General features: G+C 36.8%; 9 protein-coding genes across 19 annotated transcripts; 3 read left to right on the forward strand and 6 right to left on the reverse strand.

Moving 5' to 3' along the window:
• Nucleotides 1-2664: 2664 nt before the first annotated feature.
• LOC113760667 (nuclear envelope-associated protein 2-like) lies at nucleotides 2665-6586 on the reverse strand. 2 transcript variants are annotated; one of them, XM_027303342.1, is made up of 6 exons: nucleotides 6327-6586; nucleotides 5661-5968; nucleotides 5246-5353; nucleotides 3620-4081; nucleotides 3423-3524; nucleotides 2665-3122 (listed from the first exon to the last, which is right to left on the reverse strand). In XM_027303342.1, the coding sequence occupies exons 2-6, from the start codon at nucleotides 5928-5930 to the stop codon at nucleotides 2955-2957; spliced, it is 1110 nt and encodes a 369-aa protein (XP_027159143.1). In that variant the 5' UTR covers nucleotides 5931-5968; nucleotides 6327-6586; the 3' UTR covers nucleotides 2665-2954. The 2 variants fall into 2 exon arrangements, with proteins under 2 accessions (XP_027159143.1, XP_027159142.1); XM_027303341.1 differs by having other exon boundaries at nucleotides 5661-6059.
• Nucleotides 6587-13058: 6472 nt separating this feature from the next.
• On the forward strand, nucleotides 13059-19117 carry LOC113763365. Of its 2 annotated transcripts, XR_003467336.1 has the most exons (6): nucleotides 13059-13608; nucleotides 14522-16013; nucleotides 16212-17387; nucleotides 18069-18416; nucleotides 18494-18604; nucleotides 18841-19117. XR_003467336.1 is itself a non-coding variant. In XM_027307138.1 (3 exons), the coding sequence occupies exons 1-3, from the start codon at nucleotides 13329-13331 to the stop codon at nucleotides 16396-16398; spliced, it is 1959 nt and encodes a 652-aa protein (XP_027162939.1). In that variant the 5' UTR covers nucleotides 13059-13328; the 3' UTR covers nucleotides 16399-17662. The 2 variants fall into 2 exon arrangements, 1 of the variants encoding a protein (XP_027162939.1); XM_027307138.1 differs by lacking the exons at nucleotides 18069-18416; nucleotides 18494-18604; nucleotides 18841-19117 and having other exon boundaries at nucleotides 16212-17662.
• A 1223-nt stretch (nucleotides 19118-20340) lies between these two features.
• On the forward strand, nucleotides 20341-23456 carry LOC113763423 (pentatricopeptide repeat-containing protein At1g09900-like). 2 transcript variants are annotated; one of them, XM_027307236.1, is made up of 2 exons: nucleotides 20341-22693; nucleotides 23274-23456. In XM_027307236.1, exon 1 carries the CDS (start codon nucleotides 20391-20393, stop codon nucleotides 22575-22577), a length of 2187 nt encoding a protein of 728 aa, XP_027163037.1. In that variant the 5' UTR covers nucleotides 20341-20390; the 3' UTR covers nucleotides 22578-22693; nucleotides 23274-23456. The 2 variants fall into 2 exon arrangements, with proteins under 2 accessions (XP_027163037.1, XP_027163038.1); XM_027307237.1 differs by having other exon boundaries at nucleotides 23325-23456.
• A 662-nt stretch (nucleotides 23457-24118) lies between these two features.
• On the reverse strand, nucleotides 24119-26762 carry LOC113763424. 2 transcript variants are annotated; one of them, XR_003467342.1, is made up of 2 exons: nucleotides 25346-26762; nucleotides 24119-24202 (listed from the first exon to the last, which is right to left on the reverse strand). XR_003467342.1 is itself a non-coding variant. In XM_027307238.1 (1 exon), exon 1 carries the CDS (start codon nucleotides 26474-26476, stop codon nucleotides 25403-25405), a length of 1074 nt encoding a protein of 357 aa, XP_027163039.1. In that variant the 5' UTR covers nucleotides 26477-26762; the 3' UTR covers nucleotides 25032-25402. The 2 variants fall into 2 exon arrangements, 1 of the variants encoding a protein (XP_027163039.1); XM_027307238.1 differs by lacking the exon at nucleotides 24119-24202 and having other exon boundaries at nucleotides 25032-26762.
• Nucleotides 26763-33174: 6412 nt separating this feature from the next.
• Nucleotides 33175-37103, reverse strand: LOC113761121. The gene is made up of 4 exons (XM_027303970.1): nucleotides 37002-37103; nucleotides 36093-36439; nucleotides 33977-36013; nucleotides 33175-33588 (listed from the first exon to the last, which is right to left on the reverse strand). Exons 2-3 carry the CDS (start codon nucleotides 36434-36436, stop codon nucleotides 33982-33984), a joined length of 2376 nt encoding a protein of 791 aa, XP_027159771.1. The 5' UTR covers nucleotides 36437-36439; nucleotides 37002-37103; the 3' UTR covers nucleotides 33175-33588; nucleotides 33977-33981.
• Nucleotides 37104-41642: 4539 nt separating this feature from the next.
• Nucleotides 41643-47132, forward strand: LOC113761122 (ABC transporter I family member 11, chloroplastic). 2 transcript variants are annotated; one of them, XM_027303971.1, is made up of 11 exons: nucleotides 41643-41799; nucleotides 41907-41967; nucleotides 42840-42919; nucleotides 43226-43277; nucleotides 43374-43507; nucleotides 44143-44257; nucleotides 44384-44470; nucleotides 44613-44661; nucleotides 45346-45430; nucleotides 46260-46391; nucleotides 46769-47132. In XM_027303971.1, the coding sequence occupies exons 1-10, from the start codon at nucleotides 41696-41698 to the stop codon at nucleotides 46336-46338; spliced, it is 846 nt and encodes a 281-aa protein (XP_027159772.1). In that variant the 5' UTR covers nucleotides 41643-41695; the 3' UTR covers nucleotides 46339-46391; nucleotides 46769-47132. The 2 variants fall into 2 exon arrangements, with proteins under 2 accessions (XP_027159772.1, XP_027159775.1); XM_027303974.1 differs by lacking the exon at nucleotides 46769-47132 and having other exon boundaries at nucleotides 44384-44466; nucleotides 46260-46345.
• Nucleotides 47133-47257: 125 nt separating this feature from the next.
• LOC113760297 (short-chain dehydrogenase reductase ATA1-like) lies at nucleotides 47258-48285 on the reverse strand (the record flags this gene model as incomplete). The annotated part of the gene is made up of 1 exon (XM_027302852.1): nucleotides 47258-48285. A coding segment is annotated over one exon (867 nt), but the record flags the coding sequence as incomplete, so codon positions are not given.
• A 737-nt stretch (nucleotides 48286-49022) lies between these two features.
• Nucleotides 49023-52346, reverse strand: LOC113763754 (probable L-cysteine desulfhydrase, chloroplastic). Of its 3 annotated transcripts, none has more exons than XR_003467391.1 (2): nucleotides 50397-52346; nucleotides 49023-49727 (listed from the first exon to the last, which is right to left on the reverse strand). XR_003467391.1 is itself a non-coding variant. In XM_027307670.1 (2 exons), exon 1 carries the CDS (start codon nucleotides 52207-52209, stop codon nucleotides 50911-50913), a length of 1299 nt encoding a protein of 432 aa, XP_027163471.1. In that variant the 5' UTR covers nucleotides 52210-52346; the 3' UTR covers nucleotides 49023-49727; nucleotides 50907-50910. The 3 variants fall into 3 exon arrangements, 2 of the variants coding, with proteins under 2 accessions (XP_027163471.1, XP_027163472.1); XM_027307670.1 differs by having other exon boundaries at nucleotides 50907-52346; XM_027307671.1 differs by lacking the exon at nucleotides 49023-49727 and having other exon boundaries at nucleotides 50196-50517; nucleotides 50907-52346.
• A 7360-nt stretch (nucleotides 52347-59706) lies between these two features.
• Nucleotides 59707-63873, reverse strand: LOC113763667. Of its 4 annotated transcripts, none has more exons than XM_027307555.1 (3): nucleotides 63506-63873; nucleotides 61384-61571; nucleotides 59707-60162 (listed from the first exon to the last, which is right to left on the reverse strand). In XM_027307555.1, exons 2-3 carry the CDS (start codon nucleotides 61529-61531, stop codon nucleotides 60020-60022), a joined length of 291 nt encoding a protein of 96 aa, XP_027163356.1. In that variant the 5' UTR covers nucleotides 61532-61571; nucleotides 63506-63873; the 3' UTR covers nucleotides 59707-60019. The 4 variants fall into 4 exon arrangements, with proteins under 4 accessions (XP_027163356.1, XP_027163358.1, XP_027163359.1 ...); XM_027307557.1 differs by having other exon boundaries at nucleotides 61384-61618; XM_027307558.1 differs by lacking the exon at nucleotides 63506-63873 and adding an exon at nucleotides 62096-62364.
• Nucleotides 63874-68566: the final 4693 nt, after the last annotated feature.

Here is a 68566-nt window from a genome sequence, read left to right on the forward strand (position 1 = left end):
AGAGTTATCCTGCTTCCTTCCTTTAATTTTTGGAACTACATGAACAAATGTTTTGTTGTAAAAGACGTTTAAAGGTTTTAACCAGATACATTTTATATGGTTGGTCATCAAAGCTATGAAAACATTTTATGTGTTCAAAAAGAGCTGCAAAACAATTTTGCTTTCTTGAGTCCCACACAGCTAGCACTCACGAAAGGGAATAGAGAATAGAGAATGTTTTCTTGTGCCCCTTACTTTATATGTTGGAAAAGAAAACTAAAAGATGAGGCCGGCCCTGGCCATGCAAGATGGAGACTTTCAAAAGCTTGCCCTCCAAAGAATATCCATCCACACAGACCCAGTGGCGGAGCCACATGTAAGCAAGTGGGGTCTACTGACCTCACTTAACTTTGAAAAATTAGAATTTAGGCTCAGGTAAATTCAAAAAATTTTAAAATTGCATCTTATTTGACCCCACTTAATTTTAACAAATTCTCTTTTATATATATATATATATATTGATCCCTAAACAATTGAAAATTCACAAATGTTACCATCAGAAGAATTTTGAATTTATGTCAAGTTATTTCAATAATAAATTCTTCCTAAATTTTCAAAAATAAGGGATGAACTTTCTTGAGTGGAGTGGAAAAGTCAATTCTTCAAATCAATTCTTTCAAACTTCAAAATTTTCAAAAACAAAAACTTTTTCTAGTGGATGCTGAATTTTTTTAAATTTACAGCGGGATATAGAAAATTTTTTGAAAAGAAATCTATAAAATATCAAGTTGAGGATAATTCAAAAAGTATTTTTTCAAGAAAAAAATCAAGAGCTTCAACAGCTTATATTGAAAAGATATATTTAACCAAATTGATAATGAATTAATTTTGCAACATTTGATAGGTTGAAATTTGCTATTAAATTTATGGTTAATTTCCCCTTTATTCCTGTCAAATATTATTTTAATTGTCGGATTCTACTTATATTTGATATTTTGTATTAATTATAGGGACGTTAGAACAAAAAGTGCTAAAAGGGGCGATTTTCTTGAAGTTGATTGTCAAGCGCAAGTTTTTCAATCCAAGATGAAGTCTACTTAAACTGTCAAGCGAAGATTAGGAAATTGTCATTTTTATTAGATGCTTATTTAGGGAACAATTAGCATTATTTTTAGGAGCTTTTCCTTTTTTGACTAGAATTCTATTTTCGATTAGCCAATTAGAAACCGAATGAATAGTACTAAGAGTAGACAATAGGTCGGGGTGACGGGTCGCCAAAAAAAAGCAAGAAAGCTTTGGCCATCTTGATCGTTATCTTTTGGACGTTGTCCGATGCTTATGAAAATCATTTCAATCAATTCGTGCTGTTCAAGCAACTAAATTTTCTTTTGGTTAACCAACAACTATAGATCTAACTATTTTTATTAGTTTCTTTTATGTTAGTATTTGCATGTTTTTTGATTTAATTTCTCATGGTTATTAGTTATTTGAATATCAAAGGCGCCTGATATTTAATTCAATTTGATAAATTATAATTGTCCGTAATTGTTTAATTGTCTTAAATTAGTAATGACTAGCGTGATTGATTTCATATTAGGGAGACATACGATCTAATTTAAATAAATCCTAATAGTGTGTTTGTTGATTAAAACAGAACTTTTCTGGTTTTTAATGCAATCAAGAAATTAAATTTTACGGTCATACCTAAGGTTGTTGCTTGATTAAGGAAGTAGTTAACAGGCGCATCTTTGACTATCGAGACACTAAGAAAAAACTAGTTGTTTATCGCGTATATGACAACTATAACATGTTTATTAACGAATAATTGAGATAATTCTTGAATCGATGATCAATTATTTGAACCACTCCCGACGTTATTTCCTTGACTAGAGCTCGTTTATCCTTAAATTAAGTTTAATTTGCTTTAGTTTAATTGTTTTTAATTTGTTGATTGTCCATTTTTATTTTTAGTTGTCCAAACTCCCTCGATTAATTTTCACTTGAAAAAAAAAATAAATTTTCCTCGTAATTTCTGTGGAGATGACCCTACTTACCGTTCTACTCATTTATATTTTTATGAATAAAAATTTTATTATTACGCAAACCCGACACCTGTCCCATTTTCAAAAGATGAGAAAACATATGTAATGTTAATCATTTTTACTTTTTTTTTTATATTCTAATTTTTGCATTAATAAAAATTTTAATATAGCACCAACAAAATAAGTTTTACTATATTGAAATTTGACTCCACTTATGGTGAGGTCTTGCCTCCACCCCTACATCCGTACGATAAAATAATTGAAGAGCAAATTACTTAACTTTTTATGCAGTTGAGTTTTAACTCTTCAACTACTAATAATATGTTTTTATCCACTAAATTATTAAAAATTTAAATTTTGAAAATTAATTCTGTCAAATCTAACTATTAATAAAATATCTCATGAAATGTGCAGACCCTTAAATCTAATAGAGTTGATAGTAGAATCAAACAAAATAATCCAAAATTCACACTTTTGATAGTCAAGTGACTAAAAACATGCTACTAATAATTAAGTGACCAAATCTTTAATTGTTGAACAAATTTAGTGACTACCCAAGCAATTTGCTGCAATTTGCTCCACAATTGGGAAGATACGGCTGATAATCATGCTTTGCAGCCCCCAGGAATTAGCACCATTTACCTGCTTCAAAAAATGGATAAAGCTAAGCATTGTAGCGATATTCATTGAAACTTTATCGCCACTACAATCTCTGCAGCTGGAAAAAGAGGATTTTGCCATACAAATACAAAAGACTACCTCTTAAACAAGATCTACCGCCTCCCTAAGGCCTAAATTTCTTCCGCTGGGCTTCTAGGAACCTAAGATTTTTACAGAGTCCTAACTAGTATCTGCTAGAAGCCTAAGTTTTTTACACAGTCCTAACTAGTAACTGCTGCTCTAAAAACGGTACAGGGCCTGCAGGCTATAACATTACCGCTTTGAAAATAGTACTAAGACCAGCATAGACATCGATACCACGATTTTGAACCCTGAGGTTTCCCAAAAATTCTGCTTGTCAATGCTCACAGGTATGTTTTGTTGCTTAGTTGCCAACTGATCTCTGAGTTCTTTCAGGGCTCTGTCCCTACGTTCTCCCATCTGTATAGCAGGGTAATATGATTAGAAATGCATGTTAACATGCCAAATAACTGAAGGAATCACGTATGAATCGCTTTCTCCTTTTACAGGACTTTTGGAAAGGTGGGGGGGGGGGAGTGGAGCTTATTGCCATGTTAGCTGCTCAGGCTTCAAGAACCGCTAAAAGTCTCTTTATCTTGTCTTTCAAATTGGGAAAACAAATGTCAAAACCAAGTTTGCTTCAAACTTGAACAGGAATAGCGGCAATATCTCACCATTACACCAAGAGACTACAAAGCATCGAGAACGATAGGAAATTACCCTTTGGAGCTTGCGAGTTTGAGCACGAGCTTCTTGTAGACAAAACTCCAACTTCAACACCCTCTTCTTCAACTCCTGATCAGCCCTTCGATGCTTCTCTAACTGCTCAACATTGCAAGAAACAATAATGTCAAGGCTATTGACGAACTATGAATTGTGGGTAAAGTAACATATAAGAGAAAATGCGGTGGTCAAACCTTGGACTCCAATTCCTTAGTTTTGAGTTTCCAGTGAGCAGACATAATCCTGATCTCATCTCTCAGCTTGGCTATTTCTTCATCCTTTGCAGCCAACAGCTTATTCATCTTCTCAAAATTTTTTGGAGAAACCTCATCTAATATCCTCCTCAATTCGCAGTCTTTATTTGCTCCAGCTTTGGCCAAAGCTTGCATGATATCCTGCTCGACCCGTATGACTTCATCTTTCAGTTGCTTTTGGGAAAATTCTCTTGCTTGAAGATCCTTCTGCAGGTGATCTAACTGCTCACCCAATTTGTTTACACGACTTTCATGCTCCTTTAAAGAATTATTTTTCTCATCTAGTTCTTTCAGAAGCACCAAACACTGCATTTGCGCAGACTCTGCAGATGCAGCACTAGTAGCTGCAGTTGCTTGAGTTGCTGAAAGCTGTGATCGAAGATCATCCAACTCCTTAAGGTACTGCATTGCATTCAAAGATTAATGTTCTCAGCTTAGTGACCAGAAAAGAGAGGGGGGGGGGGGGGGGAGGGAGGCAAAAAAGAATAATATAAGCTGTGAAAAGACACAAGATATTGTACCCTGGGCATTTACAGAACAAGAATGTCGCCTTACATAAGGGAACTCGTAATTTATCATCTCTACCATATGGCAATGTAAATGAAATTCAGTTTTCACAGATTCCAGCTATTGTATAGTTTTTAGTGCATAAGAGAAGACTCAGTCCCCCACTTGTCCAGAAATTCTAGTAGGAACAAACAAACAATAATTAGAAAATAAATAAGAAGTTTAAAATTTTCCACTTGTAGTTTGGAGTAAATACCATCCCAAAAAGACAAAGCGTTGAAAATTTCTCTGTTTCTTTCTAAGTTCAATTAGCTTTGTCCTTCACTCCCCAGTAGAACTGAGTATGGCATAACTAATAATGTTGTTTAACATTTTACCTTTTAAGGGTCAAACTACTTCAAAAGGTGTGGACCGAAGTTCTTTTGCCACCATAACCAGTACAAATGATACTGTCAATCATATGGTAACATCACTCTCGCTTGGGTATACCCCTCTAGTTTTCAAAAACTAAAAGTAAGCGAACCAGGAAAAACAGGATACAACAAACATATACTCCCATAAACATTTGAACAATGTTAAGATTGACAGTGTACTGCCAAGCCAAATATATTAGCAAATGGCTGTATTGGCCTAATCTCACACTAAAAGATTCTCTTTCCCAAACCATTTCATATAAATAAGAGGGACAAACTTTTTGAACCATTCAAACTGCAAAAAAGTAAAGCAAGGCAACCATTTAATAATGAAGTTGATAGTTAATCCTGTTCCTACTTCCCCATAATAACAAACAAGAAAAGCCAAAAAGTAGCTTCAAAAGATGAGTATCAGGTGTCATGCTAATGGATCTACTCACAAACATAAAACAAAAATAAACTATGAAAAAACAAAATGCTAAAGAAAAACAATCCCTCCCTTCAGATCCATCCGGTGAAATCACCAGGAAAAACTAAAATCATCACAAACCAGATTTGCAATCCGAAGACCCATAATAGAAGATAAAACAAAATCAATCTGTTTCGAACACATGCATAACCATAAAGGTGGAATTGAAACTAATACTTTCTCAGAAGTAGATGCAGAAGCACGAAGCTGCCCATTTCTATCTTCCAAGCTCTTGTGTAGTCTGTTTATTTCCTCTTCCATTTTCTTTGCTTTAATCTCCGCTTCCTGCAATTCAAAAAACCATTAATAAAAACAGAAGCTTTTCCAAAACCAACTGTGCCGAGTTTTTGGCTAAAATCAAGAACTCCATAGCAAAATCAAACCCTTTTTCACAAGACCAAGAACCCAGTAAGTAGAACAATCCGCGTTTGCAAAAACAAAAACCCATTAAGAAACTCAAAATTTTTAAGCAAATCGAGAACCCGATAATAAAAACCAAAACTTTTCACCACAATCATCAACTTAAGGCCCCACCCATTATTTCACTTCCAAAAAGTCAAAAAATCATATATCTTTCCATTTCGGAACATGCCTGGCGGGTTAGGGATTCACGAGCAAATGACTGTTCTTGAGAAGCAAGGCGGCTGCGGACATCCTTCAGCTCAGCCGCCAAGGACACCACGTTCCTCCGGAAACTCTGCTTCTTCTCACTTAGATCTTTTAACAAGGGATCTATCTCCCTTTCTCTTCCACCACCACCACCACCAGCCCCCAGTCCCACCGACGACGACAACGACGACACCGAGGAAGTAGACGAGGAGGAAGACGACGGCCTCTCCGTCACCGTCGATACTGATGACATCACTGCATACACAACTACTCTAATGCTCCTCTGCTACTCTGCGTAATAGAAATGAGCCCACTTTGCTATGAGTTGAATGCTTTCATGGCGCTTCATGTGAACACGTATGCCAACCCAGCATTTATTTCGCTGACAATTAAAGAAAATTCTTTTAAATCAGCTAATTAATCACTACCATATATACCACTATTATTACTATTCTTGAAAATAAATTACAGGGCTACTCATCGTTGACAGATACCACACTCAGGTTGATTCAAATTTGAAACTTTTTTTTCTTGAAGGGTGTGAAACTATAGGACTCAACTCAAATCCCAGATGGAAAGCAAGAAGGAAAGACGAACGGTAAAAGATAAGTATTTGAACAGATAATTGTATAAGCCTCAAAAGTCTTACCTTTTTTAGTTGTAGATTGATTTTGAACTGAAAATAAAGAAACCTCTTTTGATACGAAAGACTACAGCTTACATGCAGAAATAATAGCAGTTTTCACATCTATATGGTTGAGGAGACGAGGATAAATGAAAAGAACACGGAAAATACACACTACTACCACTCTGATCCTTCGATTTTCAGCTACACCATTTTTAATTTTAAGTCAAACTTTCATGTGATACAAGCATATAGATGCAGACACATGTACTTAGAGAGAGAGAGAGAGAGAGAGAGACGACGAACGAGGAAGGTAACCACACAAGACAAAAACAAGCCCGGATTCACTGCTTTTAAAAATGTGTTGTGTAAGTAGAGATACTATGAGCTAATTCTCTGCTTCGCCCTTAACCTTTAAGCAATTTGCACTTCATACCCCAAACTTACTTTGGTGCCGGTATATCTTGTTTATATTGAAACTTTTGGGAATGGGTCGTTTTTCCAAATTATTTTTATAAATGCTTTTTAAATTTTCAACTTACTTATAGTAGTCCTACGAAAATTTAAATGTTATACAAAATGTTGGACAATAAGTGGATGGATGTGATGGCAAAGGAAAACAAAAGGGAATCAAAATGAATAATCGATTCAGTGTTTTATCACAAAAGGATCATAATTTTATAATGTTGGGTTAGATTCAAATTTAAACTTTTTGAGATAGACTTTTAACTTCTATTTAAATTAATTACTTCATTTTAACTGTATTTGGAAGTGATTAAAAATTCACATAAATATTAAGGCACAATTGCATAATTAGTTTACAGGTGGTATTGATGAGGGTGGAAATAGCGTGTAAGTCCAAAATGCGCCCACAATCATTTCATTTCATTCTTAGCAATGTTAGAAATTTCCAACTGCATTGCTTTTTTTGAAATTCTTATAAAAAAATTATTTTATAACGATTTGATATAGCTGTGAAATATATTTATGAAAAATGTATTCCATTTTTTGAGGAAAAAAAAACAATGCAAACAAGGGGAAAAGTGAGAACTTTGAAAAGATTCATAATAGGGATGTAAAGGTGGAATCTTGCAATTATTGTAATAAATATGTAACGTAGGGGATTTACCGGCCGTTGATTAGTCGGGGACAAAAGATCGGACGGCGAAGAATGGACTTAGAGGGACGAGGATTTTTGGGTGATTAAGGGGTCTTGAGTGATTAACATTATTGTTGCTTATATTAAGCGACATGGGTCTGGGAAAAAGACAACTGGACAGGGAGTAATAATGAGGGTTGAGGTTCGGATTTGACGGTTATGTTTCTAGGAGTTGGTTCGGAGAGTCCGAGCCTCGGGTTTGTCGAAATGACAAAAGTCCGAGCCTGAAGGTCGGTCAGGAGATAGCGGGGGAATGAGGTAAGCGCGGCAAATCTTAAATTTTCATGGGGAAGATAAATCCGGCCACGTGGACGGCGTGCTGAGCCTTTGGACCCAGGTTTGCCAGTGCGCCAGAGCTCAGTCCATTGGCCCAACTAAACTTAGAGCCCAGCGAATAAATTAATTTGGGTTGAGAAAACATAGGAAATCAGCCACTCAATTTGAAGTAATATAATATGAAGAAGAAAAATGGAAAAAAATGAAAAGAAAAAAGAAGGAAGCATGGAATAATTTGGATTGTTTATCCTAATTAGTATTCCTCTATATTATTATATATTGTATAGATATTAATTAGGTTTGATGAATCCATTATGATAGATTTGTGATTGTGAGGTCTCTTGGTTCATCTCCTAAATCCTAGCCTTTACCCTTTTGCAAGGCTTAGTCACAAAATTATAAGTACTTTTTTCTAAAATTTTTCTAACAGAGAATGAATGAGATTTAAGGAATAAATTTCTAGCCTCCCTTTGCCAGGCTAGCTTACAAAATCATAAATATATTTTGTAAAACAAAAATTTCTAGCAAGCAATAAATTATGTCTAAAACATGGAGAGGATTTGAACTCGAGACATTTAAATTATGAAATTTCAATCTTAGCCACTGGACTAAAGTCTCCTCGGCCAAGTAATGTACATTTATTGTTACATGTGTGATTATATTTCATAACTGTGCTTACATGCAAGCTTAACTTCTATTTTTCGTTAAGTTGATATTGTGGTGTATCTGAATCCTATTTTGTCACGATCAAATTCCTATATTAATACTCATTAGAAAAATTCTTATATTACAGCAATATATAGTGCATGTTACATTTGTATCTTTCATAAAAAAAAAAAAAAAAAGCTTCAGAAAATATAGAGATTTAGGGGAAAACTCTGATGTGGAAGGCAAATTTAGATATGGGCGTATTAATGCAATCAAATTTTCGGTACTCAAAATTTGCATGCGTGCAAAATCTACAGCATCGTACTTATGTAAGAAAAATTCACATAAATGACTATTAACCGTTGTGACTTTACTACTTTTCAATGATTTTCGCATCCAAAACAAAATTCATTGCCTTATGCTTATATTTCACAATCCCATAGACACCTGGTCTGGATTGTGGTTTTCGCAGAAAAAATTTTATATTTTTCTTGACGTATAAAAACTCTTAAAACTAGCAATTCAATAAAATTATTCTATGGTAAGGAGACATTTATAAACTCTCCTAGTCCTCAAGAAAACTTTTGGAAGTCTCTTGTATTCGTTGAGTGTATAAGCAAATCCCGTCCCATGCATAAACCAACGAAAGCACGCCAACAACTGATCTTTGCTCGAAGAAGCTAAGGTGAAAGCGTGAGGAAGCGGGAAGGTAGCTGGAGCTGTAAAGCCTTCGACAACAGCGCAGCTAACCCGACGAACAATGGTGAAGTATTCCTTAACTTGCCTGTACACTAAAAGTAAAAGTAAAATTCTGTACTACTTTTTCGTTTTGGCCTTTTTGTCTGTGTCCAATTCAAATGACGCTGTAGTGCTGTACTATGCCCGTGAATCACATTTTAATCTACTATTACCAGAAATTATTGTGGGCAGTCTTGGAAATATCAGTTAGTAATTTTATCCCCATAAATTTTAATTTTAATTTGAATTGTAATATATATATAATTAGAAAGAATGGTTATATTAAAAAAAAGATTAAAAGGTGTTTTGAGCATTTTAACATAACAAATGTTTTAAGATATTTTAAAACATAAAGTATGACGCTTTCCATGAGAAGGAAGGAATAGTAATGTAGTAGAAGTCATACACAAAACTGCTCTAGTTTTTCTTGCTTTCTATTCGCTGTCCTAATTGGAAAAGATGCAGTTAAGTCTCCCAAGTTTTTGATTGCCTTATTCTTGTATTATTATTATTTTGCCATTTCTTGCTAAAGGGTTTTGCCCTACCTGTTCAACATGCAATATTTTTTTCTTTCACATTTGTTTGCTGCGCAAACAAGGAATTTGTGCATGATCTGAGTCATCTGACAAGGAAAGTTAGTGAAAGTGGAACTTTCCGGGCAACGGTGGTCTACGATGAAGACAATAAATTTGATAATGACTTCATTGTAATTTTTCAGTAGCTAATACATATGAAATAAAAAATTTATTCTTGAGAAACGTTAGACGTTTTTTCTTAAGAAACTACAATCCAAACAAGACCGTACGACTGCTGACAATCATTTGAGATAGTGAGTTATTTAAAATATTTTTACTGTAGCACTTTTTGTGATGTGATGTATGTGAAATAAAAAGATACTTAGAAAGATAAAAACCTGTATTGAAAATTGTAATAATAATATAAGCAAATATATTTGAGGAAATAACCCACTATCCAAACAAATCCATTTGTGTCGAAGGTCGAAACCTTATCACCTCCTATCCTCAACCTTCTCCTCCTCATTCAATGTCACATTAAGGCAAAAAGAAAATTGAGTATTTCGTTATGTTCTTGGACTTGGTATGGTTCACTGAGAAGCTTGATCATAACATCGAGGTTGACTTTACAGGCTGAGTTGAACATCAATGAGGTTAAAAATAAAGCATGCAACGCTATTGATAGAGAAAGAATTTAATTCCCCACTGGCCTTTATTTTCTTTTCCCCTTTTCCCACCAAATTCCTTTTTGTGCCAAATAAAGAAGATTGACAATTAGATTCTTTAGTGGTGGGTGCTAGTGGATTACATGTAGAGCTGTTAAACGAACCGAGCTGTTCGGTAGCTCGGTTCGTTTCGGCTCGTTCGTGTTCGTGAAAGGCTCGTTCGAAATTTTAAACGAACCGAGTTCGAACGAATTTTTTTGTTCGATTAATAATCGAGCGAATACGAGCATGTTCGCGAGTTTTAACGAACATTCGCGAACATGCTAAACGAACGTTTGCGAACACGAACATGTTCGCGAGTTTTAACGAACGTTCGCGAACATAGACATAATTATCATTTAACAAATTTTAGGGTTAATTTTATGGCTGGACTTTTATATTTAAAGGGCAAATTTCTTTGTTTTATTTGTTGTTTTTATGTTAATGTTAGTTATATAGTTAATGAATAATAGAATTTAGTCACTTAGTGCTTTAATTATTTTTTAGAATGATTAATAATTTGCATGGCATATTTAAGGCATAAAATAATTTGGATTCGACCATTTCGAACATGTTCGCGAACGGCTCGTTTATGTTAAACGAGCCGAACTCGAACTCGAACTCGAACATGAATTTTACTTAACGAACCGAACACGAACACAGGTTTGGAGTTCGAAAATTAACGAACGAACACGAACGTTGTTCGAACTGCTTAACGAACAGAGCTCAAACATGAGATACTCGATTCGGTTCGGTTCGTTTACAGCTCTAATTACATGGAGGAAGGATATTCATTGTCCAACTACATATGATAAGGAGCGATTTGTGATCCATTTCAATTTTGATTGCTAATGATATCAAGTTGTGAGTACAATTGTAAACGCATCATTACTCTCAAGCTTGTGATGTACTGTAAAACATTTTTAGAGATTGTACGTAGCTTGTTTAATTTTATGACATCTCTTTAGGGACAAGTACAAGTCCCTAAGTGCAAAAATTTCACATCTAGAGAATTACTGGTGGCTTTCTTTGATCTGCACATTTCTCACTTAAAACTAAAGGTGTGTTTGATAAAACTGAAAATTGAAAATTGAATCTATTAAGTTATTAAATTGTTAGGTACTAAATTTGATATATTTGAGTGTATATCACATTAAATGATAAATGAACAGATCACTTATTGTTTAGATAATGTTTTGACTAAAAAATTCAATGTCATTTAATTAATTAAGATGTTCTATTTTTTTATTATCAAACGCATTTGAACATATTAAGATTTGAATTTATTAAATTTAAGTGCTAAACTGCATTATCAAACAGGCCTGACACTCTTTTGCAAGGCAACCTCAAGAATTATTTTTTTTTCTTAAAAAAAAAGGAAACTCTCTTTTGTCTGTTATTACCAAAATGCAAACTCTTCTGCAAGTAGGCACTGGATGGTCCATATTCCATCTTAAGTCAAATGGTGTCAAGCATAGTAGGGTTAATTACAACAAATCCCCCAAGATTTTAGAAAGGACACATTGTACCACTTTAAATTTCAGAAATATGCACTCTGTCTCCTTAACTTAAAAATATTTTTATTTTCAAACAACAAGAGATAAACGAATTTTGTTGAAAATCTAACCATTTTTTCCAATGTAAGAAATAATTACTTTTTTAACCAAATTTCTCTTTTAATTTCATTTTTGTGAGTTATCTTACTACTTGAATATTATGCATGAGCCATATATATTCCTTATTATGAAGTTTCTGTACTTAACTTTTTCTAAATATTTAAGCATGCAAATAATATATTTGACTTACAAAAACCGAGCTAAGGATTGTGAATGTAAAAATGAAAAGGAATGTAAATGTTTAGACAGAATAAACAATAACAAAGTTGGTATAAGATAATAATTGTTGTTTTCATTTAAGTAATTAGAACACATACATAAACTTTACTTAAAATAGTATGGTTTACACAACCTAAAACCACATATCATTTGTTAATGGCTAAAATACTTGCAGGTTGGCCACAAATGATGTAAAATCAAAGTTGCAATAAAACTTTTCTGTTAATAATGTCTAGCTAAACTATTTCCAAGAGTTATGTTTCTCTTAGTGATTTGTGGAGTACATTTTGTATTTGCTTAACATAATTTGTTCAAATAACATGCACAACATGCGAGTTTTTTATCGTGACATTGGTTATCTCCATCCAAATTATTTATTACAACTTATCTCTTTGCTTGTATTTGTTTTACCAAAAGTACGTTTTCAAAAAAAATTTAAACACGCTTTTCATCTACGTTTTGATGATTCGATCTCACAGAAATAACTGCTAATAAAGATGCTACATGATTTTTGTAGAAACAAGTTACAAAATCACCATCTAAATGGACTCTTCACTGATAATTCGTAGATACTATTGTCATTGTTCGTCAATCATTATTCATTGTATTGGTTCTTTTTTCTAAAATTTTTTTTTAACTTCTTAGTAATTTAAACAATTTGCAGGTCTCTAAGAGTATATTCGTGTAAACTTGTAGAATAAAGTGTGACTATCTCCAAAAATTCGAAGGTAAAGTCAATTTTGAAAATAGGAAAAACTGTGGCGTAATTATTAGTTAGTACTATTACAGAGTGGTGGAAAAGAAAAAAAGTGGAAAACTATTGTGAGGAGTGTAGAATGGTTTGCAATCTCTAAATCTTCTGAACACCAGACCATGACCATGCCAGTCTTCCTACGTCAATCCCAACAACTCTCACCCCACCATCCCATCACCTTGCTTCTTAACCCTTCAGGAGTCACCACCACTCCAAATTATTTCCTCTAGCCACTTTCTCCCCTCCCATTAACCAATTCAATTAGGACTTTACCCAACCAAAATCTGATCTGCTAATTGAATAATTCTGCCATCCAAGATAAAGGAAAGCCCATCAATCTTTGCCCACAATCAGACAACAATTGTTTTGTAAATTAGAATCTGGGTTTTGTTTAATAATGGGCGGGGCAGGAGGAAACGTCGGGGCAGAGCAGCCGGGGGTGGCGGAGCCGCAGTATGCCGCGGCGAAGATATCGGTTTGGTGGGATATAGAGAATTGTCATGTGCCTAAAGGATGCGAACCCCACATGATCGCTCAGAATATAAGCTCTGCCTTAGTCAAGATGAATTATTGTGGGCCGGTTTCGATATCTGCTTATGGTGATACTACTAGAATTGGATCTTCTATCCAGCAGGCTCTAAATAGTACTGGGATTGCTCTCAATCACGTCCCTGCAGGTATATGGAATTGTGGTTTTGGTGGAAAGTCTAGATTTTGATGAAAATTTTGGTGGGTTTTGTTTATTTTTAAGGGAATTATGGGTTTTTTGGTGGTTTGTTGCTTTGTGTGACTCTGGTAAAGTTTATAACTTTTTTGGGATTTTTGAAGTGGGTTTCTGTGGCTAGATTTAGTCTCAGTCTGATTCTTTTTTCTTGCTTGCTTGTTGATGTCGAGTTTGGGGGACAGGACGAGGAGTCGGTGTACGGTGATCAGTTGGATCTGTTTTTCTGATCTGATTAATTGGTCGGAATGTGTGTTATAAGTAATAGTTGTGGATAGATCTTGCTTTTCTTACAGGAGGAAATTTGGGAAGAGCAAAGGGGGCTGCTAATTTTGCTGTAATATCGGTCATGCTATTTTTACAGCATGGTTTTCGTTAAGCTTGTTACTTTGGGGTTTGTGTGGTGGATTTGCCTTTTGCATTGAGATTTAAGTGTTTAATGTCTACTTTGATAAGTTGATTTATTATTGTAGTACCTTGTACTGGTTGTCTGTTACTGAAAAATTTGCACTATCATTACCTTCTCAAGTGTCAGTTCTTCAGGCAAGATGTTTCATTGTGCTTCGAAGTTCGAATAGACAAGGATACCTTTCTGGCTGTTGGATGATTCTCTTTTCATACAGAAAAAAAATTTTCTGGTCACCCTGATCAATACCTTTGCTGTTTCAACACAGTGTTTGCATGATTAGAAAACTGAATAAGAAAATAAGAAAAGAAAACTGAATAAGCTGCTTGTGAAAACTTGGAAGGGAGAGAATCTTGGGTCATTCTTGCTGATTGAGCACTGTTATATGCCTCGTGTTAGATATTTCCTCTTGTATTTTGTGATCTAGAATGGAATAGATCTAATTTCGGTTTCATTTGAATAGGGGTTAAAGATGCAAGTGATAAGAAGATACTGGTCGACATGTTATTCTGGGCAGTTGACAATCCTGCACCTGCCAATTATTTGTTGATTTCTGGTGATCGAGATTTTTCGAACGCACTTCACCAATTGCGCATGCGGAGATATAATATACTTTTGGCACAACCTCAAAAAGCATCTGTTCCTCTTCTAGCTGCAGCAAAAAGTGTATGGCTCTGGACAAGTCTTGTGGCTGGAGGACCTCCACTTACTAGTAGTGAAGCATCCCAATTTGTGAATAACAGCTTTGGGTTTTCTTCCAATGGTGACAAATTACATGTTCCAGTTTCTGATTCGATTCAGATAAATCAACCCCCAGATTCATTTTATGATAGTCCCCATTTGGGAAATCAGAGGTTCCCAAATATGGGAAGGGGAACAGATATAAAAAACAAAGGAAGACAAATTCGGAGAAACTTGACTCAACCAATTATGCCAAGAACTTCAAGCACACAAGATGACCTTGACAATGGAAACCCGCAAAGATCAGGATATGGGCTTCCTAAACACTTTAATGATTTGCATGAGTTTTCTGCTACTCAGAATCCCAAGGTTCCATTTAGTGGACCCTCCCCTAGTTTGATTAATCCAGATCCTTTTCCAAATAATATCAGTATTCCTCATAGCTCTCAACAAATTCACTATCCTATTCCAGTTAGGCCGAACAACCTTCCTTCTCAGCTTGCATTGCCTCCTGGTAACTTTTTACCGCCTAACTCTCATATCCAGTATCCTTCACATACAATGCCTCCTGGTCCTCCCCGACCTGATGCATTGAGCTTTACCTCGGGACCCTTTACATCTGTGCCTGATATTGGTAAGATAAACATTTCTGAATACCCTAACAACCACAAGCCTTCTACTTGGAATGGAGGAGAGCTTAGACAAACATCTATGACAGAACCTACCAACTATGCCAATTCATACAGGCCTCAGAAAGGGCAAAATTTGCAGAAGAAACCACCGGCGCCCCATGAATTAGTTGGAAATAGGTATCCAAGCCCTAGTCAACAGATTCCACCACCACCTGCCCCAGAAGTTGGTAACACTAGTGTCTCTATATCTGAGAGTGGTGTTTGGGGAACTCCAGGATGTCCTAAACCTTCTGAATATATTCAAGGCCTTATGGGGGTAGTTTTACTTGCATTGAACACACTAAAAAATGAGAAGCTTTTGCCTACTGAAGAGCACATTTCCAATTGCATTCGTTATGGAGATCCCAAACATCGCAACACTGATGTTAAGAAGGCTCTTGAGTGTGCTGTTGAGCAGCAGCTGGTAGTTAAGCAGACCTTAGGTGCTGTGCAGCTGTATGTTGGTAAGAATGAGAGACTATGGAACTGTATAAACCTCGGGGATACTAATATAAAGCAATATCCAAAAACAACTTGGGATGAAATCCAGAAATTTCTGTCATCATCTTCTGGACGAACTGCAATACTAGCTACTCAGTGCAGGTTTGCGACAGATTTACCCTTTTTTTAATAGTTGCTATTATTGTTGTTTTTATCATCACCATCATCATAACCATCACCATTTTGTAATTTAGGTTTTGAAACTTTTCTTCTTTCCTTTTCTTTTTTATTTTCTTCATCAATTGTTTTAAGCTCACTGACACTTCTCGTATCCTTTGAACCTTGTGATGTGTTGGATAGGTATGAAGCAGCTACTGTCATAAAGAGAACATGCTTAAAAGATCTTACATTGGGAGAAATTCTGCAGATCTTAAACATGGTAATATACATGAAAAGATGGATTATGCATCATCAATCAGGATGGCAACCGATTAAGATTGTTCTTGCAGAGACCTACCCTGAAACAGGGGTGGCCGCTGCTTCATAATTTCATGTTAAACTAGTTATGGGAGGGGATAGAGCCTGAGGATGGTGATGGATTTATGTCTTCAAAATGGTGGTTTGGAGTTATAAATAGGCTCTATGTGGTCCACCTCCCACCTTCCTAAAGAATACTTGGATGTTTTGAGTAGCTGCGTTTAAGTTTAATTAAAGGATAGACGACTGGGTCGATGTTTAGTTCATATCTGGACATGGTTTGCGTGTTTCTGTAGATTTTGGGACAATGGTAGCTCTGGTTGGCCAGAGTTTAACGAATTCACGCAGGATGTAAATTTGGGAAAATTGGAAACCAGTTGTGAGCTGGGCTGGTGTCGGTGCCAGGTCCTGATTATGACACTTCAGTGGATACTGTCAAGTTGTTTTTCGGATGCTTCTTTGTTGTATACGTTCTTTGCGGGGATGTTTCTCATCAACTCATGCTCTATTACAAATGTACTGAATTTTGAAGGAAGTTGCTAGATGGGAAAGTTGTAGGAGCTCTTTGGAAAGAGATTCTTTTGGAAAGTCATCTGTACTTGGAACGTCTGGAAATTACTGTTGTACAAGGCATAAAGGCTTTTGGTTCATTCGTCCCGGATAAGATAATTATGTCGTGGAAACTGATAATGATAGGTATGCTTGCTGATAGTTTACGTGAAATTAATTAAGAGCTACAAGCTTGCGATGTGGCCTTTTACATCATGCACTGGAGCTTAAGGTAAAAGGGACTTGAATGAAGACGGTTTAGATAATACTTACTTTTTTGGGAAGAATTAGAAGGTACAATGAAGTAAGGGGACACTTTTGAGCAGCCAAAAGGATGAGCCAGTTATCACCTGAACTCCTAAACCTGGGAGTTAAATTAAAGGTAAAAAATCTACATACAACAGAATTTACAGAACGAATGACAGGCAGCTGACAGCAGATTGTTCAAGGCATATGCAATTTGCAGAGTATGAAAGATACGGCAACTGGATTGGATCAATGAAAATTGTGGTATGCTGGTTATATCTTGTATGTATAGTATAATTGAGCTATATTGAAGCATGTTTAAAGCAGGTCCAACATTGTTATTATGTTGATCCTTCTTCTAGATGCATGTGTACACTCAAGTGGGAAAAAATTGTGCGAGCTTCTGATGGCAACCTGCTTCACTTGTATCTATTGTAATGACATAAATCATGACATAGTTGTCAATGACTAGCTCTTGTGATGTCTGTGAGAAGGTTTAATGTTTTTGAATCTTCAGACTAGAATTATTATTATTATTATTATTACTATTATTTTTGGCTGCCTCTGTGGAGTAGTTGGGAATTTTCGTGATTGTTGTACGTGGAATTTCCACGTATCATGTTCACTTTTCTTGTGAAAGGGCAAAATCTGAACCGTGTAGTTTGTCTGCATTGAGGTTAAGGCTTGCTCTTTGGGACGGATAAATGCATCTAGTTTGGTTTAGATTCTGGATTAATGACTTAAACAGAAGTAGACCGGTGGACATGGTCCTGTGCTAATCATTCTTCTCCTAGTCTCTGGGTTTTCATGCTGTGTAATTTGTATCTTCAGGCTTCAGCTGGGATTTTGGATCATTCTTGCCTAGTCTTTGTGGTGGTGTACTTTGTTTCTTTAGCTGGGATTATGATGACAACATAACCTCGTAATGTGAGCTCTTTTATGCAGGCGGGCACTTGTTTGCTGTAATTGCTATTGGATTCTTCAGTCATGCACATGCACTTAGGTATCCAAAACATGATCTTGTGTAGTAACATGGGCCATGCGGTAGATTAAGTCTTTCTGCGTGATTGCGTACATTTACTAAGGTAAAAGCTTAAAGGCCAGTTTAAGAAATCGCAGCAGTTTTCTCTGGCAAATTGCCATATGCTAGGTCTTAGGTTCACAACATTCAAAATTATTTTTTTCTCCAGTTTCTGCTAATTTCTTGCAGCTAACGAGAACCGTCCTAGTTATTCTTTTCTTGGTTTCGTCTCCAAAACCACACGGGGCCATGCTTTTTCTTTCCCCAACCTGGTAATGATCCATTGCAATGTTAAATTCATATCTGAAAATGTACTAGCTCGATTATCATGAACGACTGTCTTGTCTAGATGATGCTCTTTTCTGTGCGTCCAATTCGAAGGAAGGAAGGAAGGAAGATTCATGCGACAGCCAACGGTCATTGTCTGTGGTTGTTGGACGTGTTGCACGTTTGACGCAAGGTTGGTTTACTTTCCGCGAATACTGCTGCCATTGAAGATCAGTCGGCAGTCTGACTTTGATTTTTTTTTTTTTTTCACTAACAACTGCTAATCCTCCCATGGAGGGAAAACCATCTAACTACACTAATTGTTGTTTGTGACCCAATCTCGTGTGTGTCAATTTCTTGATTGTCAAAAGGGATGGAACATAAAGACTAGGACTCAATTCCTGTTTGACACCCCCTATGGCTTGACAGGAGGAGGGAAAAAAGCAGTGAAGGAGGCAGGCATACATGGTACAGGACTAATGACTTGTCCACTGACTTTGGGCATTGACGCTCAAGTCTCACCCATTGGAGTCAAGAAAGCAGCATGAGTTGCTTGGTCCATCAAATTGCCCGGTGGGGTGGAAAGTGGAAAGTGGGAGTTGTGTGAGTCCTACTACTTAATAGTGCATAATCATTTTGTGCTTTGTATGGCTATATCCCATTACCTAGTTGCACAAATTGAGATGGTATGCAAGCCAAGCCAACTGGTGTGTCACTTAAATGATACCAGGTTTGGTTATTGAATAAAATTTTCATATTGGGTTTTGAACTTTTGATACAAATAAAATTCCAAATTCACGTATAAATGAGTTAAGCTACTTGAGTTTGAATTAAAGTTGGCTTGATAAAATAAAAATTGGTTGGAGTTCAACGAGAAGGATGCTAAGGTGCTCGGCTCCGGAGTAGAAGTCCAATTCTTGAGACAGCTTACAATAAATTTTTTTTTTAAAAAAAAAAAGAAGAGGAGAGAGAGAGAGAAATTGTTCTCTTCCTTGTAAGCATTCTCCTTTAGTGATTTTTTTTTTGCCATAATGATATTATTTCTATAATCTAATATATTTTCTTTTAGGAGGAGGAGAGTATAAAGAGAATGTATAAGAGACTAACAGATATATAGACTCAATAAATCAAATGAATGTTCTGGTATCTCTTTTAAATTTTTTTCATTGCAGGTAAAATTCAAACCCCCGACTTGCAGTTCAAAGAGAGATTTATTCACTTTTTGGTGGCCACTGATGATTTACATCATACTTAATTTCTCTTTTTATGAAAAAATTGGTTGGACATATATCTACTTATCTAAGAGCTGCTTCTAGCATTGAACATCAAAAAATTTTTCATCTATGAACCACCGCCAAATCATTAAAATTTGATGGGGTAGGAGAACCTTGCCTTCCACCAATTGATACACTGGTTAAAAAAATTCAAACGGGTGTATAGTGCATCCGCCTGGTCTGGTATAGTTATCGTTTTGAAAAAAAAAAAAAAAAGAACACCCAATAGAAAGAGAAAAAGAAAAAGAAAAATGAAAAAATGTAAGGAGGAGAAGAAAACAAATTACTCTTTTTAACTTTTTGTTAGCGACTAACTAATGAACTACCCATCCATCCAAATGTTCTTGCACAAACGTCACCTAAGCATAAGCTTCTTTTTTTTTTTTTTTTTGGGAGAAAAACCTGAGCCCTAATTTCGAAACTTGTACTATATGCTAAAAAGTTGCACTAAAAATGTTAAAATGCCGGTTGAGAAATTAATGTCTCGAGAAACAGGAGAGCAATGGCAATCACGGAATCCCAGTCTCCCATTCCTTATTTGGTGTTAAATTACTTCCTGAATCAATTTATAGCTTTTACTTCTTCCTCTTCCACAGGGAGCGATTCCCAGGCAAATCATTAAAAAGCGAAAATCCCAGGTTAGAGTTTGATCATTCCCGCTGTTTACTACTTTTCTTTGCTGCAAACCTTTCATATGGAACTTCAATGGCCGTAAAGCTTGCATCTTTAGCATTTTTAAAGAGAATTCCCAAAAGGGTCAATTTAAATGCCACTTTTTCTTCACTTTCATGTGCAAATGTTGTTCATATCAATTCAGAAACTGATCATACTCCGTCAAAATCTTCTGATTTTGAGTCAAAGATCCAATTTTTAAAGAATAAGCTTCATCCAGATATCTTGGTCCATGTCTTGGATTCCACAACTGATGTAAATTCTTCGTTGAAATTGTTCAAATGGGCTTCACTTCAGAAAACGTTTAAGCATAATGTGGATACTTATTATTTGATGATTTTGAAGTTGGGTTTGGCTGGAAATATTGAGGAAATGGAGGGATTTTGTAATGAGATGTTAAAGGAGAAATGTCCTGGTTTTGATGAAGCTTTCTTGGGATTGATTGAATGTTTTGTTAGAAATGATAGGCTTGACGAGGCTTTAAGGGTTCTTTCTTGTATGAATTCAAGTAGTTTTAAGCCTTCAATAGGTGTTTTTAATATAGTAATGGGTGCACTTTTGGTGGCAAAGAGGGATTTCAAGGATGTATTATTTGTGTATAAAGAAATGGTGAAAGTAGGAATTGTTCCCAACGTGGAGACTTTGAATTACTTGTTGGAAGCGTTGTTAGAGGATGATAGGGTGGGTACAGCTTTGGAACAATATAGAAGGATGAATAAGAAAGGGTGTAGTCCTAATAGTAGGACCTTCGAGGTTCTCATTAGTGGACTTATTGCCAGGGAAAGGATCGATGAATCTTTGCTTCTTTTAGATGAAATTTTTGAACTTAGGTGTGAGGTGGATTTGAGCTTTTACACTCGGATAGTACCGCTGCTTTGTCAGATTAATAAATGTGAGGCAGGGATGATGTTACTTGTGAAGATGAAAGCTTCAAAAATTTCTCCAGATTCTTCAACTTATGGAGCTATGATAATATGTTTATGCCAGAATCTTTATGTGGATGAAGCTGTCAACCTTTTTGAAGAGATGGTGGACAGCGGAATAACTCCAGAGGATGATCTATATGTGGATATTGTGAAGGGATTTTGTACATTATGTAAATTTAGTGAAGCAAAGAAGTTTTTAGTAGATAATGATGTTGATATAACTTGTCCTTACAATGCACTTCTTGGAGCTTATTGCAGTTATGGTAATCTTGCGGCAGCAAAAGATCTGTTTGATGATATGTTTGAGAGGAGTTTAACTGATAGCTTGTCTTGGAATTTCTATATTCGGTGCCTATGTGAGATTGGCGATATCAAGAAAGCCTTGGAAGTTCTTTGTAGAATGATTGTTTTTTCATTTCTTCCTGACTCTACCACTTACTCTGCTCTTATCATTGGCAGATGCAAGCAGGATGAACTTGATGATGCTATACTGTTGTTCAATCAGGTCCAGCAGAAGTGTGATGTTTTGGATTCTGTATCCTATGCTGAACTTGTTAGATGCCTTTCTTATAATGAAAAGATTCAAGAGGCTGCTGAAGTTTATTGTTATATGTCAGGCAAGCAAGTAGCTTTGCAGTCAACCTCTTTTGATTTGTTCATTAAGGGGCTTTGTGCAATAAGAGAAGTCAAGAGTGCAATCAGGTTTCTATCTCTTGCTCATTGTTCTGGTACATCGTACTCGTCTGTAGCTTACTACAGCATAATGCGAGTTTTATCCAAGTTAGAAAAGGCAGATGACCTTTTAGTGGTATTATCACGAATGATTGTAGATGGTTGTCCTGTTGAGGAAGAAACTTATTTTATCCTCATAGAAAGTATGAGTCTAGCCGATAATCCAGACCATTGTGCTCGGTTTTTCAATGTGATGCTCAGCAAGGGTTTATTACCCAACTCCGAAACACTAACTACTGTACTGTCTTGTTTAGACAAGCATTCTCAAATGCACATGATTTTGAGTGCTATGGATCAGCTTATCTCTTGTTCTAATATTCTTGGTTCCAGTGCCTATAACATGCTCATCAGGGGCCTTTTGAAAGAAGGATATAGAAGTGCAGCTGGTCGCTTGCTAGATGTAATGTTGGGGAAGGGTTGGATTCCTAGTACTGAAACTCATCAATTATTGGTTGGTTCTGTTGTAAAAGAGGAATCAGAAGTAAGAGCATATATGAGCGAAAATTTTGGTCCGCAGGATGAGGTTAGCAGCATACTTGAAAACGCATTGGCTCAAACTTAACCTGATTCCATATATCAACACTATCATTGGCCGTTGTTCAATGTCTCCATTAAGTGCGATTGTGAAAGCCTCTGTAAGACTTGTAGATTTCATCTCAGACTTCAGTGCTATAAAAGGTATGCTATGTTCACACAGCACATAACTTTGCTTCACGTGGCATGGGTACTTAACAAATTGTTCTTCTGACAGTCTTACATGCACTTAATATGTTGGTACATACTCCACCAAATTTTTTTTTAAAAAAAATTTTGTGTTTTTAATTTCTTTAGTCGTAAGATATGCATTTACTGAACTATAAAGTTTTGGTTTGACTAGATTAACAGAAGATGGGAATAGTTGAGAATGGTCTGAGAGCTAGTCTAATAGCAGATGACTTCTCATGTCTGTGTATGGACTCGTACTTTACCTCTCGAAGTAAATTTTAAAACATAAAACTATAAATTCATTCTTCCTGTCACTTAGTTATTCCTGACAAAACATAACCTTGATCATTTTGGTATAGTTATATTTATCCAGACTAGCATAGTAGTCATCAGGATCACAATGCTTGAACTGTCTTCCTAGTAACCACTTTTTAGTTGTATATGATGGTCTTGATGAACTGACTTGGGTTGAGGGAATGGATTTTGACTTTAATATCATGCCTTTGACGAAGTTTATTGGATAATCTGTCCCCCCCCCCCCCCTTTCCACCAGGAGGGTATCTTTCTCAGGGATCTGATTTTGACAAACTTCATTGAAATTCAGTGTCGTGCATAAATTGAGGGATTGATGCTGACGGAAATACCATGAAGATGGCCTTTAAATGATGATCCCGTGGATAAACTTTCTGGGAAATTTTTTGGAAGGAATTATCCTGGTCGGCGGTCATCCAGCCCTTCTGAAACTCTTGAAATTTTTGTCAATTTGATTAACCCTGAAGGACTCTGGAAGCAACATCCGTAGCTCCGAAGGGGCTCCGAAGGGGTTGCGAGGCTGCTAACATGAGCTTTCAGTGGCCAAATACCATGAACAGAAACTTAAGAGTAATGCCCCCTTCTGAAAGCAGAGCAATATATGTATGTTCTCCCGTGTCCAAATTTCCGCATGGAATGTCCATGCAAATTCTGATGCATCCGCTACAATGCTCGACCCTAGCTAGAGGGTGGCATGGTAACTAGAATATTGTCTACAAATGGAAGACAAAGGACTGGCTGCAGGTGTTTGCATGGTTTCAGGCATGACAAAGGCATCAGTTTTGCGGATTGTGTTCTAAACACGGTAATGCTACAGGTTTTCAAGAGAAATAGGAATTACCTGTATCAAAACCCTATCATCAATAAACGTATGTTACTAGTAAGTTATACTGTGAATAAAATATCGTAGTAATTTATACAGCGTGGAAGATTGACAGTTATATTTTCCTTCGTGGCAATCCCAATGAGATATGGTCTACGAGTCATTACAATTATCTGATTATTAATTTCTGCATTGTGATTATTTTTCTTCCTCGATCATATTTGCTGAATTCTGAATGTAGCTGCCGGATACCTGCTCTTTTGTAAGATTGGAATGAAGAAAACACAGAAATCTGTCTGGTTAGTAGCTACTGCTCTCCATTCCTGGTTTTCCTGTAGCTGGATTCTCTGGAATCACAAGAATCCTTAGTTAGAATGAGACTCCAAGCCCAAGCTTTAGCATGTTGATGATTTTACACTCATGACGATTTCACAAGTACTTTTACAAGCAGAGCTCGATACTAGAATCACATTTCCAAGTCCCAAAACTGTCGCGAGCAGAATACGTATCTATCCCGCTCCAGTCTTTCAAGTCTTATTTTCCATGCAACCAACAAGCCAACAATACCATCCTCTCCTTTCCCCACCCACTACATCCCCTCTCCCCCGCCCCCCTTCTTCCCAAAAAAAAAAAAAAAAAAACTCCAAAGACTTCAATCCAGAAAATATGGAAGATGGATAATTCAAGAAATTTTCATTCAACACACATCAATAAAGGCACCTGCAAAAACCCAACCAAAGAATTTGTTTGATTCAACTGGAGAAACAACCACCAACTTGGAAGTCCTAAACTGAGGCAACACCCACCTGTCCTATTTCTGAAAACGCATCATCCACCACAAGTTAATGTCCATGAAAAGCATGGTTAAAACCTAGCATCCTGCCACTGCTGTGCTCATAAGATGCTTTTACAAAGCCTTAACCCATCCATGGGATAGGTTGTGTGACTCTTAAAACCTGAGCTCCCAAAAACTGAAAAAACCTGAGTGCTACACAAGGCTATGCATAGAAAGCTCTTGATTAGCCCATAAGAGCCTTTAACAAACCAAAATAAGTTCCCTTAAACAAACCCAGGTGCACGAGTACCAGGACTAAAAACACGTATCTGAAACAGGGAAGCGACTACAAATTTTTTCTACCTAAGCTACTAAAGGCATTTGTACCAGAAGAACAGAAAGAGAAAAATCATCAACCACAGTATATGCACTGCAACCAATTATAGAATCCAGCTTTAAATAACAAGATTTACTGCATAATAAGCTCTAAAATTCCCTACAAAGAACTAGGCTCAACCTACAGATTATGCTATGTGCCAACAGAGTTCTACTTGATCTTACAAACTCTATTCCCGTGTTACTTTCCATCAAAAGTTCCTGAACTAGGCTTTACACATTCCAGAAACCTGAAATTCGACATTATGATGGGAAGCAAAGAGAAGCTACAAGACAAAACTTCATTATAAAAGGACAGCATGAGATCATAGAATCCCACCTCAGACTTCTCAAATTATTGGCACAAGTCTCTGGACATCATGAACTAATGTCCTGGTCAGTTATGATTCTGTTGCAAAGACAGACTCTTTTCCGCATGCCGCACCTGATCCTCCGCAGGCAAAACTACAGCGTCCCCATTACTAACATTCTCCATTACTCCATTGGGATCCTTCACATGATCTATATTTCCAGATTTCTTAGCAGTCAATTGCACTGTCCCATTCTCCTCAACGTCCATTGGCACAACATCAATCACATTGTCCACCTTCAGGTCTCCATTTTTCTCTCCTTCTCTCAATTCCACCGCATTCAAGGCCGCTAAAACATCATTAGACCCATCCACTCTCTCCACATTACCAGCCCTTCTCCCTTCCCTCCCTACTCCCACCACGCCTACATTAACACTACTGACATTGCTATTGACATTATTTCCACTAACATTAGACACTTTAGCACCGCTGCTACGCCCGGCAACCCCTAATACCTCCACGGCCGTAGCTGCAGCGGCAAACTCTTTTTTCTTCAATTTCTCCTTTGCAACTAAATAAGCGACATGCTCCAACGCCTCCCTAGCACGTTTCCTCGTAAAAGCTGCCTCTTTTGCCCGCCTCTCCGCCTCTGCTCTAGCGGCTACGGCAGCTTTACTCATCGAAACGGCGGCAATCCTCGCCGCAGCCAACAAAACCTTAGCAGCCTTCTTATCAATAACCCTATACTCCCCATTATTCCCATTGGCAGCCTCCGAGCCCTCAATTCCCAAATCTTTTGCTTTCTTCAGCGTAAAGATCGGCGAATTAGGGTTCACACAATTAGGACAAACGTAAGGGTTCGGGTAATTGGGCCCCACGCAATGAATGTGAGAAGAGGAGTAACATTTAAAGCAGGTGACGGCATCGTTTGGGCCGGATGGAGGCGGGGAAGGATGATAGACGGCGAAGCAAGTAGGGCAGAAGGATTGAGGGTGGAGACGGAGGACGCAGGTAGTGCACAGACGGCGGAAGATCCCGCGGTGGCGGACGTGGTGGAGGAGGCGGCGCTCCTCGACGCCGCAGTTTCCGCAGGTGGTTGGGGCGGTGGAGGAGGCAGAAGAAGAAGATGGATCGGGTTTGACTAACATCGTTGATTTCATTCAAAATCAAATCAATACAACATTTGAAGGAAAAGAAACCCAAAAAAAAAGGGTTATGTTCTAGCTTGGTGTGCGAGAAACAGAGGGGATTCTTTGTTTGGGGCTTGCGAAGTAGGGTTTGTGAAGGAGCACGAGGAAGAAGAAGAAACAGAATTGGGAGGGATAGGCGTAGTGTTTGACCTGGTAGACGGTGTCGTTCCGCATAGCTTTATTGGATTTTGCAAACGTCCTCCAATTTTTTGCTGCTTTACCGGGAAACAGTGGCGCCGTTGGTACTTGGGAGTAGTATCACGTTCCACCTTGAACTCGATCATTATCACACTTACTTGGGCTCCAGCTCGTGCTAAATTTTAATTCGAATACGACTCGACATAATGAACCTGTTTGGATTGTCATATTTTGTTTCGTGATCATATTTTTTTATTAACTTTTTCCCTCACATATATCAAATCGTTACAGTAATTTTTTCATGAAAAATCATGAAAAATGCAATTCAAACGAGGCATAGCTCAAACTTCATTCATTTGAACTTCATTAAAATGCAAGCCTTATCAAGATTTAACTATTCAAGTTCGAGCTCGATTTTTTCTTTTCTTGTTTTTAATTTTTTATATTTTAGATTTATCAAATTACCATTTTATCATCCATCAATTTTTTACTGAACATTATTTCATGTAAAATTATTAAAAGATGAACTCATAATATTCATTCCATAATTAGAATATATAATATATAAATAATATAAATACTCGATTAAACTCGTCGAGTAGTTATTGCTGATATTCGAACTCAATTCGTTACATGAAATGAGTAGCTCAAGTTTGAGCCAAACTTTTGACCTAGCGATTTGGCTTGCCCACATTCGTAGTTGTTGATCAATGGAAAATCATTCAAAGTTTGGTCCTTCATTTTTAAAATAGTAAATTTACATCTCTTAGAAAATCAAATCGGTAAAACTTAGTTTTAATACAAATTTTTTATTAGTTTTTACTCTAAATCCATCACATGACTCCACAATCATTTGTTTAACTAAAAAAAAGGTTAGATTTTATTTATAATTAAACAAATAACTCAATCTATATTCATTTTTAGTCTTAAAAAAGTAGAATTTGACTCCAATCATATTCTTTTTTTTCTAAAAAAGTGAAATATGATCCAATCTGTATTTATTTTTGCCATTAAAGAAGTGGAATATGATATTTTTGTACATAAAAAAAAGATTGCATGTAGATTATGTAGCGATTTCAAGTTAAAATGTGATTGAAAACTTAAGTTAGGACTAAGTTTTGATAATTTAAATTTATGAGCGATATAAATTTACTATTTTAAAAGTGAATGGCGAAAAAATTCGTTTAACGTGTTAAACTATTTTCTAATCAATTCCTCATGATTTGGGCTTTCAAAAATCAATTCCTCTTTTGCAAGTGAAACCTTTGGAGTTCGCAATTAGGCTTGGCCCAAACTAATGGGGCTAAATAATGCAGGCTGAACACGATGTACGACGCTGGGTTGGTATGGAGTGTGGACCTCCATTTCCTAATTAACTTCACGCCACTCAAACTAGCGGTGAGTTAGGCAAACAATGATGTAGTTTTTCTGAATATACCATAAAAATTGAGTGGAGGAGCCTCCTTTGCACTTTAAATCACATTTTGGTAAAATCTACGGTTGGATTCGTGCCAACAAATCACTGAATTCAATTGTAATATCAAAAGTACATGGCTTCAATTCTTTTACATTTAAACTTGAAGTAAGGTATCATATAATATATATATATATATAAATATATGTATATATATATGTATGTATGTATGTATTTTTTGATAACAAGTAAGATATAATATTAATAGCTAGTTTATTTCTTACGAATCCGTATTGCGTATGGAAGATCTAATCCAATGTACACACATATATTTTGTTCGGAAAAGAAGGTTTAATCCAATATTGAGTAGATGGAAATAGAAGTTTAATCCTATATTGATCAAATCCCCTGTTTATAGAAAATAGTGTTGAGGGTACACTCGATGTACGTGCAATTTTAGAACAAATTAATTTTTTTATATGAAAGAATTTAGTATAAAATTTTCATAATAAAGAAAATTTTATTTCTAATATTTTTTTGAATGGGCTTTTAAAGAGTTTAGATAATTAGGTTGAAATTTAGGTAATTAGGTTTAGATAATTTGCACCGGGCCTACGAGTATTACTTATTGGGACCTGATTTGAAATTGGTCTTAGCTCAACGGGATGGTTCTGCTGCTGGACTATCTGACCATGCTGGAGCAGGAGGAATAATCCGACACTCTTCTGGTCAATGGGTTTTTGGATTCTCTAGGAACTTGGGCTCCCGCTCAGTCCCACTAACTGAATGCTGGGTGTGCGAACAAGGTTTGGGTTGTAGATATATAACTTGGGCCGAGACCTGCAACATTACACAAGATCACAGAGCGAGGCTATCCCCTCGGCGTAACTCACGATGCCTAAGTCAGTAAAAATGACGAGGTTGAGGTGTTCAGAGAGGCGGAAGCAGTAGTAGTTACCTCCTTCGTCGAGAGCGAGAATCATGGAAAATCGGGTCAGTAGGCTGACCTCACTGTTAGAAGTAGTTCGCCGTGTCAGTTAGAAGCCTATCACACTACAATGTCAGACGGTGCAAGTCACATCAATCAAATCAACAGAGCATTCTTTCCGGACAATGGGCCGGAACGGTTATCAAGAAAATCGTTCGGGGCACAAAATTGTGCAAAGTGCATACAAAATGCATACGGCGTAACTCTGTCTCACACGGCATAATTCACTTTCAACAACGTGTAACTATAAAACAAAATTTTGTGGGTCTCACACATGATGTGCAAAACGAGACGCAAGATAAAATCTGAATCTTTTTTTTTTTTGCCAAATCTTGGCCATGAACTTTCAGAAACTGCAGCCGTTCCTGTCCTTCGTCCATTCCTTCCCAAGGTCTGTCCCAACTATCTAATCAGGAAGTTGGTTGACCTTGGGGGAATCATCTGGTGATGTCGAGTTTCGGAGAACGCAGGTTCAGCCGAGGAGAGGTTCCCTCACCGGGCAATACGGGATGGCTTGGAGTTAGCAAGCAGACCTCTAACATTTCTTTTGTGGAAGTGGAGCTAGATTCCACACAGTTTACTTCCTTTCAAAAATATTTTATCCATCTACTCATGAGCTTTCTCCCGTCTTGAATGATTGCAGGAGCTGTTGACTACATTTCACCAAGCACATTTCTACCATAACTTCCGAGAGACAAAACAGATGTGCACATGCATTAGCAAAAGCATGAATCATGTCCAGGCTTGTTTTCACATTTTATTTGGACGATTTGAAGGGAGTTACCCTCCCAAGATTATTGAAGTACATCTATCTGGGTCTAAATTATGCATACAAGCACCTTTTGAATTACAATATGACATTTGTTGTCCATTTAATACCAACCAAAATCCTAAAATTCTAGTTTTGAATAATAATCTCTAGACATTTAGGATCCTAATCCAGTGGGAAATTACATAGAAGCAACCGGCCTTGAGTACATCAGGAAAATAAGCAAAAGAAATGTTATACCTTGTTCCTCATTAAATATAGTGATTAATTTTGGTTCACACAAAGAGAATGAAAACAAAAACATCTCCAGGTTACAATCTTATCTAGATCAAATGATGTTAGTTTCAAATCCGAACTCAATCCATGAAGTTCAGAAGTTGTGCCACAAATTGAAATTATCGTTTGAGTTGAGGGAAACTAAAATGATAGTGAAAGAAGACAGAGACCACAATAGTTCTGAATTTTATGATACAAAAGAAAATGAATTTTAACCTGAAGGTGGTTGGGGATGGTCATCCTGGCTCGCCCCTTTTTTTTTTTTTTTCTGCCACTAGTTATTTATAATGGCCATCTGACCAAGCCGATCCCGTCACCACTTAGGGCGACCCCCATCCGTTCTGGTCACCACGGCCACACATCGCATACGGATAACTGAGGTGACTCTCACATCTACTGTTATCTCGGATTGGCGCCGTGCCTGGCATGACAACCAAGGTCCTGTCGAAGACCCTGACACCTGCAGGATGGACAGGACATCTGCTGAGACCTATCCACTGCACAGACCTGTCAAATCAGACTGACATGCTCAGTCTCAATCAGATCCTAGGAAATTGGAGTCCAATATCCTTCCCTCCAAGTTGTCTCATATAAATACAAGGACCCTCACTCAGAAACAGACAGGCAAAATATTCCGTAAGAATTACTTTCAAAAACTTCTTCAACCATCTCTTATCCAAGCTAACTAGATCGTCAGAGGAAACCCGAGGGATACAGTCCTGTCTCTTATAATTTGAACAGGTGACTTTTGTGCGGTTACACTTCACTTAGGAGAGCACTTCGGCAATTTGGCATAGCTTGTCAAACCAGAAATCGCCTCTTCAGTGGTAGAACCAAGGAAAATTAAATGGCAGTGAAAGAAGACAGAAAGCACAATGGTTTAGAATTTTATGATACTAAAGTAATGATATTTAACCTAAAGGAGTTAAAAAAGGAAGAAACAAATTTTACACACTAGAAGAATGGAATCTTCCTCTGTGCTATTTGGGTTATGAAGTGACACCAAAATGGGGGAAAAATTAACGGGCACAAGCACATAGTTAGAAATAAAAAAAAAAGAAACACTAATCCCATGTAGAACAAAATTGACAACGAAGTCACTGACATATAACTTCGGGTTCGTTCATCACCACGAGTTAGAGCATTCTCCTGGACTTTAGGTTATTTACAGAGTCTTTTACAATTCACTCACTCATTAATACGGTCCTCGTATCGACGGCAGCAGCATTCGGATATATGACCTTTATTTAGGAAGTAGTATGATCTTACCAATTGAGTTGAGCTAACTTTTGTTGGCAAACAGCCAAACATACATCGTGTGTTATCGAACTTATCGTGATTCAACTAATCAAATTATGGGTAAAGGACAAAAATTGAGATGGAAGAGAGGAGCACTAGAACTGTAGAATTGGGATGTGAGAGGAATAAGTCCCTTGTTTTGCTAATAATAAACCTTTTGAATGAGTGATGAACGTGCCAAACTAAATCCATCAATTACTTGAAAGAAAAATTCAAATGATATTGAGATGCCAAAGGTGATGATAAGATGACAGGACAGCCAGGGAAGAGGCAGTGCACGGAAAGGCCATCAACACCAAAAATCAAAATAACCAGAGGGTGTTGAAATGCACCCTTTTCATGCGCTGCCTCGTCCCCGTCTGTCCTTACCAATCTTTTTTACCTTGTAGCCGAATTATGCAGATGATTAGCACCCCATGATGTGCTAATGAATACCTGACTGCAGCCGTAATTGCCCATCTCCATGATTGGTGGAATGAGCATAGGGAAGAGAGAATTGGAAGAAAGCATATGAGGGTTGGGCTCGAGAAAGCATGTTTGAGTTAGAAATTGATGTCCCGTTTAAATATGAAGAATGAGAAGAGCATTCTACCAAGAATTCTAACTCTTTGCTCGAAAAAGATGGTTTCGAAATGTCTGCCCCGATGGACACGAATTGGCAGAACAGAACGGCTGACTTAAATACAAGGACAAGGAAAGAGCAATAGTCGCAGTACAAATGTTAGTACTACTAGAATAGTAGGAGCTAAGGGCCTAATAATGCTGTACTTCCTCTCAAAGATGTACTACCACCAAATTGTTGGAGCTTTGAAGATACACAATGATTGTAGCAGCAACACAAGGTTATTGAAAAACTGTTCTGACGAAGTTGGTCACCTATTTGATAATTCTGATGTCGCATGTAACAACGGCTTCTGATGACCAATCCTAAAAGACCCACCTGGCTCAAGAAAATGGCACATTTATCATCAAGTGTGTCCACAATTCATTCCAAACTCCAACGAAGCCATTTTTGCCTTGGAGATTGGTGTAAAGTAAAACTCAAATCACTTGGGGGGTTCTCGAGAAGCAGGCTGAAAGGGGAGGAGCAGGTAAGAGAGGCGCTAAATGGTGGGGGAATGCCATATGATGCTGTGAAGGATTAAAATACCCAAAAAGAAAAATAAAATGACAAAAACGTCCGAGGATGGAAAGGAAAACAGGAAACTTTGGTTGTACTGGTTGTACGACTTTTTCTGTGGAAAAAGATAAGTGTACTTATTGTTTGAGACTTGCAAATTTTAGCAGTTGCGTCAACCTTGATACTAGAAACGACAGGGACATTTACACTAAATTGGACCACATTCAAGCATGTTCAGCAATTTCCCTGTACAATTTTGTCTAAAACTAATTCTCACTATCCACAACCTCCTTGAAAGGGAAACTCCGACTACAAGATCCACCGTGTATCTTTTCCATGAGAACCTGGGACTTAAATATGAAAAGGATTAAAAAACAAAAAACCAAGGAACCTCTAGTACCATTACCTAAAGCTTTCTGATCTAATTTGATATATCTTTACATTGATAGCCTTCTAAGGGTGGAATTCTTTTTAGGATCACAACTTTCTGAAATGTTAACCAGTTAACCTGCCCACCACAATGCAAAGGCACACGATCCAAAGGCTATCGTCCAATTAGCTGTGTTACTGCCCCCTGTAAAATCTGCAACAGTATATTCTCCCATGGTGATACAGCAGCAAAAGACTTCAATTGGGTTCCAGTTCCTCCAGCTTAAAAGGGGAGTACTAAATAAAGTAGCGGGACCTTTCATGCTAAAAGAAAAAAAAATGAATAAAATTGCTAATTGCTAGTAGTACAGATCCACATCTCACCAATGGGAATGTACTACCATCCCTAATCTCTTGGTACAATACCAAGAGAATCCACAAAAGACACATCCAGAGGAAGCTTTTGACATGAAACAAGTGAACTGCGCAACTGATATTTACACCACAAGGTGAGCTGATCTCAGTTAAGAAAGCTGTCTAATGATTCTAAACATCTAATCTAACTTATTAAGGCTAAAAAATATCTAAAGTTAGAAAAACCAAATAAAAGAAAATGATAAAAAAAATGAAGAAAAGAAAACTGCCTAGAAGGTACGTCAGCAACTATCGATGTGTTTGATGGCACAACAGTTCCATTTGTCCAAAAATCCTGAAAACAGAAAGCAAACAGATTCAATTCGACTGGCACTGTTAACAGCAAGTTGTCATACCAATGCACTGAAACTAAAACCAAAAAATGTTATTCCATCACCCAGGCAAACCTCCCCAGCATACATGATCAAAACCACTTGCAAAAAAGAAAGCAACAAGAAGCTTAATTTAACACTAGAAAATATGCTGCATAGTAGCAATAACATAGGCTGCACTCCTATGCAATACAGATTTAAAACACTAGAAAATGATATGGGGGAATCTGTACTACGGTCCAAATAATTAACTAATTTATTTGGCTAATTGTCCTATGGTTTAAGATGTCAACACGCAAACAGATAAAAGATAATACTGTACTGAGAGGACGTCATATCGTTAGTACTTACATAGTCTAGAACTCCAATGCAAACTCTTTGCATGTTGACTTATTGTGCCCAGTACCCTTGCATCTACTACATTGGAGCTGACGTTTCATAGACTCCTGTGAAGCATTTTTCTTAGTGGTAGGTCTGCCAGGAGGGCGACGAGTTGGAGGAGGGGTTACAGTTACAGCACCCTGAGAAATATCCTTTCTCCCAGGCCTTTCTATACTTGGAATTGGATTTAAGGACTCTGAATATGTTAATCTGTAACTATTGGTGGTGAAGTATCTAGCACAATAATCATATGGATCTCGGCCCAAGCAACCAATGACAGTCAAGGCATGGCAGCAAGGCAATCCAGAAAGTTGCCATCCCTTACATGTACAATTGCAGTTCGCAATGTCAACAAGTTCAATGGACTCTCCACGCACCTCATATGTGCTCCCAGAAGCTGTTAATACTTGATGGGGGCGAACTTTAAGGCTTTCCTTTTCAAATTTTTCCTCCATAGACGGGGTTAACCGTGTGATCCATTGATTGGATTCAGTCCGCCGGGTGTAAATCAACTCCATTATCTTTCCTCTTATTGCATCAACCATCTGTGTTATTGGCAATTCATTGGCATCTGACACCCAACTGTAAAAGAGCTCTCCGAAGTTTGATGTCATATGGTTATATCTTGCACCAGGAAAAAATGCATTAGCCCAGTGCTCAGGCTCACTTTGCATGATCCAGTTATAGGCTTCAACTGAAATACTTTTAATACTCTCAATGCACCTTTGGAAGCCTTCTGGCCTCGTTGCATAAGCTGTTGCAAACAAGTCTTCAACCATTAGACGCTTAACTTCATGAGAAAACTGACCCTTCAAATCTCTAATTAGTTGCTCAGAAAGATATCGCAGACAATAAGCATGGTAGATCTCATCATCCTTAAAAATTTCAGCTATTGATTCTCTTAATCCTTTGTCTCTATCTGCCACAATTGTCATACTGCGACTTGCTGACAACGTGTTGATGGCAATTGCCTCTCTGTCAACTCCAGCAGTCATATCACGACATCTTGAAAGTGCAGTTTTAAGTTGTAGCAAAAACCAACGCCAATTATCATCAGATTCTGAATCTACCACAGCAAAAGCAACAGGGAAAACATCATCATTGCCATCAGCAGCTGTTGCTGCCAGAAGCGTACCTTGGTATTTTGAGCGCAAAAGTAAGCTATCAAGGAAAAGCAAAGGACGACATCCATGTTCAAAGCCATATAATGATGCATGGAATGCTATGAAAAGCCGATGAAAACTCGAATTTTCTTTGGTAGTGAAAGTAGCGAGACTACCAGGATTTGTCTCCATTATCTTTTCACAGAAGTATGGTAACTGTCTATATGCCTCTTTATATGAGCCTTGAATTTGTTCCTTGGCAATCTCTTTCCCACGCCAGGCCTGAAAGTAATTTAATTGTATTCCATAATCCTGTTTGATGTCTTGCACAATGTCCTTTGGCTTATAGTTAGGGAAAGCTTTCAACTTCTCCTTTATGATACTTGCAACCCAACTTCTCGTTGCCTGATACCCATTCTTTAGAGTAGCACCTTCACACGTATGCGTTGGATTCATTTTCTTAATGCATATCAATTGGGTTGTTGACAACCTTGATGCATGAATTCTCCACGGACAGCCCTCTTCTTTGCATTTTACTGTCACACGATGACTGTCATTCTTCTTGTACTTGAAAGCAAACTGATGTGCAATAGCATATTTGCGCAATGCCTCACGAAATTCATGTACACTGTTGAACCGTTGGCCAACACCAGTAATGTTGTTTTGCCACATTTCAGTGGCTTTAGCATGCTTTTCATTATAGGAACCAACAGCATTTATAGGAGCAGCAATTTCAGCTGGAATATCAATATCAACATCACCATGGTTGGTATCACCTACAATATCAAAGTTGGCATCAAGTAAAAGACCAGCCTGGTTTGAATCATCAGCAACATCTTCCTCCATGACATTTGGAGGGGCATCAACTGGAACTCCCGCTTCTGACAAAGTTGTCCTGCTTGACCTGCAAAATAAAATGTCCCCAAATGTTTCATTCGTAAAAGGCAGACACTTGACACACTATTAGACAGCAAGAGAACTACCTACTGCCAGGCATGTGCGAAGCTTCAGGAACAATGACCTCAGTCATTACAAAAATCTCAGCAGTCTCAGCATCGCCGTGAAACTTGATCATGCGTTTAAGGTCTTTATCATTGGAGATAGTAATAAGTGTCTTCTTGTTGCTTGGGAGAAAATATTTGACAGTCATTGTATTAAGGTTGGAATTAAACATCTCTGCAACCTCCGTCTTGAAATCCTTATACTTCATCTTATCATCAATTTCCATAGCATGAGCATCTCCACCCTTATAAGATAGAAAACCATCTTTATCCGTCTCAAATTCACCTCCTGACTGGCAAATAGCTATCACTCTTTTCCCAGCCATGACCTGAAGCCAAGTCCAAAATACAAAACTGCATAAGCCAGTAAACGACCTCCATTTACACCAACAGGTGAAAATTCGTTCGAATTAAATCAACGTCATCTACCTCCTTACGAACGAACACTAAGGATGTTCAATAATTTAAAAAAAAAAAAACATGACCGAAAGAACGTTCAACAAAAGTTAAATTTAATCAAATACACAATCATTCCGGACTCTGCCCTGTCAATATCTATTTACCAGCAACTTAAAAACCTTAAACCATCTCTCCATCGGGATATACAATTTTCATATCCCAAACTACATATAAAGTAAACTATATCAATATGTAAACGCTTAAAACATTAACTGAACACTCCCAAACTAGGGCAAGCGAAAAAGGGCAGACTAAAGAACAAGAAAGTAGACATACAAACATGTTAATTAGGCAAAACCCAGATGAAACATACATATTTCTAGCAAAAACCCATATAAAGATTGAGTCTTGGACCAATGAAATTCAAAAAAAAAAAAAAAACTTAAAGACAGTAAGATGAAAAAAGAAACAAAAAGCCCATAAAAATCGTACCTTTAAGCCAGGGTGCAAAATTGGGAGAAGGGTTTGTAGTAGGAATTGACGAATGGGGGGGAAATAGAGGAAAGGTGAAGGGGGAGGGAGTCTGATGAAGATCTACATTAAAAGGCGATAGATACGCTTCCAAATAAAACTATACCTATATATATGTATATATATGTATGTATCTAATAGAGGCTGGAGGCCTTGGAAAGGGGCGAGTAATTTTGTCACAGGTCTAGTGATGGAAATACGGAGTACCAATTTAAAAAAAAAAAGAAAAAGAAAAAAACACACGCAAATACACACACAATAAAAAGCTTGTAAGAGGGGCTTACGTGGCTATTGGCCACTGACCAATCAGATGTTGCCGCTTCTCCTATATCAGGCATCCCCATCATTGTGTCTTGTTAAATCTTGAAAACAACCTTGGAAGACCACGGGGGAATGCTTACTAGATGAGGATTAGGAATAGGAAGTGGACAAAAAGTGCCCATCTTATTATTATTTTTTTTAATAAGAAAAAGAAGGTTTTAACCATTTGTGATCAATGTGTTTGGAAAGGAGATTATTTGCCTAAATATATTTGCTTACATCATTATTATAATTTTTAATATATTTTTTATTTTTTTAATTACCTTTTTATCTCACATACATCACATCACAAAAAATGCTACACTAAAAATATCTCAAATAATTTATAATCCAAACACAGTTATTTTTATTTGAAAGATTCTAGTATTATATGGTTTCTTTGAAAGATAAAATCCGGGCACTTTTTTAAATGTGTTTAAGAGGCCTTGATTTTCTAAGGTAATTAATTTGCATTGTGAATATAAATACAATCTAAAATTGATATTTTGCCATTGATATAACCTTTAAAATTCCTAGATAGACGGATCATTCAATCTCAATAAGACTCTATTTGGGGTTACAATGCTTTTAGTAAAAAAGTATTTTTTAATGTTACAAGTACTTTTAAAGCGTTTGGTGAATATCATTCCATTAAATTTGAAATTGAGTATTCGGTGTTAAAAACACTGTCAACAAAAGTTCAAATTTGGTACTTTTAGAATAGCTTTTCCCGATTTAGAAATAAAATATTAAATTTTATCATTTTATCCTATATTATGAATTAAATAAAGAGATAAATACATTTTTAAATTTTTAAATTACACATTATTCAATACAATGAGTACTTATTCAACTATGTCTCAAAATAATATATTTAAAAGCAATTAAGTACTTAATAAGTACTTTTGTTAAAATCTCTATTAAAGAAGTGTTTTTCAATAAACTATCGCAATTCTAAACAAGCCCTAAGACAAAATTATGAAAGATAATGTAGACCAAAAAGTAAATGTTGAGCAATTAATTACCTCACACAATGCACATATTCTCCGTTGTGTTTGGATTTGTAGTTACAAAGTCACCATCAAGCTTGATATTTGTGTATAATTTCCCTTCCCGCGCGTTTCCCAAAAAATAGGAAAGTTGATGTTATTTACTGCTTGTTAGTAGTTGAAGTACTGGTGAGCCTTTGGCAAGAGTCTTGGTGTTTCCCCTCCCCCATTCCCTCTATCCCACATCGATTGTGAGTGGTGTGTGTGTACTATTTAAGGTCCTCAGTGTAGCCTGAAAGTCAGCATGCCTTTTGGGTTGGGCTGTGGGTTTCCCTTAGGTAGTGGGTGTGTGTGTGTGTGTTATTTGCGGTTGTTTGGATAAGTAGTTGAAGTACTGGAGAAGGGTGAGAGGAGGGATGGACTATATGGTACGAGAGAGAAGGTGTAAGTGAGAGGTTTAAGATTCGAGACCTCCTACTTATATATATATAAAAAAATTAAGGAACAGTTAGATTAGCTAGTAAAGTGGAAAGGGTTGGATTAGGTGGTAAGATGAAAGAGATTGTAAATAGGAAAATTTTGAAACTTAAAAAAAAAAAAAAACTTATGGGCTTGTTTGGCATTTAGGTGTTTTGGCGAGGAATTTCGAAAAACTCTTCAAAATTTTTAAAATATACATTTCAAAATACCTAAAAACACACAAAAATTTTTTCCTTCTTCCTTTCCCCTTCAACCTACTACCACCACTACCCGTGCCCGCTGTTGCCGTCATTGGGCGCTTCTCTATTTTTTATTTTCTTTCTTTTCTCTCTGTCCTTCTCTGTCCTTTTCCGTTTTTCCTTTCTTCTTCTTTTCCTATCCTCCTCCTTTCCCCTTCTCCTGCCACCCCATCTTCTCTCATCTCTTTTGACCTCTCTGGTCCGTGAGAGAGAGAGGAAGAGGGGGGAGGAGGGTGGGGGCTGGGTGAAGAAAAGAAGGTGTCGGGAAAGAGATGAAGGAGGTAAAGGGGGAGAAAAAATGAGGAGAAAGGGAAAGAAGGAGAAGGAGAGATAGGAATTGAGACAGAGGAAGGAAAAAAGGGAGGCGCTAGCAGAAGTGTCGCCCGACGACAGAAGTGGAGGCTGGCGGTGATTTGAACAGTTGTGAGAAGGAAGAAGATCAGAGGAAAGAAAAATAAAAGAAAAGAAAAAAAAGAAAGGAATAAAGCATTCACCATTGCCACTATTGCTCCAAATTATGATAAATTAAGCATCAATGATATCCTAATTTTACTAGTTATTATTGTTGTTATGAGTTTTGCTTAGGAGGGGCACTTTTTAGGAGTTTTTAACAAATAATTTTTTTTACAACTTTTATCTATAGGAATCTTTAAAAACATCCCACATTTTAAAAATGCACCTTAAAATATCCCAAAACACCATCAAATTTTGTCTCTTTGGCCTTTTTCCTTTTTCCTCTTCTCCTACCTCAATTCTCCAACATGTCCGCCAGTTAGCACGTGCACTGTCATCTACTCTAGTACCGACTCCACCCCCTCTCCCCCTCCCTTTTTTTTTTATTTCCCTCTCTGTTTTCCCTCCTCCTCTCTCCATCCCTCCACCTATTTCTTTCCCCTTTAACGTCCACCCCTCTCCTCTCACTTGGCCCCCCTTCCCTTCCATTACTTGATCCCTGTGACTTCTAGTCAAGCTACCAAATCTGGTCATCTTTTCCCTCTAGTCAAGCAATTAGATTCAATCGTGCGACCAAAGGTCGCGAGGGTGGGAAAGGGCGGCAAGGGAAGTGAGGGAAGGAAAGAAAGAGGAGCAAATGGAGAGAGAGAAAAAGAAGGGAAAAAAAAAAAGAGAGATGGGCAGTGGCGATTGAGGTAACGGCTATCAATAGCGGCAATAAGAATGGAGGGAGAAAGAAGAGCAAGTGTAGGAGGAAGGAGAAAGAGGAAAAAATGGAAAAAAAAAGAAAAAAAAGGAAAAGAAAAGAAAAAAAATAAAGTTTTTTAATTTTTTAAAACCCTAAATAGACAAAAAAATTTATAATTTCTAGAGTAAAGTACAATAAAATTTTATATAAATCCCAAAAAATACACCTTGTAAAAGACCCGTGGTTATTGATATTAGCGTAAGTTTCTCATGACCGTAGAGCATTTAACAATTTTAATTAATAGCTCATAAACTCAAATCAACCCATTAATAAAAGGAATAATTTCAAAAACCTCTCCTAAAGTTTTTGATAATCTCATTGATCTCCCCTGAGATTTGAAAAATTACACTGACCTCCTCTGACAAAATAAGGGGCCATTTGCTAACATCACCCAGTATAAAATTACTCATGTACCTCAACACATTATCTAAGATTAGAAACTAAAATATGAGAATTAAGTAATTATGGCACAAATCAACTAATTAATAGAATTATCTATTAACAAATATGAATAGTAATGTGAAAGACACAAAATAGTGTCATTTTGCCATACCAATTGGCACCCTTTTGTGATTGACATGACTTGATGTGACCACATTTCAATCGTACATAAGAAAGGCTCGAGTAGAACAAAAGAAGCACCAAGCAAAGAAATAGAACAATAAGTTTGTTTTTGAAGATTTTTCCCCTTGGTTTAGAAACTAAAGAGATGGCCTTTGTATCAAAATAATTTCGTCAAAGTAGCTAAGAAAAAAGATAGAAGAAAGACAAAATTGGATATTCTTTTCTATGCAAAATCACAAAAGGTATACCCTAAATCAAGTAAACAATCTCCTTAGCTCAATATGAAAAGTTATAATCTTAGTTGAAATCATGAAATTTTTCGAGATAATTATAATTGCAATGCGTCTTGGCCGATAATTGTTTGCAACTGATAATTATTTTTGCTGATACACGTTGACTGGAATGCATAAGGGGTATTTGTGAAACAAAATTTTCATCTCTCTCCTAAAAGTAATTTTATTAGTCATACTTTTTCAGAGATGAACTGATTTTGTTACAAAATCATAAACCTTAAGGGAGGTTAATGTAATTTTTCAAATCTCAGGAAAGATTAGTGAAATTGTCAGAAACCTCTGGGGAGATTTTTGAAATTATCCCTTTATAAATTAAAACTCAAAATAGTAAGGAGCTCTATTAACAATTTAACATTATACGAATTTATACATTGATAATAATTAGTGATTAAATCAAATTCTAATAAAGTACAGTTTATTAAAACGTCTATGTTGACCACGAACCTTAATGATCTTCCTTTTCCTTTTTTGGTTTTCAGCTGCTACTACCAGAAATAAACTGAACCTGTAGACGACTGAATTGAAAGGAGATAATACAAATAAAATTAACAACACAAATGCCATTCTTTAGCCGCAGGTGAACCAAAAGATGGCGACAGCGGTAGGATGGACGTGGAGTTGGAGACCGCCCACAACCACAGTTACAAGTCCCCGGTGGTCATCGCCTCTTTCTTTACCTCTACCAAGCTTCAGGTAACCCCTCCTTCCTCTCCCTACTTTTCTGCACAAGAAACTCCAGGCGGGTTCTAACTTCAATTGTTAATCCCTGTACCTTTTGGGGTGGGGATTTTATTCCACAGGGTGGTCCATGAAAGCAAGACTAGACCATTCAAAGTCTGCTGCGATTATTCCTGCTTCGAGGTAAGCTTTCCTTTGGTTTCCTACATTGGGATACATTGACTTGAAGTTTATGTTTTTTCTGTGTTCACTTTATAGATGGTTTGTCATTTGAAAAAAATGACGACTTTTCGAACTGTGTATTTAGGATTGTGGATACAAAGCAATGAGGTACAGAGCTGTTGAATTTTGAACTGTAAGAGCAAAATGAAAATGCTGTCCATATTGGCAATTGAAGTTCAAATAAATCTCGAAGGTTCTGAAACATCAATCTTGAGAATAGATGAAAGAGAGCTGAACTGAACTGAACAGAAAGACTGAACTGAACAGAAAGAATTCAATCATTTGCTAAAGCTTTTGCTGATTCTTAATAGAATTAGATCCTAACATTATGGGAGGAAGAAGATAAGCATCGCTTAATTGACTAAACTTTCTTGTTACGAATATCCTAAAAGAGTCTGTAACAAATTAAGATGCGAGATTGTTTGGTTTTCAAGTTTCATAAATTGCCCTTCATCTTTTTAGCTCTCCGAGTTTTGAATGCAACCAAGGGTGATTATCACATAGTAGAGTGCACGGATGTAATTCATTTAGTGCTTTATAAATTGCATCCTTGGTCAAGTGGAACCAAGAGGTTGAGATGTGAAGTGTTCTTCATCATCTGTTGGACCTTATGTACAAATATCAACACCTGTTTTTATGAGATTTTCTGATTCAGTTTCAACCACAGTGACAGTACATCTATATGTTTGCTAATCGATATGTAATATTTTCTTTCTATTTTGTCAAGATGTGCTTTGCTACTAAGCTTTGTAGAATCTTTACTGGACAATACGAAGGTCAAGAGTTGCTAAAATACCCTAATTTCTATTTCCTAAAATATGTGCTATTGCCAGCTAAAGGATGTCAGTTACCAACCTCCTGGAACAAAAGTCAACCTTCTAGATGGCGTGAGTTTCTCCCTCCGTGAAAAAAGGTGGAACCTTGTTTCTTACTTATCTTTGCATAATCAACTGCTGTATTTCTATTACTTTCAAACAGTTTTTCAGTGTTCCCCTCAAACTGGTAACATAAGCTACCTGAGTAAAACCAATTTATCTTCTTCTGTTAATTAATTGGTGCTTGTGGAATATATGTATTCAAATTGCATTCTTTTTCTTTCTTTTCAAATTTGATTTGAATTTCACTGATGGTAAATTTTTCCTTGCACCATGTTTTAGTGGACACATGCATCTGTTATGAAATGCTTCACATTTTATCTTTTTGTCATGGATTTCTGCAGTTTTGGTTTGATATTTGGACGGAGTGGTAGTGGAAAAACTACTCTCTTACAGGTGCTAACTCTGTTATTAGAATTTGTGCTGTACAATTAATACAGTTATGATTTGTCCCTCAAGTTAAACTTGCATCACTGATTTTTCTATGCACAGCTGATTGCAGGATTTAGTAAGCCCACGTCAGGCTCCATTCATGTCCAAAGATATGGTAATGATGGCTGCCCAAATAGGTCCCCTGAACTCTTAGATGCAAATAAAGTTGGGATTGTATTTCAATTTCCTGAGAGGTAATGAGATGCTGTTTAAATTTAAAATGAAAGTTCTATTGTTTTTATCTTTATGTGACACATAACTGATTTATTTGGTGTGATGAACTTGTGATTTTATGGGAGGTAGGGTGAATAGGGAAGGATTTATGATTGGCTTGACCTTATATCTTTCAACACTTTTTAAGTCTCTACCTTTCTTTCACGAGAATTTCTGAAGGGTTACATAGATTTTGGATAGGTTTGAGTGGTGTAGGATTGTTCATCAATCTAGAGAATGACTTTAGATTGAGCAAACTGGATATAACAATGTTATCTGGGAAATATTGTTGATAGGTGAAGTATTATGGTGTGCCATACTCCTGCCATCCAAGTGCTTCTTTTTCTCAATTTATGTTTGGAGAGAATGAAAACCAAGAGAAAATAGAAAGAAATTGCACACTTACAGCAAAAAAGAATATCGAACTAATGATATAGGTAAACAAATGTCCAACTTTAGAGCAGGCTGTCAGGCTATGAGTTTGCTGTTAGGGTATCTCACAGTTAGATATTATTGTTTGATATATGTAAATGACACTAAAAAAAAGTCTCTCCTCTAATATGCAAGTTTTCTTAACTGCACTAAGGAATTTGCAAAATAATACGCCATGTACTAGGTATTTTGTGGCAGAGAAGGTTTTTGATGAAGTCATCTTCGGGTGGGCAAGACAAAAAGGTGGCAGTCAGTTGAAAGAGCTTCTTGCATTAAGACTTCAAAAAGCTATTACTTCAGTATGTATTGTCATTGAATTAATTCATTCGCTGCCCTTCTAATTACCATTAGTTCTATAATTTATCTGTCTTGCAGAATATTTCTATTTTGTGCAGTTCCAAAATTTTTTCTTGTGGTTGTTGCAGGTTGGTCTAACTGGAATTGCTTTGGATCAAGATCCACAATCACTAAGTGGTGGTTACAAACGTCGTCTTGCTTTAGCAATTCAGTTAGTGAGAATCTGTATCTTCTGATGTTTTTTTCCTACTTTGACATTCATAATATGTCTGCACCAGCAAAATGGTACACATATTTACATGTCATTATTGCACTCTGGTGCTAATTTGACTGAAAAATTTTGTTTACTTCACTCAGGTACAAGCTCCAGATTTGTTGTTATTGGATGAGCCTCTTGCTGGTCTTGGTATGCGGATGCCCTATGCTAAATTGCTTGTAACTTGTTATGCTTCATGTTGCAAATTTCCTTTCTACCTTTCATGTTCTAAGTAAATATGATGAAAAACATGTCAGTAAAACAGTTATGTTAGATTTATTCTTACAAATGTGTAGCATGGGACACACTCAGAAAGTCCTACAGGATAGTTTAATTGTAACAGTAGCATATATTACAGTTATTTGTAGAGAAAGAAAAGGGATGTGCGTATGTGCAATTCACTTTGTTAGTCGATGGTATAGATTCATTCTTCTGTTGATCCTTTTGCCAATACAAATAAATGCTTGGATGGAGAGGAAGTAAGGTAACAATTGCATACAGATAGAATGAGATTTAAACATAAAAGGCAGATATAGTTCCTTTTTAAGATACCACTTTCTTTCCAGGAAATGATCGAGGATAGTGGGAGGTGGTAGGTATTCATGAGGATATACACCATTTCCAAGTTATTGGTTGACTGTTTAATTTTGTTTTCGGGATTATAATTTATTTCAAAGAATTGTGTTGTTATGTCTTGCTACTTCTTTGAGTCTTGAAAAATGAAGTGAGGGCATATCTGATTAGGTTATATTGTTGAATTATCTTGATCATTCCTCTTATTCTCCAAGTAACCACTCCTAGATCGCTGAATGTTTTCTGTGTTATGAAATTCAGATTGGAGAGCTCGTGCAGATGTCGTGAAACTTCTAAAGAATCTAAAGAAGGAATTAACTATACTTGTCGTCAGCCATGACCTTAAGTAAGGTCTTTTTTTCTTTTTAATTTTTCCAATAATTTCTTGTCTTGGAATATATATATATTTTTAAATAGAGATTTTGCTTTCTTTGATTAATTTTTCTTGATTAGCTGTTAACAACTTTGCTGCATTATGTATTTGCTTCACTTATGGACGGAGGACTTCAGTTCCCTATTGTGCACGTGGCTATCACCTGTATTTCTATGGAAAAAATGAAAATTTTAAACTGTTGTTATCTTAGTCAGAAAGTAGGTCTACAGAGGAGAAGTGTACTCGTGTTTGAATTGCATTGAGTTAGTACTTTTGTTCCATGTAGCTGTGTTCAAATTCCATTGAGTTTGTACACTTGTTCCATGTTGATGTTGTAAAGTAATTTAGTTTCCATGGGACATTACCAAGGTCATATGTTCTGCTCATGGGTGAGTTGAAATGTACTCAGCATCAACCAAGTGAATTTACTGAGAGTATAGATTTATATTGGTAGGAGTTTTGGGTGGAATTTTGCCAGGCATAATTCTTTGTCTTGCTTTCCTTTTTCTGAAGTATAGTGTCCAATTTCCTATGATTGAAAATTGTCAATCATACAAAGTTTCTCCTCAATGACTCTTCATGTAGTATGAAAGGTAGTGTCTCCATATGTTCTTTCATTTTTCAGCATATCTTGTCGACCTATATCATCCTTTTCACTTCCTTTTTAAACTATTATATAGGTAGAACTGTCTCTTATACTGATACCAGTTATGGGATATAAAATTTTGGATCAAGGGTGTATTAGGTTTTTGATGGGGCTGAGCTACCATGTTTTTATTCAGAAATGTGAATTTATTTGTAGAGAGTTGTCATGCCTAGTGGATCAATCATGGAGGATGGAGATGGGTGGAATACTTAAAGGCGAGCCACTTCCAGTTTAACAGATGCAATAAATCTTTGCCTACTTGAGCTATGCAAGATGTAAATACATGAGGTATGGCAACAGAGTATTGTAAACTAATTGAGTTGTTTATGTTGCTGAAGTTCAATGATCATGTTTATTCAAAAAGATTTAAACACAATTAACTAAAGTACATTCACTTCCTGTTCCTTCCTGCACCCCCCCCACAAAAAAAAAAACAGATGGCAAAATCCTTTGTGAAATGCCATGTCACTCGTACAAAGATAAGCTCATATTTCTCTGGTGCACAATTGTGGTAGTATAATGCAACCCCATTGGATACCTGCAAAACTTTGGAGTTTGCAGTTCTGCAATTCATCATATAAAGAGCCACCATTTTGACAAATGCTTTTGAAATTTAGTACAATAGCAGTACATTCCATTAACTTTTGCTTTGGTATCACATGCAGAGAGATACGAAGAACCCCTCTTTATTCTCGCTCTTCATCGAGTTCAAGCACTACCACTCATTGCTAATGACATACTAATCACCAGCTCACAGTGACGAATCACGATACTTGATAGATGAACAGTGAATACAAGAGTTGGATTGATGTTTCATACTAGGGTGAATATGTTTGTTCTTTGTTAAATGTAGTCAGCATCAGTTTTGATCCAGTGCTTCCAAATTAACCGTTATAGTACCAGTGTCAATCCCTTTAGAAGATGGCACAGATTTGGAGGTCTCCTTCTTCAAAGTGATCTTCTTAGAAGACCTTTATTTTCCTGTGTCATCCCCATAATGCATGCCCGACTTGCCAGAGAGTTTCTTGATTTTGTTTTGTCCAGTGCTTTACATATATATGATTAGCATTCTTCAGAACAATCTAATTATGTCTTCCATTTTATCTGGATGAATAGTTGAAATTGAACATCTAATTATGTCGACTGAAAACTGTTTTGTCAATTTGCACTAAACATGATAAAACATCTGGGCAGTGCAAAAGTGAACAAAAGTGATTTTATTCAACATAAGTAAAATGCTTATCACCAATTTCTTTGGATTTCTAAGATTCACAGCAGATGAGAAAGATCGTTATGCCTTTATACTTAGTGAATTTTAAACTTTTGAAGTGTAGATGGGACTCATGTGACTGCAAGCTGAAGTATAGCCTCCATCAATCACAAGATTGTGGGCTGTTATGAATCCAGATTCATCGCTAGCTAAGAACAATGCTGCTTTTGCGACATCTTCCATACTTCCGCCTCTGCCTCTCAGGAGACTTCCCCTCTCACCCACAATCTTTGTTACGTCCTCAGCCTGTAGATCATCCCTCCCAAGGCATGTTCTGTAGGCACTCAAGAGCATCTCTGAGGCTACACCATGAGGTGAAATGCAATTCACACGAATCCCATATACTCCCAACTCACAAGCAGTAGTCTTGGCCAGTCCAAGAATTGCATTTTTTGATGCTGTGTAGGCATGTGAGGCAAGGCCTCCCATGATGGCTGCCGAGCTTGATGAACAGATAATGCTGCCTCCATTTTTACCTGCGATCATTGCTCTCGAAGCATGCTTAATGCCGTGTATAATGCCAAACAGATTGATGGAGAGGAGGGCTCTCACATCCTCCATGTTAAGACTGGAGATGCTCCCTCCAGGGCCACTGACGCCGGCATTGTTAAACATGATGTCTAGTTTGCCTTTCCATGCCAACGCAAATTCTACTGCTGATTCAACATCTTCTTCTTTAGATACATCACAATGTATGTAGCGCCCTCCAATTGAATCAGCTAATTTTGATCCTAATTCGTCTAGTATATCAGCAATAACAACGTAGGCTCCATTCTTGGCAAATAGCTTTGCTGTTGCACCTCCAATTCCTCTTGCACTACCTGTTATGAGTGCAACTTTGCCCTCAAGCCTGGACCAGAAAAAGGAGAAAGAAAAGTGAAAAACATAACTAGGAAGATCAATTACTAGGAAATATTAGCACAAGGTTTATGTATTGACTAACCTCTTTGATGGACTCTGTCGATCTTCTGCGCAAGGATCCATTTCATTATGAAGAATGTCAAGAGAGCAAAGGCACTAGCTGCATATATAGGGGCCTATGTTTGTTTTCTCTCTTCACACGTGTATATTTTAAGAAGCAGCTCTCTTTAGGCTTTTATGTTTGTTTTCTCTCTTCACAACTTTTCTCATGTAAAACTACTTTGTAACTAAAAAGAATCTGTCTCCTAAAGTGGAGTTGAAAACTCTTGACAGGAGATAATCCCAATTTACAAGGGAGAGGCAAAGAATGCCCGTCATCTTCTAAGTTTTTTTATGGCTAATGAGTTGAAGAGAATTCTCTAATTTGCTTTGCCTCGAAGGGCAACTTTCAGCCCAATAATTCTGTTAAAAGAGAAACGAAACTCAACCTAAAACAAGAAATCTCCCTAATAATTGAAAACAACAATTGCTAAAATTTTAAATGTATTATGGACATCATGTCCTTGGAGAATCAGATTTCAGAAAGAGCTCTTCCATTTTCATTGACGACATGGATTGTGATCTTCCATAATTAGATGGGGAGGAAAATCAATTTTAAAAATCTAACCAGGATGGTTTTCACGATAAATAAAACTACAGATATGGTAATGGTATTAGCTTTGTGAACTTTCCATTTTTCAAGGTATAACAGCTTTTGCTTATTCTGATCAACCTGAACATTAAGTAGATTTTTGGAAACAAAATCAATAAAAAAGGTACATGTTTCCTCAAACCATGACCATTGCCAATGCAACAGTGACTACATTGTAACTGAAATCTACACCTGAAAAAAAAAAAAAAATGTATGTATAACTTCAGCTTAAAAGAAGCAGCAGTCCTTCCACCCAACGAGCTAGAATGCTGATGCAGCCCATTCAAATAAAATACTGAAACTGATGTTAGGAAAGACATCTAGACAATGACCTAACAACTCCAGTGTCCAAGGAATTCGAGTAGGACAATGTGCCAGCTCTTCAAACGATCCCCGTTAATATGTCCCCTTTACAAGTTAAATGGACATAGCTATATCATCCAGGATAGTACAACAGAGCTTTTAGTGGATGAGTTTCTGGCTTAACACTTCACAGCAAACTTCCATTTGCATTTGAAGGTGTCAAGTCCATCAAGTGAAATCAATTAAGTCACATAATTCTTGTTGAGGCACTTTATTAGCCAATAGCTCCAACAGCATGAATGGCAAGTATCAGAGGTATTTTAGTAGCTGAAGCATCAACGGCCATGAAGGCAAGCTTTTGAGTGCAGGTAAGCACTTCAATTTACAGGTCTTTGTCTTCAACCTCTTGAAGCTATGGTGGTCAGCACCAAATTAAACTGATGAAGAGGAACCAAGAAGTATTTCTTATTTGAAAAACAATCATTCATCAGCCAGTGATCTACAAGAGAAGAAAAGGCATGTTAGGAACAACTAAAGCATATTGGGCAGGGTAATTTACAGGTAGAAAAACTCAAAAAAGCGGTTTTTCCTTTACAGTAATATGCTTTGATGGGCATTTCTGAGCAACCAAACACAAAAAATGCTTGTGTCAAGACCAAACTTTATATACGTTATGGATCATCAACCACAAGAAATTTAAAATTCATGAACTTATATGGAAAGAAGCTCTAATTCAAAGAAAACATATCTTGAAAGTTGTAGGTAGTTGTCAGCAGCAATATTTATGATGTCCAGCAGAAGAATCAAGTTAGTCCAATCACAATATGTAGCATAAATATGATCCGTACTTTCATTGCAGAGTTGGGAAATTCATATCACAATTGTTTCTCTTAGTGACTATCTGTCACAAATTAAATGAAAATTGGAAGTTTTTCTTAGTTCTTTCGCATCATTAGGAAGTGGTGTATCTGGGAAATTAAGACCTCATTACTCTTCAGAAGTGGGAGTAAAGGTTGAGTTTTTCTCCAATAAGATACTAAATGTGCCCTTTTAGCCAAAGTGGGGTAGACCCTTTTACAAAATGGTAAAGCCCACCAATTTTAGGTTTTCCAAAGGAAACCTTTACACTGCAAATACACCATATAATTGAAGCATAAGAAATCCTCACCTAGAAAGAATTTTCGTAACGAAAACGGACTTTTGCACAAGAAAAAATTTTACGACCTATGCTCTGTTTTTCTGAAAATGAAGGAGCTCCTTTTGATGCAGACACGTTCTATACTTTTGATCTGGAACCATCAAATGATTCTATCAAACCAAGACCTTTATTTTCTTTACCCATACATAGCTGCAAAAGGCAAGTAGTATACAAAGCAAGAGCAGAAGGACCAAGCTTCAGACGGTAGATATAGATATAAAGAAAGAGATCCACAAAACGTTTAAAAGAGTCAACTTGACCTAGAAATCAAGTAACTCAATTTCCAAAGTTCCTGTTGGTAGCAAATTCTACAAAACCCAATCCGTGAGAAAAGCAACCGTAATATGGCATGACTAACTCCTTCGATCATCAGCTTCTCATTATTTTGATACATATTGTTACCTCACGAGTTAGTAATTTGACATGCAAATGTAGGAAAGAGCAAAAATTCAGAAGTAGCTTCCAAGAAAGATGTATAACCTTCTCAATCTGAGAGAAAAGCACAAGTAACACCATCGTTAACGAGCTTGTTAACAGCATCCCTGAACTTATAATAATCCTCAACTGTGTTATACACTTGATGGGAAATCCTTGCATACCCTGTTATAGGACTATCCTCCCCTTTTTCTGGTTCTCTATGGTATATTGGCACTTCAACTTTAAAACAATCCCTTAAATAAGCCCTCAACTTCAAGCCATCAGAGTGACTAAAAATCCCCAAACAAGCAGGCAATCCCACCATAGCCATGCTGGAACACATATGTGGAGGCACACCTAGATGCGTCCCCCACGCCTTAGCCAACATAATTGCCATTTCCACAACCTTCTCGTGATTCCTCTTCTTAATTCCATCAATCCCACCATCAAACCTATTCACAAAGTCCATCACCTCTGGAACTACCAACTGAGCACTATAGTCCCTGGTACCGATCCAAGAACTCTCGATCGCCAATCCATTCCCGTATTCATGTGAAACAACAGGATGATGCAATTGATTCAAAATATCCGATTTTTTACAGTACAAAAACGCCACAGCTGGCGGGCAAAAAAACCACTTATGCAGATTACTAGTGTAGTAATCAGCCCCAATATCTTTCACATCAATATCCACACACCCAATGGAGTGTGCCCCATCAACAAATATCTGATCCACATCTTCCTCTCTACACATCTTAACCAATTCTTTGACAGGAATAACAACGCTAGGCATTGAAGTAATATGATCAATCAAAGCTAGCCTGATTTTCCTACCATTCATCCTCCCCAATTCAAGGGCCTTTCTGAATTCTTGAATAATTTCTTCATCCGAATTCACGGGGAACGGAAGCTTCACCTCAATAATTTGGCCGCCGGCGCGGGCAACATAGGCCTGGAGGGATTTCTTGACGGCCCCATAAGCATAGTGGAGAATGATTGCCGCGTCGCCGGGCTGAAACTGGGAGGACAAAAAGGACCAGGTAACATGCTGCAGGACAATGGCTGCGGCCGTGGTGGCGTTATCGACGATGGAGATTTCCTCCACGTGGTCGGCGTTGATGAGGTCCCGGATGATTAAACGGGCTTTTAAGATGGAGGGCTTGAGGGTGTTGAAGTAGAAATCATCGGGTTGTTGAAGCCATTTGAGCTGCCAATCTTGCTGGGCGGAGATTACGGAGGATGGGCAGGAACCGAAGCTGCCGTTGTTGATGCGGGCTATTGCGGGGTCGTGGTGGGCGAATTCGAATTGAATGTCAGGTGGGGTGGTGGTGGAGCCGTTGGGAATGTGGTGGTCGTCGGAGGCCATGGCAGGAGGAGAGTTAAGATGGAGGAAGATGGAATGGGCGAGGTGTCATATTCTTGGAGAGGTTTTAGTGCTCAGAGAGGGTGGAGCTGCCCATCAGGTCAGAGCAAGCCTCTGTGTGTGTGTGTGTGAGAGAGAGAGAGAGAGAGAGAGGGAGTCTGTTTGTGAAAATGTTCACTCAAGGTGTTAATTAAATATTGCTTCATGACAGATGATGATGTTGCTTATCAGAAAATTTGTTTTGATGATTAGTGATGAGTCATCCACTAAGGAAGGAAGAAATCAAGCAATTGATCTTGGCCATTCCTTAAATTTCTTTCGGTGTCTTGATGCCATTGAGTGGTTCCTGGTGTGATTGGGGTATGGTTTTTTTATCAAACACTAAATCAGTTTTCAGTCCGTTTGAACTGCAGAAATGGTTCAATTTCACAGCCATTTTGTGGAAAGTAGATGTTTATACTGTACGAGGAATTACCTATAAGTCGCAATTTTGTCATTTATTTTATAATTAATTTTCTCCTATTATATTATCAAGTGTGTATTAATCGACGGATTCTACTCACTTTTGAAAATTTGTATTTATTGCATGGAGTTGAAATAAAATATGGTAAAAGGGCACAAATTCTTCGCTACATCTGCTAATTTATGCAATTGCTGGCCATATATCCTTGTTGAACAGGAGGTGCGCAGAATTAATTCCTGTGACAACAAGTAAAGGCGTTGTGTAGCAGTCAATAAGGTGGAGACTACTTCAATTCTGTTTCCTTATCCAATGGAAAATATGCGGCAGAGGCAGACGTGGAGTCAAATTAGAACACTTCCTTTTTCTTCTTTCGATAGTTTCCAAAGAGAATGGAGATCAACAAAAATTAGGACTCTTTTCCTTTGCTTTTAGGGGAGCGGGGTAGCCGTATAGGAGTAGGGAATTAGGTAGGGAATAGAGAGGAGAAGAATAGCAGACCATCTTGATTACTCTTTCGCTTCTGACTTTTTCGTATTATTCATTGTTCTTTCAATTATTCATTCGGATTGATCATCTCAATCGAGTGATGATGTATGCAACAATTAATTCTACAGTTATGCGTGAAATTTTCTCCATAGAGATGAACTAAATATCTTTTTTTAGTCAAGAAACAACGGAGGCTTTAGTTCATCTAAAAATTGTGAGATCGAATTAATTTTATTTATTCCTCTTATTTACTGATATTTGTATATTCTCTGATTATAATGCTTATACTTGTTTTATTAATTGAGTATACTGAACCCAAACGTTGAATTAATTAGCAACCTAAATGTCAATTAGAGCGTTAAATTCGTAATTGTTTAATTACTCTAAAATAGTGGCAACTGACATGATTGGATTTGTATCAGGGGAATACGCAAGCGAATCTAAAATAACCCTGGTAGCGTATTATTTGGTTAGAATAAGACTCCTCTAATATGTAAGGTAATTGGAAAATTAAATCTTACGGGCATACTTTGGATTATTTCTCGATTAGAATAATGATTAACGGGTGTGCCTTAGTCACTGACATAGTAAGGAGGAGTTGACTGTCATTCGCTTGTTTGGCAGTTATAACTTATTTATTAGTTAATAATTGAAATTACTTTTGCATCGATGATCAATTAGGTGAACCATTGCCTAAATTATTTCTTGGTTAGAGTTTAGTCATTATTAATTTGATTTTAATAGTTTGTCATTTAATTCTTAGTCGGTTATCTATTTTTTATTCGAACCGTTTAATTATTACCACTGCTATAAAAAAACCCTCATTGTCAATTTAAATTTCAAAAGAGACAAATATCCCCAATCCCTATGGATTCGAGCTTACTTATCACTATCTACAAAAATTATATTTTATTTGAACAATATTTATTATTACACAGGTTCGACAACCTGCCAATTACTCTCTAAGACTAATTAGAACAATTGTAGTAGTAGTATTATGATTTCATCTTAAGTAGTAAAAAGAAGAAGAAAATTCACAAAGAAAGCTAATCGAGGTGATGTTTCTTGAATTTTGACCATTAATGCTTGATATGTGTTTTCTCGATATCTTGACAATAGGAGGATAGAGTGATAGCATTATCAGGAATTGATGTTTGTTTGGTATTCTCATGTTTGAGAACAAGCATAGTCTAGGTGTGGGGGAAATTGATAAGTCACAATTTTGTCATTTATTTTATAATTAATTCCCTCCTATTATATTATCAAGTGTGCATTAATCGGCAGATTCTACTCACTTTTGAAAATTTGTATTTATTGCAGGGAGTTGGAATAAAATATGGTAAAAGGGTACAAATTCCTCACTACATCTACTAATTGATGCAATTGCTAGCCATATATCCTCGGTGAACAGGAGGTGCGCATAATTAATTCCTGTGACAAAAAGTAAAAGCGTTGTGTAGCAGTCAACAAGGTGGAGACTACTTCAATTCTGTTTCCTTATCCAGTGGAAAATATGTGACAGACGTGGAGTCAAATTAGGACGCTTCCTTTTTCTTCTTTTGGTAGTTTCCAAAGAGAACGGAGATCAACAAAAACTAGGACTCTTTTTCTTTGCTTTTGGGGGGCAACGGATCCTCTGTACCACAACCCTGTCTCACACCCTATCCCACCCCTTCTAAACTTGCCAAGTGTCCTTTTATTAACCCAATCCTGAAACAACCCAACTCGAACCATGTTTATTTAATTAACCGATTAATCGGGCTGAGAAGCTTAATCTCTATAACCAAAATCAATTAAAATAAAAACCCAAAAAACAAAATTAGAGATTAAACAAGGCACAAAAAAAAAACCCCACAAGGCCACGAAATCGGTATCCCATCAGATTTCACTCCTCCTCAAAAGTTTCATCACAAAATTCGGGCAGGAGGCCACGATTCTGGTTTCCCATCAGATTGGTATCCTTCTCAAAACCAGAATCGCAACGCAGCAGGGCTGTCCGAGTTCATCATCTTCACCATTCATCTTCAAAAGCTTCATCGCAACGCATCCCTCCAGAGATTAACACTTTTGTGGTCTGAGAACTAAAGCCTTTTCTCCTAAACTAAAGCTAGTCTTCAACGGAGCAAGGTACGTAGGTGAATTTTCCTTCAAATAAGTACTCTTCATATGCAACGAATTGCGTTATTCATGTAAACATCAGCACAAGCCTCTGAAGTCAACCTGAAGCCTCTGAACTTAAAGAATTTATGCAAAAGGGATTGCTGGGCTCCTTCAAATACTTACTCTTTGATGATTTTCGTTAAGTTTTAGGATTTATTTTTCTGGGTCTCTGTTGATTGAAGATCTATTTGCTTAAGATGTTTTTGTTCACAAATTTTTGTGCTTTTTGTGTTTGTATTGTACCTGTTGATGTGTCTTTGAAAGGAGAAAATATCTATCCAGGCTTTTAACTATTACAAAAACAATGAAGAGTTTGGTTAATAAGAAGAATATTAAATATAGAATCACCAAAGTGGTATGAAAAGCAACATGGTAGGGAAAAGCAACACGCTGGGTTTGATATTGACTCCCTAGACCTCAGAGTTCTAAATGGTATTAGTTGCGAACTTGCTCCCTTTTTTAGCTGATATTACCACTATCAAAATTACTTTGACCGTGTAACATAGGATTAATACAAATGTCAGTATGTTCTGTACTGAAGTAAATTTGTCCTTTACTTTTTGGTTAAATTTGTCAGTTGTTTGGGAAGAGCTTCGAAGCTTCATCCGTGAATATTTCGTCAAAACTGAATGGTGAAGATGATGAACTCGGACAGCCCTGCTGCGTTGCGATGAAGGTTTTGAGAAGGATACCAATCTGATGGGAAACCAGAATCGTGGCCTGCTGCGTTGAATTGCACTTTGTTGTCCTGCCCGAATTTTGTGATGAACCTTTTGAGGAGGAGTGAAATCTGATGGGAAACCGATTTCGTGGCCTTGTGGTGTTTTTTTTTTGTGCCTTGTTTAATCTCTAATTTTGTTTTTTGGGTTTTTATTTTAATTGATTTTGGTTATAGAGATTAAGCTTCTCAGCCCGATTAATCGGTTAATTAAATAAACATGGTTCGAGTTGGGTTGTTTCAGGATTGAGTTAATAAAAGGAGTTGGGTTGTTTCAGGATTGGGTTAATAAAAGGACACTTGGCAAGTTTAGGAGGGGTGGGATAGGGTGTGAGACAGGGTTGTGGTACAGAGGATCCGTTGCGCTTTTGGGGGAGGGGGTAGCCGTATAGGAGTAGGGAATTAGGTAGGGAATAGAGAGGAGAAGAATAGAAGACCATCTTGATTACTCTTTAGCTTTTGATTTTTTCGTATTATACATTGTTCTTTCAATTATTCATTCGGATTGATCATCTCAATCGAGATATGATGTATGTAACAATTAATTTTACAGTTGTGCGTGGGATTTTCTCCATACAGATGAATTAAATCTCTTTTTCTAGGTAAGGAACAATAAAGGTTTTAGTTTGTCTAAAAATTGTGAGATCGAATTAATTTTATTTATTCCTCTTATTTACTGGTATTTGCATATTCTCTGATTGTAGTGCTTATACTTGTTTTATTAATTGAGTATCCTGGACCAAACGTTGAATTAATTTAGCAACCTAAATGTCAATTAGAGCGTTAAATTCATAATTGTTTAATTGCTCTAAAATAGTGGCAACTGACATGATTGAATTTGTGTCAGAGGAATATGCAAGTTAATCTAAAATAACCCTGGTAGCGTGTTATTTGGTTAGAATAGGGCTCTTCTAATATGTAAGGTAATTGAAAAATTAAATCTTACGGGCGTACCTAAAATTATTTCTCGATTAGAGTAGTGATTAACGGGCTTGCCTTAATCACTAAGGAAGAGTTGACTATCATCGCTTGTTTGGCAGTTATAATTTATTTATTAGTTAATAATTGAAATTACTTTTGCATCGATGATCAATTAGATGAACTAATTATTTCTTGGTTAGAGTTTAGTCATTATTAATTTGATTTTAATAGTTTGTCATTTAATTCTTAGTCGATTATCTATTTTTTATTCTAACCGTTTAATTATTACCACTGCTATAAAAAACCCATATTGTCAATTTGAATTTCAAAAGAGACAAATATCCCCAATCCCTGTGGATTCGAGTCTACTTATCACTATCTACAGAAATTATATTTTGTTTGAGCATTATTTATTATTGCACAGGCTCGACAACCTGTCAATTACTCTCTGAGACTAATTAGAACAATTGTAGTAGTAGTATTATGATTTCATCTTAAGCAGCAAAAAGAAGAAGAAAATTCACATAGAAAGCTAATCGAGGTGATGTTTCTTGGATTTTGACCATTGATACTTGATATATTTTTTCTCGGTATCTTGACAATAAGAGGATAGAGTGATAGCCATTATCAAGAATTGATGTTTGTTTGCTATTCTCATGCTTGAGAACAAACATGGTATACGTGTGGGGGGAATTGATAAGTCGCAATTTTGTCATTTATTTTATAATTAATTTCCTCCTACTATATTATCAAGTGTGCATTAATCAACGGATTTTACTTACTTTTGAAAATTTATATTTATTGCAGGGAGTTGGAATAAAATATGATAAAAGGGCGCAAATTTCTCGCTACATCTGCTAATTGATACAATTGCTGGCCATATATACTCGGTGAACAGGAGGTGCGCAGAATTAATTCCTGTGACAACAAGTAAAGGCGTTGTGTAGCAGTTAACAAGGTGGAGACTACTTCAATTCTATTTCCTTATCCAGTGGAAAAGATACGGCAGACGCGGAGTCAAATTAGAACACTTCCTTTTTCTTCTTTTGATAGTTTTCAAAGAGAACAGAAATCAACAAAAACTATGACTCCTTTCCTTTGCTTTTTGGGAGAGGGGGGTAGCCGTATAGGAGTAGGGAATTAGGTAGGGAATAGAGAGGAGAAGAATAGAAGACCATCTTGATTATTCTGTAGCTTTTGACTTTTTAGTATTATTCATTGCTCTTTCAATTATTCATTCGGATTGAGTTATGATGTATGCAACAATTAATTATACAGTTGTGCGTGGGATTTTCTCCATAGAGATGAACTAAATCTCTTTTTCTAATCAAGGAACAACGAAGGTTTTGGTTTATCTAAAAATTGTGAGATCGAATTAATTTTATTTATTGCTCTTATAGCATATTCTCTGATTGTAGTGCTTATGGCAGTTTTATTAATTGAGTATCTTGGACCCGAACGTTGAATTAATGTAGCAACCTAAATGTCAATTAAAGCGTTAAATCCGTAATTATTTAATTGCTCTAAAATAGTGGCAACTGATATGATTGAATTTGTGTTAGGGGAATACGCAGGCTAATCTAAAATAATCCTGATAGCGTGTTATTTGGTTAGAATAGAGATTTTCTAATACGTGTGGTAATTGAGAAATTAAAATCTTACGGGCATACTTAGAATTATTTCTCGATTAGAGCAGTGATTAACGGATGTACCTTAGACACCGACACAGTAAGGAGGTGTTGACTGTCATTACTTGTTTATCAGTTATAACTTATTTATTAGTTAATAATTGAAATTACCTTTGCATCGATGATCAATTAGATGAACCATTATCGAAATTATTTTTTGGCTAGAGTTTAGTCATTATTAATTTGATTTTAATAGTTAATCATTTAATTTTTAATCGGTTATCTATTTTTTATTCGAACCGTTTAATTATTGTTATTGCTATAAAAAAAACCCCATTGTCAATTTGAACTTCAAAAGAGACAAATATCCCAAACCCCTGTAAATTCGACGTTGCTTATCACTATCTACAAAAATTATATTTTATTTAAGTAGTATTTATTATTGCACAAACTCGATAACCTGTCAATTACTCTCTGAGACTAATTAGAACAATTGTAGTAGTAGTATTATGATTTCATCTCAAGCAGCAAAAAGAAGAAGAAAATTCACAAAGAAAGGACAGTAATAACCGAACAGGGCATTTACGAAATGAGAAGCCCACCAGCCGCTGCCGGCCACTCTTGTTGGAGATTGTGGTTTCATCGAACTTCATTCCAAAAACCGAATCAGAAAAAGAACCAGCCAAACAGGATAGCAATACTTGATACGACATATTAACAGAATCTTTTTTTTTTTGGTGCAAAGGCTAAACAGGAACTTCTTTTGTAATTCTAAAACATATATATTTGGATAGGGTATTATTTGAAATAATTACTGTAACACTTTTTGTGATATGATGTATGTGAGATAAAAAGGTAATTAAAAAGATAAAAAACTGTATTGAAAATTGTAATAGTGATGTCAGCAAATATATTTGACCAAATAATCAACTATCCAAACAAACCCATTATATTGTCTTTAAACAACAGCATTTTTTTTCATCATAATTAAATATTTGAGAAGAATCAGATGAAGGGAAATTCAACAAGCCAACACCAGTATAGTGCATAGTGTTCGCTGCGATGGAAAAAGAATTATGTGCCCATCACTTGAATATGCTTGAGAACTAGTGGCAACTCCAGAGGGCAAATGAAACTACTTGGCTAGACAATAAATAAAACTGTCATTTCGTAAGTTGACAAACGACACAACCACCCTTCCATTTTTTTATTTTTATTTTTGGTTGGATAAAACGGCGAAATGTATTAAAAGCAACCACCCTTCCATGCTTACAACCAACCTTCCACCTTTTTTGATAAAACTTTTGATTGCTTACAATACAACCACCCTTCCCCATGCAGAATAGTTTATAAAACATGCAAATGCCCACTTTTAGGAGAGAAACTCACAGGAGACACTGTAGTTTTACAAATATCAAAACTTGAATGTGTTAATTACTACTTTTTCTTGTCAAAAGCAGCTATATTTTGTGGCTCACATTCAGGACTAAACAGCCGGACAAGCAAAGCTGTAGATGAGCTTGCAGTGATTGCTCCACAGGCAGCCCACCTAAGACTTCGAGGAATTGTAATTCTGGGACCTGAACCACCATCAAAGTCATTTGGATAATTACTACATGGAAATTGAAACGATACTAATTCCAGGCTGCAAAATGATGGGCACTAAAACAAACTCATAATATGCCAAACGAGTAATATATACTTGGAAGTAGGACTGTTTTGAAATTGATCATGTAAAATATAAGCAGAAGGACCATCTTCAACAAACCAGTATCAACAGGTAGAGATTGCAAAGACAACAAAATCTGGGATATCAAGTTCATTCTAAGAATGTAAATATGTACCAGAAACAAAAGAGACGGTTCTACAATAAAATTCTTTCTTCCACTTTAAAATTTTATTTTTCCCTGTGTATTTCTTCTTCCATTTTCTTTATCAGTTTCTTTCATTTTTGGTTGGACAGGAGGGGAAGTGGGACAGGGAGAGAGGATCGCAAGGGACAAGGTCTGCAAGTTGTATTGCAATTCCTTGGCATTGGTAAAGGGGAACTTGGAAGCACTTGCTTAGTTGTATTACTGGTTTGTTGAAGTGGGACAGGGAGAGAGGATCGCAAGGGACAAGGTCTGCAAGTTGTATTGCAATTCCTTGGCATTGGTAAAGGGGAACTTGGAAGTAGGACTGTTTTGAAATTGATCATGTAAAATATAAGCAGAAGGACCATCTTCAACAAACCAGTATCAACAGGTAGAGATTGCAAAGACAACAAAATCTGGGATATCAAGCTCATTCTAAGAATGTAAATATGTACCAGAAACAAAAGAGACGGTTCTACAATAAAATTCTTTCTTCCACTTTAAAATTTTATTTTTCCCTGTGTATTTCTTCTTCCATTTTCTTTATCAGTTTCTTTCATTTTTGGTTGGACAGGAGGGGAAGTGGGACAGGGAGAGAGGATCGCAAGGGACAAGGTCTGCAAGTTGTATTGCAATTCCTTGGCATTGGTAAAGGGGAACTTGGAAGCACTTGCTTACATGTTCAAGTTGTTTGAAGAAATGAAAAAATAAAATTAATTTCAAGAGTAGCATGAATCACCAAAAGCAAATTGCAGGTCTCCACAGAGCAAAGAATCAAGATATAAAATCCATTCTGGATTAGGTATTTTTTGGATTTTTTTTTAACAAAACTACAGTGTAGATGTGTTTTCCAGATTAATTAACTTCAGAGAATAGTAAGAAGATCTTCAACATAGAAAGACGAACAGGGCACATGGGGAGGAAACGTCACAATTAATCAGCGCATACCATAATGCAGGCGACAGAGAACCCAAAATCCTAATGCTCCACCAACAGAGAAAATCCCAGCCGTTTGTCTCATCAACCGGGAACAGGGTTTAGCATCTGATCTCATTAACTCCCCATCAGAAAACCCCAAAAAGCGCCTCAATGCCATAGGCTGGCTAGTTTTTGGCCCAAAATTCCAGTTTTCACCTCTAAACCAAAAGTACCAAAAGATTCAGTGCAATACAACTGCAATAACCTTAAGAAAAATGGGGAGAAAGGTCAAATAGTGTGAATGAGAGAGAAGCAAAATCAGCAAGAACAAAACTTTGACGACTCAAAAGAGAAATTTCCATGTATTCAAGAAATATGACTTCACTCTGTTAACACTAACTGCATTTTATTTATAGAACTCTCATTAGGACAAATATTTCATGGGAGCATGGGTTTGTTTAATTTGCAGTGAATTGCATTCCTACTCATATACAGAAGTAACCTCGCATCAGGAAAAACCAAGAAACCATCAAACAAATAAACGGATAAATTTTTTTGTAAAGTTTCAAACTTTGGATAAGCAATGCCATTACAAGCAAAAATTTGACTGGGACATTTTGTCGAACAAATGCATAGCAAAACCAATAAAAGAACTACTAACTACCGGCAGCTTCATATTTCCCTACCACCTCCAGAAACCCCCCCAGAACAATTAAGGGACACAAAAGGGTTCAGATTTTACCTGTTGAAGCTTCTAGCAGAAGGGTTTGTGGAGGGTTTTAAGCTAGCGTTGCTCGAACTTTGCTCAGTATTTTTGCGTAGTTGCACTTGGGCTAATTACTTAGAATATGGCTGAGGAAAAGAAAATTCGGACATCTACGGCTTTGACAGGGATATGTTGCATACTTATGGGTGCCGGGCTGATACAGCCCGGTACCCAAAAGCGAGTCCAATTTTTTTTTTTCACTCTGATACGCTGCCGGGCTGACAAGGCCCGGTAGCCGACAACCTCTGCACAAAGCAATCTTACTAAGCATTTAGCGCTAAAGCTGTAATAGCACAAACATGCTTAGGTGGAATAGGTCATTTCATTTTGTGAGCCATCATATCCATACTCAAGAAGAATAAAATACGTAATTGTCTGGCCTGTGAAGTCAAGCTTTGTAAATTAGCATGCACAATGAAAAAAATCAGTTGCAAGCTCATTAAATCCCTGTACACCAATTAGAGTTTAAACAAAGCCACAATGCCCAGCCCACCTCCAATCCTGTCCCTGTCCTCTGTATCAAAAGCAAAGAAACAAAAAGAGGAGCAGAAGTATCTGCAGTTTACCATACCACAATATGTCCAAAAACTGTGAAAAAAGGGGAGAGAGAGGGAAAAAAATTTTAAAAGGAAAAAAAAAATTTTAAAAAAGGGCTACTGGAAAGAAGTATGCTTACATTAGCAAGAATAATAGAAGAAAATTTAAAAAAATCACATAAAAATGAAGCTTTCACGACATTGTTACCTGAATGTAAATTAGAGTGTAATGCAGTGGGTAAAGTCGAGCTAATTTACCAATTGAATCCAAAAATACAAGAAGGTTGAGACAAGAACTCTTGATTCAATGGACTAAAGAGTTAGCAGTCTCTACATTATACCCCAATAGCAGAGTTCACAGTGGCAAGACAAATCTAGAAAAATAAATTATGCCATATTAGTCAAAAGTGCTCAGACAGGAGCACCTTCTGTTTAATCCCTTTCTTCTGCTTTCTCTGATGGTGGGTAAATACTCGAGTGAACAGGAACTAATATTAGAAATTTAGCAAATTTGACAGATACGATAAGAATAAATGTTGAAAAAAAGGAACCAATTTGCTTGACAAGAGAACAAAAGAAAATTTCCCAACAGTACTTCAAGCTAACACTCAAAAAATGTCCCATTACGCAGGTTCAAGAGGAGGAAGAAATGATGCCCCAAGAAAAAAAAAATCACATTAAGCAAAGGGGATTAAGTACGGTAAAGCTTACGCAAATGCAGAGCTTTATAGATACTAAAAACAGAAAATAACGCCAGAAAACAGAGCGGAAGCACAAAATTTCCACCATGTTTTTTTTTGTTTTGTCAATAAAAGAAAAAGAAGAAAAAAAGGCCTCTACAAAATTTTACCTCAAAAGATGGAGGAGGAGAGACAGAGCGGGTAGTGACCAGTGAAAGACGACAACTGTAAACGAGGTCCAAATGTATGTGGCTCCACCGTCAGTAACTACGGCGGCGACAACGAGAATCTCCGGCAGCAATCGCAGGGTTTTTGGAGAGCTGAAAATGCTTCCTCAAAACCCTAAGAAGCAGTAAGAAAAATGGTCAGCAAGAAAAATGGGTTTTGGTTTAGTAGCTTCTTTGGTGGGGCGCTGAAAAAGTGAAAAAGCTGTAGAGTCACTTCCTCCACTCCACCTTGGATCTCTCATGCAGTTCTATCATTATAATTTCCTTGTATTCCTAAAGCTTATATTCATTTAAGCTTTGATTCTTCAGGCCAGTGTTTTGTGGTTTTATTGGTTGCTTCACTTTATGCAATTTAATTATATGTACAACTTTTGCTAATGATGTCAACATATTAAGGTCTATTCTTCAGGCCCATTTTTTTCTTTGTCCATAAGCCCTGCCGAGCGCTTTGGAATTTTGTTTTAAAGAAATTGGACTGCCGACCACAGCTTTGTGCAGAGGTTGCCGGCTACCGGGTCTTGTCAGCCCGGGAGCCGATAATTTTATAAAATAAAAAAAAAATTTCGTTGCCGAGCTGTGTCAGAGTGAAAAAAAAAAATTTGGACTCAGTCCGGTACCCATAAGTATGCAACATATCCCTGCCAGAGTCGTAGATGTCCGAATTTTCTTTTCTTCAGCCATATTCTAAGTAATTAGCCTTGCACTTGTTCTCTAGACCCTGGCTTGGCATTGCAGATAGAGATAAAACTGGAGATTGGACCTGTTAGCCCGAGTCCAAACGGAGGAAACAGGGTTGCTTCTGTTTTTTTTTTTTTTACAAACGAGGTTGCTTCTGTTGGATCCAAGGAAAAGTCCAAAACGTCCTTTAGAATCTTGGACAAGAAAAAGAACACCCATCTCATGACTTGTTTTTTGTTCATTAGAGGGTTGATCAGCTGCCCTATGAAGCTTCAAGGAAATTTCAAAAAAGAGAATGCTTGATGCTTTTTTCCCCTTTTCGTGATGCTTCAACAGATTTTAAAGTACTCGAACTTTGGGTCTGTTTGGAACCTGAGTTTTTTGGGAATTTGTCTAAAAATTTACTGTAGTGTACTGCAGAAGTTTTTGAAAAAATTTTGTAGAAATTTTTGTAAGTTGAAAAACATTTTTTTCCTTTTCTTTTTCTTTTTCTCTTTCTTTTTCTTTCTTTCCTCTATTCTTCTTCTTCTTCCTTCCCCCTCCCCCTTCCCCGTTACTCTCTGCCTCCCACCTCCAGCACCTCCGCCAGCACCACTTCTCTTCTTTTTTTTTTTTTTTGCTTTCTGCTCTCCCCAGTCCCTCTCCCTTCCCCGCCACTCCCAAACTTTTCCACCATCCCTTTCCTCTCTACTCTGCCGCCACCCCTCTCTCCCTACCCCCTCTGCCGCCACCCCTCTCTCTCCCTCCCCCCGCCACCCCTCACCCACCATCCCTTTCCTCCCCTCTCCCCGCTAACCCCCTCTACCTACCACCCCTCCCTCTCCCTCCACCGCCACCCCTTTCCTCCCCTCCCCCTCGCACTCCGATGACAGAGGAAGGCCGGCCATGGACCATTAATTTTTTTTAGCTTTTTTTCTCAGAACCACCACCCCTCCCCTCTTCCCCTCTCCCTCCTCCGCCACCCTCCCCCTCTCCCTTTGTGATTTGGTCGAGCGACCAGATCGTACCTAGCAGGAGGGGGAGGATGGCGGGGGAGGGAAAGGGGAGGAGAGGGGGTGAGGGAAAGGGGAGGAGAGGGGGTGAGGGTGAGGGACAGAAAATTTTTTTTTGAGGTGACCGGTGTCGGGAGAGGTGGTGGAGGTGGTGGCTGGCGTGGTGGATGAGGGAGGAAAAAGAAGAAAAGTTTTTGGAAAATTTTTTGTGTATTATATTTTTTGGAGCGTGTAGGTAAAAAATTTTGAAAAGTTTTTTGGGGTTCTTGTAGCAAAAGTTATTAAAAAACTAGTAGTTAAAAAACTTGGGTAAAAAACTCAGTTCCAAACAGGGCCTTTCATTCCAACATATTTCATTTGCTTGTTGGTTTTGAGCACATAACCCTACATAGATGATGGACGAATCAAACCAGCCTAATAATGACTCCAAGTTAATTTTGAATAGTGGAAGAGACTCTTTTAGGACAGAAAAAGGCTCTAGTGGAAAAATTGGACCATTGTTGCTCGCTCGCAGGTAGTCCAACTGATTTCGTAGCGTACTAATAGTTATCAGTAAGTTCCATGATTAATTCCGTGTATTATTTTACTGTATATTCTTGGAGTAATACTCTATAGAATCTTAGGAGATTAGTCCGGTCAAAAGACTAAAACACCTCCAAGTAAAAAAAAAGAAAGGAAAAAAAGAAAATTGGACCATTGGATAACCAATTTGGTAGAAAAATAGCACGCCCATATTAGAACCGCATGAAGATTGAAGCCTTTAATAAAGCTCCAAGCTCCAAGCATTTAATAGTTGTATTGTAGGTAGAATTTCTTTTTTGCTTCTAAATCCCAAATAAGCTCAAGAATTTAACTAGGACAAATCACAGTTTTAGGCTGTCATCTACTCTATCACTAAAATTTAGGCCCTTTAAGATTTTGCAAACCATGGCTGATCTTATTTCTCAAGTGGATCTAGAATGAGCTTAGTCCCATTACATCATCAATCATGTTTGAGAGAGTCATGGGTCATTTTCTACAGCAAGTTGCTCTTTTGTGCAATGCTGTGGTAATGTACTTTGAGATTCGGGTTGATAAAGTAATTAATTCAACGGCTGGAAAGTGATGTTTGGGGTGCCAAAATTGACAAGCAAGAGGAGCCCTTGCCCCGTATTTAATACTCTTTTACAGATGGAAATATATATATATATATATATATATATTGTGGGAAAAGATAAACACTTATATTGTGATTGGGTTTAGATTAAAAAAAAAGTATATGTTTTAGTTAGGTATAATTGATCTCGAATTAGATGCTAGTCGTAGTATTCTTGCATTACAATTCATCAGAAACAAAATGGTTCTTTTTTTTTTTTTCCAGATATGTGAAAGTGGGGAAAGACTTTCGAACCTAACACCACCTACCATCAACCATCAATTTAGAGTATTATTGGCAGAATTTTGTGAAATTCAATTCGGCCCTGTTTGGATTGCCATTTTCTGCCAGAAATTGCGTCATTTTTCATAATCACATTTCCCTATTACCTTTTTCCCTCACATACATCAAATCATTACAGTAATTTTTTCATGAAAATTGACGGAAAATGCAATCCAAACGGATTAGAATTTGGTGGTTCAGGTTAAAACTACAGCCATTTTGGTATCAATCTTTGATAGACACAAAACATGCTCCTATTTTTTTTGCTTTCAACCCCCGGTATTCTTATTCTCAGTAAAATTAATCTGAATTCGATTTAGGGAGCGTCTGCAGAATTCGACTCTTATTCGAAGGTCTTAATTAAAGTTTTTCAAAGCGCCATACGCAAAAGTTAAATTTGCGACCTTCGGTTGACAAACATGCTCTTATTATGGTACCTAACTCTCTGCCAAATTCAAATGTAACATAATAATTTCTCTCTTTGTCATTTTTTTCCTTTGGTAAGCTCCCCCCTTTGTCTTATTAGTAAGGTTCTGTTCGCATCTGCTTAGATTGAGTTAGCTTACTTTTTTAATTTAAGCTTATCCCTTTTGTCTCATTAGTTTGTTTTTCAGTGACAAGGAGAGCCCCTTCAGCCTTTTTGTAAAACAAAATAAGTTTTTACATGCAAAATTTCTTGAAGATTTTTTAAAAAAATTTTTCACATTTAACTTGAGGAATCTTAAACAGCTTTAGGAATGCTGTGAGCCCAAAAAAAAAAAAAAGGGCAACAACAACAACAAAAGAAAAAAAAATGAAGACGAAGAAGAAGTGCTGTGTGACGGAGCATTCAACAAGGCCTTAATTTTTGCTAACTTTGGATCATTTCCCACCGGTGAATTAATTACTATGTCAGCTCTAATCACAAAGTAAATTACCAATACCGGCATTGTACAAAAGAGCAACGTGGTCAGAAACTGGCAGTAGAACTATAATTAACGATTACGCGTTTGCTTGGATCGTAATTTTTCACTGAAAAAATTTAGATTTTTCATAAACATATTTTTCAATTACATTTTTACGGCATATATATAAAATACGATAACATATTTTTTTTATTAAAAATTTTTAAAAATAACAATCCAAACGTTTGGATGATATGTACCCATTTCACCAACAATAGCAGTAGTAACTAGTAGAACATCTCTCATAGTATGTTTCACCATCAAGAAGTCGACAAGAAATTTTTTGTGTTCGTGGAGCAACCTCACCCATGTTTGCTGCTAAAGTCAAAAAACTAGTAGAAAGAGTTGAATGTTTGTTAAAATCTCAAAAAAGTTTTGGACTGTTATGTTAAAAAATTTGTTTGGGTCTAATATATCGTACTAGTGAGTTGACAAAGTAACCCGATGATGCTTTGCTTAACCCATAAGCTTTCGTAGCAGTAATAGTCGTAGTAACTTTTTGCATCGTTTAGTGGCATCTTCCGAGACACGTATGCCCATGGACCTCCACAAAATCATCTCATCTAGCCTTGAATCCTTTTGTGAAGAAGTTTCTGGGCACTTTCCTCATGCCTCACGCTGCTCGATTACTCGGACAAAATGCTCACTTCTTCTCGAATGCCTTCGCGCCACGCGCCTCCGGTTAATCAGTCCGATTCTCAACCACCACCTTCCCCACAAATATATAAATAGACTTATCAGCGAGTTGGATACATGTTAAAATTAAATATTTTATATTCGAGCGTGTTTATTTATATTTGTTTCGAATTCGACTAGCATATTTGACGGATTTTATACCCGGTCTCTCGAATTGAAATTTGATCGGATTTATCCAAAATTATGTATTAATATGTATATGTATTTTATAACTATTAATTCATTTAAATGGATTTGGATAAGATATGGATCGAAATTCAATATTTCATATTCGATT

The sequence above is a fragment of the Coffea eugenioides genome, chromosome 2, assembly GCF_003713205.1.
Source record: "Coffea eugenioides isolate CCC68of chromosome 2, Ceug_1.0, whole genome shotgun sequence".
Taxonomy (NCBI): domain Eukaryota; kingdom Viridiplantae; phylum Streptophyta; class Magnoliopsida; order Gentianales; family Rubiaceae; genus Coffea; species Coffea eugenioides.

Excerpts from the sequence above, each read along its gene's own strand:
- LOC113760667 (XM_027303342.1), bottom strand. The coding sequence starts at position 5,930 with ATGTCATCAGTATCGACGGTGACGGAGAGGCCGTCGTCTTCCTCCTCG. Across the intron at positions 3,525-3,619 it reads CTAAGGAATTGGAGTCCAAG|TTAGAGAAGCATCGAAGGGC; the intron begins GTTTGACCACCG and ends AATGTTGAGCAG. Across the intron at positions 3,123-3,422 it reads AAACTCGCAAGCTCCAAAGG|ATGGGAGAACGTAGGGACAG; the intron begins GTAATTTCCTAT and ends CCTGCTATACAG.
- LOC113763365 (XM_027307138.1), top strand. The coding sequence starts at position 13,329 with ATGGGCGGGGCAGGAGGAAACGTCGGGGCAGAGCAGCCGGGGGTGGCG. Across the intron at positions 13,609-14,521 it reads TCTCAATCACGTCCCTGCAG|GGGTTAAAGATGCAAGTGAT; the intron begins GTATATGGAATT and ends TCATTTGAATAG. Across the intron at positions 16,014-16,211 it reads ATACTAGCTACTCAGTGCAG|GTATGAAGCAGCTACTGTCA; the intron begins GTTTGCGACAGA and ends TGTGTTGGATAG.
- LOC113763423 (XM_027307236.1), top strand. The coding sequence starts at position 20,391 with ATGGCCGTAAAGCTTGCATCTTTAGCATTTTTAAAGAGAATTCCCAAA.
- LOC113763424 (XM_027307238.1), bottom strand. The coding sequence starts at position 26,476 with ATGAAATCAACGATGTTAGTCAAACCCGATCCATCTTCTTCTTCTGCC.
- LOC113761121 (XM_027303970.1), bottom strand. The coding sequence starts at position 36,436 with ATGGCTGGGAAAAGAGTGATAGCTATTTGCCAGTCAGGAGGTGAATTT. Across the intron at positions 36,014-36,092 it reads TCGCACATGCCTGGCAGTAG|GTCAAGCAGGACAACTTTGT; the intron begins GTAGTTCTCTTG and ends TTTATTTTGCAG.
- LOC113761122 (XM_027303971.1), top strand. The coding sequence starts at position 41,696 with ATGGCGACAGCGGTAGGATGGACGTGGAGTTGGAGACCGCCCACAACC. Across the intron at positions 43,508-44,142 it reads GTATTTCAATTTCCTGAGAG|GTATTTTGTGGCAGAGAAGG; the intron begins GTAATGAGATGC and ends GCCATGTACTAG. Across the intron at positions 44,662-45,345 it reads TGAGCCTCTTGCTGGTCTTG|ATTGGAGAGCTCGTGCAGAT; the intron begins GTATGCGGATGC and ends TATGAAATTCAG.
- LOC113763754 (XM_027307670.1), bottom strand. The coding sequence starts at position 52,209 with ATGGCCTCCGACGACCACCACATTCCCAACGGCTCCACCACCACCCCA.
- LOC113763667 (XM_027307555.1), bottom strand. The coding sequence starts at position 61,531 with ATGGCATTGAGGCGCTTTTTGGGGTTTTCTGATGGGGAGTTAATGAGA. Across the intron at positions 60,163-61,383 it reads TCTCTGTCGCCTGCATTATG|GTCCCAGAATTACAATTCCT; the intron begins GTATGCGCTGAT and ends ATGGTGGTTCAG.